This window comes from Vigna angularis, chromosome 5 (genome assembly GCF_016808095.1).
Source record: "Vigna angularis cultivar LongXiaoDou No.4 chromosome 5, ASM1680809v1, whole genome shotgun sequence".
NCBI lineage: Eukaryota > Viridiplantae > Streptophyta > Magnoliopsida > Fabales > Fabaceae > Vigna > Vigna angularis.
In genome coordinates, this window is record NC_068974.1 from 34,366,130 (window position 1) to 34,427,389 (window position 61,260).

Sequence of the window (61,260 nt, forward strand, 5' to 3'; positions counted from 1 at the left end):
CGAACAGTGGACGTTCGTCCAGCGAGTGCACGCCCGTGACCCAAAAGTAGACGCTCGCCTAGCGAGAGAGCGAACGCTCGCCCAGCGAGAACGCTCGTCCAGCGAGCTTTGGATGTTCGTCCAGCGAAGATGAAAAGTGGACGCTCGCCCAGCGAACTTTGGATGTTCGTCCAGCGAAGATGAAAAGTAGACGCTCGCCCAGCGATCAATGGACGCTCGCCCAGCGATCAATGGACGCTCGCCCAGCGACGGACGCTCGCCCAGCGACGGACGCTCGCCCAGCGACGGACGCTCGCCCAGCGACGGACGCTCGCCCAGCGAGCGTACGTTCGTCGCCCAGCGAAAAATCACTTACGGTCCTTCTCTTTAAAAACGCGATCCAGAGGCAGAAATGGAGAAGTCTGGAGGGGAGGAGACTAGAGGACGCTGCAGAGCTCGTCTTGGGTGCTTCCAAGGTGGAAAATCACGAATTTCCACCGTCCAATCCATGCTTTATCGCTTCTATGATGTATATGTGTAGCTAGAACTCCATTTCACTGGGGTTGAGAGTACATTTCTAAAACTCTTTGTAATTTCTATATTAATGCATGATCTTGTATGAATTTTGTGTTCTATCTTTATTATTCATGCCTATGATGAGAATCTGAGCTATTTGAACGGTTAAATCATTGAGAAATGTATGAGACCGCGGACCTAGGATAGAACTGCTAAAGGATTTCGAGTCCTAGACATAGGAGGAAATTTTTAGTCATCTGTGACATTGTGATTAAGGCAAATCTGATAACTGAATTATCTAAGAGATTAGGATTTAGTTTGAATGATTCTGAACGGTCATCTGAGAGATCAGGACTGCATGCGCCTAGGATGTTGATGCTTAATTTTGAGGAATTGTGTTAGTAGAAAAATTACTTGAGTGATGAACTTGAAAATCAACCCCAGTGAACTTTAATTCATCTGTTTTTACCACTTTAAATTTCATCTGTATGCAAATCTTACTTGTGTTGTAAAATTAATCGCTAAATTAGTAAACTTTAATCAATCTGTGAATCAAAACAAATCTCTTGGGAAACGATTTCCGGACTTACCAGTTTATTACTTGAACGATCCGGTGCGTTTGCCGAGGTCTCAACAAGGGCTGGGTTGGTTAGGATATGTATGGTCGGGTTGGTCGAGTTGTAGGGTGGTCGGCCTAGGTTGGTCGGGTGTTCCCATCCAAGCTATTGGGACCTCAGTTTCATGGATATAAAGATCTTTTTTTGGCGAGTTTGATGTCGATCTACGAATTTTTACTCTGATCGAGCTGTTGGTGGTGTTGGTCGAGCTATTTAAGGTGTTGGCTGAGTTGTTTGTAGGTTGGTCGGGCTATCTGTCCGAGTTGTTATGGACCTTCATTTTGAGGCTCTGAGGATTATTTTTGGGTGGTCTATAGGTCGACTTAGGGGTTTTATACCCTAGTCGGGCTTCTGGTGGAAGTGGCCGAGTTGTTTCTCGTGGTGACCGAGCTGATATGTGTAAGGTCAAGTTGCCTTTTGTGTGTTTTTGAGTCTTGCATATGTTAACTGAGATGTTATGAATGGTTGTCGAGTTATGTACCTTGTATGGGTATGTGTGTTGAGCTGTTTGGATGGTTGTGATGATATATGTATTGTGTCTTCTTATCGTACTTCGTAAACTCAGATGTGGTTATCTTCATCTATAAGAGATGGTAGAAGAGATGAGGTTTGAGTGTTGCCATTTCATCTTTCGAGATGGTAGAAAGGGAAGGATGTCTCGATCGTAGGTTTCTAGCTCGTGCTAAGTATAATGTCTGTTGTGAGCACCAACAAGTTTTACTCGTCCTTGAGGAACAAGGGATATAGATTCATAGCTGCGGTGGAGGATGACTCGAACTACCCTGTTTTAGTGAATATGTTTTGTATGTCAAAGTATGATAGAATGCACATGCTTTGGAATTGCTTGGTTGTGGCATGTTTTGTGGGTGACTTATATTTGAGATGACTTTGTTTAATGTGTCATGTTGATGGTGTTATTATGATGACTAATGTTTATTATTCATGTTCTTTTTTTGGATGGTTATTCTGGTAATTTACCCTTATTGTTTCTGTGTGTTGAAATGATCGTATAACTTGTGTTGTTATACGGGAACAAATGATATTAAAGATGTTTCAGTTGATAAGTAGAGTGGCGAGATTCTTGGAAAATTTTATAGTTTATGTTTTTAAACACTTTCAGTTAATTTTGATATATTGATTTTGGATTAGTATTTGAAAGTTTTCAACATTGGAATAAATTTTCATTTATTTGGTGTTAAATCAATTAAGTTTTTTTATTGCTTCAATTTTTTCGCAAAGGTATTAGATTTGTTTTTAATTTTTGCGAATAAGAATGTTTTTATACTTTACAAGTGGCATCCTAAAACAAGGTGGTACAAGAGGTTTGGTGTGAAAGAAAACCAATGGTAAATAATCTAAAAGAGGAGTGAAAGAAAGGTCTACAGATTGCCTTGAATGGCCTGAAGCAGGCATCGAGAGCCTAAAACAAGGTGATTGATGCTTTTATGCTGAGACATAATTTGAAGAAATGTCCAGTGAAACATGGAGTAATGAAGCATGGAGTATATGTGAAACTCCAAGATGAAGCCAATTTACTTTTGATGTGTATATAGGTGGATGACTTGCTTATTATAAGAAGAAACATCATCGAAATTGGAAAATTCTAGGATTTTTTTATGGTTGAGTTTTTAGATGACAGACCATGGTAGGTTAAGGTATTTTCTTAAGATGGAATTTGTTGAGATAGAGAAGAGAATGATATTTCACAAATGAAGTATGATGCAAAGATTTTAAAGAAGTTTAAAATTGAAAATTATAAGGCAGTGATTATAGTTGAGACAAAAATTGTTGCAAAAGAAAGGGATGAAGAAGAGGTTGATGGCGTGATTTTCAAACAAATGGTTAGATATCTTAAATATCAAAGCAATAACATACCTAACATTTGTTTCTTAATGGATGTACTTAGTATATTTATGCATCAACCAAAGAAGAAACATGTGTTGGTTGCAAAGGGAGTGTTGAGTTATATAAAGGGGCTTCATTCCTCACAATTCAACCTCGTTTAGCCTCAACCATTCAGCTTGATCATTCAACCTCAACAAATCAACCTTGACCTCTCAGCCTCGTTATTTGAGAGGACTTCATTCTTGAAAGCTCGGTCTTGCCCTGTTGGCCTCACATTCTTGGCGTACCGAGGCGATCAATTGGTCAGTTTAAGGAAGAGTTCACCTAAGTGAATTCTTGTTGATTGAACATTGAGACAGTCAAGGAAGAGTTCTAAAAAGAACCTTTATCGTCTCACAAGCGATCGTTTAAGGAATAATTATGTAAAGAACTCTTGTCGAACCGCTCACCTTAAAAACGGTTGAAGCCCAACTAATCCATGTACAGCAAAGCACATGATTAATGGTTAAGGATGAGTTCCAACTAAGGAACCCCTCTCGATCGGGTTATAACTTTCGGCATATGTAAGCGTTAAGTACCAAAAACAGTCAAATCCAAACCCCTATGCAAATTATTTAATGTTTGGACTTGGGAGGCATGTGTACTATATGTCGTCGAGTCAAACCTAGATGACCAACCATCAACTAAACGGTCTAACTATAAGACCGATCACACCATTGGCCAACTACTCTAGGCCGACCACATTTGGCATACTACTATAGATCGACCTCTCTTTGTTGTTCTCTCTAGGCCGACCTCCTTTGGTCGACTACTATAGACCGACCTCTCTAGACTGACCTCTCTAGGTCGACCTCCCTTAGCCAACCACTCAGACCTGCCACTTTTAGTCGTTAATCCTTTGGCCGACCTCTTGGACATATCACTCATGATCGACCATACTAATTGAACAATGTGATCGACCTATTACAAAATGATCAACTTAACATAATGGTAATTATGAATCAACTTGTTAATGCTGATTAAAGTATGCTTGGATCGTGATTAGGTTAACAAAAAGGTAAAAACACATGTAAACTACCATAAAGGTTGACTTTCAGACACACAAACATTAAACATGCAACGCATGCATCACTACATTAATAATATATTGATGAGTCATTTACTAACTTTTACATACCTTATGCAGGAACTATTCAAGCACTCTAAACACATAAGAAACTCTTACCAAACAAAATTTAAACTTTGGACAACACGTCGAAGAATAAACAGTTGACTTTAACCCCACACGCCAAACAAAATTAAATATTTTTTTAGTATTTAAAACACAAAAATTATATATATATAACTATTATTTTGAACCAACGGATAACCTCTTTCTTTATATATCATGGTTATTTTAATATATTATCCATATCAATCATGATTATTTGATTTATTTAATTCTTGTTATCTTTGAAAGTATAAATGTTTCAATAATAACATCTAGAATTATGCTATAATAAATATATTCAAGTTTAAAAGATAAATTTACAAATAGAAATATATCCTAACATTTTCAATGGTTGAATTAAAAAAAACTATTAACCTACCAATTTTCAACATTTTATATAATGAATCAATAAAGGTTGAAAACCAAGGTTCAACTTCTCATTAAAAGAGAAATTCACATTTAGAATTTGACTGTGTTTAAAACAAGAATGTCTTTGAAGAGAAAACACTTAAGAAGAAAACAGAAAAAAATGTATATATATTATATTCAAAAACATTAAATTCAACCCCAATTTGGAAGGTGTGTATACATAATAACGCTAGTTTTTTTCTTTCAAATTTTCACAGTTAATTATAGTTTTCAATTCATTGAATTGTTTCCTTTCAGCGAGAAATTTACAAATTTGCAACACAACAATTAACTTTTAAATTAAATAATTGTGCAAAAATAATTAATACAACAGGTCAAATACAAATAGTTGAGTCTGTGTCTTGTTATCAACCTGTTCTGTAATAAAAAAAAGACAGAGCTTCTTTGTTCTTGCTCATTTCAATTTTCTCTTCTGTACCAACTCTTCACAGGTATGTTTCCTCTTTCATGCATTCCTTAGTCTTTTCTTTGCTTTTATAAACATCGTCATAGATTTTTCCTTAATCTATGGAAAAAAAATTGATTGAAATTAATAACCTTATTCTAACAAAAAAATTTCGTACATAGGAATTCATATTCCACCTATATATCAATGAACTTTTCAAAAAAATTAACTCAACTCACTTGGTAAAAACTAATGTTAACAGTTATTTGTAACTTCTTAGGATTTCACTTCCATCTTAATATCTTTTACTGTTTTTTTTATGTAAGATGAATTGACAGTTTTCATAAATGTTATTTCTTTTCTGTTTTTATTTTCACATTGTTCATAAGTAGCTAAAGAAACATGTGGGCAAGGATTACTAAAAATATCTTTTTTTTTCATCAATTTGGAAGAATAACAGGGTTTAATTATTTATTTGGCTGTGTGGAAGTAATTTAGCACATTAAAAATATTGCTTGAGATTTTATTTTGCGTAATTCAAGTAAAATCTTGAATTTGAATTTTATGAATTAGATGAAAAAGGAAACCCTATTACAACTATTGTTAAACTAAATTTTGTGATAGAGATTAATCATTAGTAAAACTAATAAATATTTTACATGTACAACAAATAATCTTAAAACATTATATTTAGGTTATTATTTATTTATTTATTTATTTTGATTTATGCAATTACCTTGGAAGTTTATTAAGTTTTCAATGTGATTTTGGGAGACTTTTACTGGAAGTTTATTAAGTTTTCAATGTGATTTTTTTCTTTTAATTATATGTTTTTGTTTTTATTTTATTTTGTGATATATGGATTAGAAAACACCAAATGTTCTTATATTTATATTACTCATTCTTTTTTTTTTCTGATAAAAAAAAAGTATTATAATTAATTTTTACTTTTTTTTTTCTATCACATCACAATGCCTATAAAATCACTTTGTTCGTTTATGTTCGTATATATTTTTTCTTTTCTATTTGTTTTGTCTATCAACCTAGTACACCTCTGAATATTGTCAAATAGATTGGAAAAGAGAACAAAAACTATAGGTTTATAGGATATAGAAAATAGATATAAAACAAAAACAAGTATTTAATAAGTATATATAAAATAAAAATATATGTTTTAAAATAAATCTGTATTTGAAAACGAATTAATTGCATGTTTATCCTGAACTATTAACAATCACTATAGTTTCATTATAGAAATCTCATACTAGTTGTTTATGACAAGTTTCTTATAATAAGATAGTTTGACTTTTGTCAAGGGAGAAAATGGCTCAGGGGAAGATAATTGCACAAGAAGTAAGGAAAATGGTGACATGGAACAGAATTGAGAAGAGGGACATCATAAGTACCATGCCAAATGAGATCCTTGCAAATGTTCTGTCTCGGTTGACATTGAAAGAAGCTGCTAGAACTAGCGTGTTGTCAACTACATGGAGATATCAATGGACCTATTTCTCTGGGGACTTGGACTTTGATAATTCTCTCAGGACTCTTCTCTTGCGCCATGAGCCTGTTGGACTTTTGACCAAGTGCAAAGTTTTTATTCGTGAGTGGGAGAGCTTCATGAGCCGTTTGCAACATGTGATGAAATCGCTGAAATGCCACTCCATGCATGGACTCAGAATCTGCATGGATTTGGGCAACCCTTGGAAGGTGACTGAGTGGATGAAGTTTGCTGCAGAGAAGAATGTTGAAACCTTGGACCTGGACTTTTCATACAATTTCATGGAACCATTCATTGAAATAAGTGAGAACATTCGAAATGTGTTGTCAAAGAGTTTTGAAATGAGGGCACTGAGAGTCCTGCGTTTGGCTTCTGTGGACGTGAGTGCTGAGATCATTGAGAGTTTTCTAGCATCTTGTCCAGTGCTTGAAACATTATGTGTCAGAGGATCAAAAACCGTTGAGAGCTTGAAAGTTAAGGGTCAAGGACTGAGGTTGAAGCATTTGGAATTGGTTGAATGCCATATTTTGCATCTTGATATCTGTGCTGAAAATCTCATGACATTTACGTACACTGGAGATTATGGAAATTTTAACTTTGAAAATGTTCCAAACCTTGTGGAAGCCTCCTTTGGAGGAAAATGTTGTAATTACCTGCTATCGAACATGCAAGATGTTGAACTTTATGCAGTACTTTCGCAGGTTCAAGTTCTGAAATTGGAACTGTTTATACTTTATGGGGTCAGTGATTATAGCATTTTTACTTTCTTTCCTTTGATGAGTCATTTTCTTTTATGTTTCATGACATGATCCACTTTCAGGGAGTTCTTGAAAATCTTCCTGTGTTAAGTAATGTGAAGAACCTGGAACTACGAATTCGTCACAGGTGTGGAGGGGAACTTAGTCGTACTGTTTCATTACTGAGTGCATTCCCTTCAATAGCTGTGCTTAAGATTAAGGTAAAGAGTGACAAAATATCTCTCAATAAGTACCATTTATTTATGTGCTGTTGTCCATGTCACAAAATTACAACTCACACAGACACATTCTGAGGTTTGAATTAAAAACGCAGCATTTTCACAACCTTAACTAAACAATTCCAAATTTAAATCAAAGAGCGTATATTAAACAAACATGCAAGATCTACAACATGTTCATCCAACATGTTATTGTAGCATCTATGTGAATGCTGATCTCAGATGTTGATGTCAATCACAGTTAAATATGTGTTTGTTTCTGTGATTTGGCAGTTCATGAGGACCACTATCTGGGAATTGGATGAGGGGTGGAAGGCCAATCTGAAGCATGAGTATCCAAACCTGAGGGAGCTGGAAGTGTCTGGGTACAGAAGAGACTCCTGTCAAATTGAGTTGCTGATCAGCATATTTAAAAAGGCACCAAATCTCAACAGGATTGTTGTGGATCCCTTGGCTTCAATGCATGTGCAAAGATCACCTGATGTCAAGGCCAGCATTAGAGAAACGCAACGTGATATGACCATATGGTATGTTGATGCTCTCAAACCTTATGTGTCTCCTTCAACTCAGTTGATTGTCCTCTAATACCAAAAGAGGTTACCAATGGAATGGAGGAGGCTTCTTTGGAGGTTTATGGTGCTATGTCAGTTCAAAATTTTCTGCAGACTGTTTTCTTGCTGCTCTTGTCAAGCATTTTGCATGAACTAAGAGTGGTACTTTTCGGGCTTTCTAACTCTTGAGACTCTTCAAACTCAACTTGATAGAATAATTTGACTCCATTCCATGTTTGTTCTTCTACATTTTAAAATATCTGCAGGAGCTGATATTTCCTTCTTTCTGAGCATGATTTGAACTTCGACTAGTTTTGGTTGCCGTGCATCATATAGATATGTTACATGGTTAACAATTTTATTTTTATTGAAATCCCCTCCTCTGTGCTGCCAGAGTTGTACCAGACACAATTTTTTTGGGGAGTTAAACTGTTAATGAAGCCTAGTTTTCAACTAACAACATGCTTTTTAAGAACTGAAGTAATGGTGATTTTATCCGATGGAAAATATTGGTTGAGTCTATGATACGCATGTGACTTTCTTTTGGAAAAAATCTCCAACTTGAAAAGAAACAAACAACAAAAGAAATGGCCACTAAGCAGTAGCAGTGGTTCTACTCCATCAAGCAAAAAAGAATATATTTTGAACATGCTATTGTGAATTTCCTGAATTTGGATTCTTTGAATTCTTCTTCTGATATGCTTTTAAAATATACTTATGGACACTGATTTTGATGTTTCAAAATATATTAAAAAAGATTTTAATATACCAACATCATTCAGTGTATTTTTAATGTTTAATAGAGCAACACTAAAAAAAACCCAGCAGAAAATCTAGACTCTGAATTTTCTTCAGGCGTTTTCTTTGAAACTACGTGACGTTTTACATTGTGTTTAGATGAAAAGGCAAAAGGAAATGAATCAGAATTTCAAGCCGTTTTAAAAACATACAGCAGGTTAAAGAACCATGTAAATACAAGAATTAAGCATTTAAAACAGTTAAGTTAAACTTGTGAAAAAAAATATTTATTCTCCTTCAGAATTGTTTTTCATTTGAAGTCCTAGAAAATTGAAAGATTGTTATCCAATCCCCTTTCACCTAATTGGTAGATAGAAATATAATTCTAGTTTCTAAGGAATATAAGCACCGACATGTAGTACAAAAGGATTCCAAAATCACTTGTTGGGAACACACACCAATGTATTCCCAACAACATGGCTAACATAATTAGCTAAGGTCAAGGTAGTAAAAATAGGAAAAGGATGAGCACAAAACAGGTACACATCAAACCGATAATCACGCACTGTGATCCCAAATAGTGAATATAATATAATTATGAGATATTTATAAAAACTTTTCCCTTTTATGAGGGAACAAGAGGGTATATTTTTTACAGCTCGGCCCAAGCATGAGTGAACTATAAATTATTATAACTCAATGAATAGTGGCCATTGCACTGAACCTTCTGCCATGAATTTTAATTTAGTTAATCAAGGTAATAAAGGATGGTCCCAGTCTCCCACTTAAACCTGCTTATTAATGAGGAGAATCATTTCTAGTTCAAGTTGTATAACTAAACAGATAAAGGAAGATGAAAACAGTGCCTCAATGAAGGAAATACAGCTGGAACTGTCGACAATGCGTAAAATGAAATCATAGAACTGAGGGGACCTCATTTTCTTTTGGCGGCTATCTAATATTATTGACCTAATATGAGATGCAGTCTTCATCAGAAAAATCAGTTCCACAACCCATGGAAGCTTAGTTTCAGACTCTAGAGTACCTCCTTCAAACACTGTTCCACTGAGCATACACACAGGACATAAATTTGGAGAGATATAACAATACACTAAAGCAAAGAATGAGCATTGAAGTATTAAAAAATAAAACTATGATTTATTGGTTTACATAGTTGGATAAGAAAAGGATACCAGAACATATCTGTGTAAGCCTACTAAGTAATGTTGAAAGCAAATAAAAATTGTGGATCATGAAAGGGAGAAACGCATCCAAATTTTAAGATGTCAAAAGTAGAAACCCCAATTCTCAGACAATTAGCTTAGTAAATGAGATGAATGAACTAGGAAGCACCCCTCAAAGCTAAGTCAGATTGTAGATACCAGCAAATCTTGTGTCGAGTCAATCAAGAAGCATCTCACCAGACCATCCCATAACAGCACAATTGTAAACAAACACCCCAACATGCTCCTTAACACCAAGTACTTGCCAATCTATGGTTCCACTCCTGACCCCTGTCCTAGGACACCATGAATTCAGTACAACAGCTTCACCTTCTGGACCCCTTTGCCCACCCACAACCAGAAGCTTCTCTGCACAAGCCTTGAAAGCCAGGCCCCATCCATTTGAAGAATCGGCCCGAACTGGAAGTCTTCCCAATTCACTCCAACTGTTATTTTCCTTGTCATATTTCTTCACCATGTTGGTAAGATGCTCAACTGCGTATAACTCATTATCCACAACTGCCACAAGTGGAGGAGCCTGAGCAGCCCCATTAACATATGGATACATACCCTCTATTTTCCGCCAGTTTCTTGTCTTCAGATCATACTCCTCCCCACAAGTCAATGAAACAGTAGGACTTGACATGCCACCGATCACATAGAACTTGTCATCCATGAAAAAACCAGAGCACAATCTACGTGGTGTGTGCATGTTCGGCAACAGTTCCCATGTACCTGAAGAAGAGTCATACAACTCAGCAGATTCAAGAACATTTCCATATTTATCACTTCCACCAGCAACAATAGCAATTGAACCAAGACTGCCAGATGCGAACAAGCACCGAGGACGGTTCATCTCCTGACACTTCACCCAACCACGGCAAATCAAGCTGAACTTCCAAATGGCAAAATCCATCAATTCCCGACCAAACACCAACAATTCACTCCCCACAGCCAAGGACTCCTTGTCTGCATGATTAAAACACTCATCACAAGGTATTTTAGGTAATGTTATCCATCTATTTCTCTTGGGGTCAAATGCCTCCCACCCTCTTGGATCACAAACCAAATAAACCAAATGCTCTAGCTCCACAATCCCCAACTTCTTCCTCAACCCGGATAGATATCCACTCTTAATCAACATGTTGTACCTTTTATTTATACACGCTAGTGAAGCATAATCAGATCTACTAACCCAAGCAAGACAGTTTAGCGCAACATCATCAAAAAGACCAGGGAGAAGCGAATCATTTGGTCCAATTCTAGGAAAACCATCATTACCTCCTACCCTTGTATCCAATTCCACAAAGCTATTATTCCCTTTCTCTTCATCCTCCTTCAAGGAACAAGCCAAACGTATTTTCTTTATCATGTCAACAAACCTTCAGCAGCTAACCCCTACAAAAATCTTCACAGCCCCTTCATATGCAACCCACAGCCACAAAGTACATGCTACCAAACTCCATCTCTGTATTCTTTCCATCAAATCTATGAATTTCAATTAAAATCTGTAACCATCTTATAATCATCCCTTTACAGGTCTTAAACCCATTTGGTACATTAACTGGAATACCATAACCTCAGATAAAAGAGAGAAAACAGTAAATAGAGTTGTGGCAACAAAGATTTGAGATTCTCGCAATACCAGAAAATCAGGTTATCTGTTTTCCGACTTCAGAGACAGAATCATCTGCAAATTCATATGAACAAATATAAAATGGAACAAACTTGCATGCAGAGACAAAACACAAACTCCCAGAAAAAAAAAATCAAATTTTGAGATAAAGGGTGTGCTCTGATCCAATTCAAGCAGGTACCATTTGGATCCAAAATAAAAAGGAAGGAAAAAGAAATGGATGAATTTCTAGAGTGGGGAATGAGAGAGAGAGCATAAAGTGGGTGTACCTGCAAGTGGGGGGAAGGACCGGATCTCGGGTACGCCGCATGATTCGACGGAATTCACGCGCCGTCAAACATATTTTGCCGGAAACCGGCGACAGGAAGAAAGGGTGAAAGATGTGTTTAGATAACTTACAAGTTGGGACAGAAACAGTACTTGCTCCTAACACTAACCATATAATAATATGCCACCCTGTTACCAATAAAATCTCCTCAATTGCTGCTTGCTTTGCTGCATTTATCGATAAATTATTCTTACATTTTCATTTTCTTTTTTAGTTTTGTTAATATTTGTCAATTTAATAGTTTTAAACTTGTATCTACCTCTTGGCTGTTTTCATTGTTAGTAAATATATATTATATTAAAATACATTTAAATATATACTATATTAAAATATATTTAATAAAAATAATAATATTTTTAAATTTATAATTAAATTTTGAATATAATTAACATGAAAAAATTTATAAGTATATTTTATAATGTTTTTTATATATTAATCTAATTAACGTATGAGTAAATTAGTCAAATATCTATTGGAAAATCTGTTTAATATTTTTTATTATATTTATTTAATTAAGTCATTTAATATTTTTTTATATTTTTAATTAATATATAGATAAAATAGTTTAATGGATGTTGTTAATTTTTTTTAATTTTTTTATTTTCTATATAAACAAAATGATTTAATATAAATTATTAAATTCGTCTCATTTTTTTACTTTTATATTGTATTTATGGACTTTATCTAATATATGTTTTATACTTATTTAGTTTTTTTTTCTGTCTTACTAAAATTAAAATTATAAGTTGTTACATATAAAATTAAAAATAGTAACAAATAAATTAAAATAATATAAAAACAAAAATTATAATATTAAGAAATCCAATAAAATATCCTCAATGCTTTGCTGCATTTATCTATAAATTATTCTTATTTTTCTTTTTCAGATTTGTTAATTTTTGTCAATTTAATATAACATGTAACTATATTTTGTAAAAATTCATAAAAAAATAAAGATAGTCCAAAAATTAGTTGGACCTGAATTACCATATAGCAATAAAAACTTTCCTATATTTCAGTGTAAGTTGTATGTTCTCTTCTGTTGGGTTGGAGTCAGTTTATTCAGATGTTGTGTTGTGTTTTGGTGTGCAGGAATATTTTTTCTAAGGTTAATTTTGACTTACTGATAGAATCAAAATAATATATTTATTAAATATCAGGTATAAACACAGAGAATTATTTCAAGATATCAATTTAGTTTTGGAGTTATTTAACATTTATTTAAATATAAATCACTAGTTTGAAGCAGGTGATATGTGTGTAGTAAAAGAGTGTTTCTATGATAATAATAATAAACTTTTTTGAAAAAAATATATAATTGAAATGCACACAAATGTTCATAGGCATCATGAATAAAAATGGGTAGAAGAATTTTGTATTTTTACTATAATAAAATATATATTTATTTTTAGTATAAAAAGTTTAATTTTATTATTTTTATTTAAACTTTATTAATAATGATTGAGATAATTGAATTTTTATTTAAAAAAATTATACCTGTTTATCAAAGAACAAATTTATATTAATATGTAATTAATCATAAAGTAATTAATAAGGATTTTAAATTTATAAATAAAAAATAAAGATATCAATGTCAATTTTCTTTTAATAAAGTGTGATAATTACTGAGAGATACATTTAATCATCTCAACAATTAACTAAATTTAAATTAAATTAACAAACTTAAAAGTTTTTTACTATAAATATACTCTCTCTTTTTCTTTTATTCTAAACTTACTATTTACCAAATAAAATTAAGAAAATTGAATCATATTTTCATCAAATAAATTTCGTAAATACATTAATATTAGTTAACATGATAAAAGTCTCAACTATTTAGTAATTGTGTAGTTTATTCATAATGTTGTTTTAATATTCTAAATGTGATAAATAATTTTTAAGAAAGATTTATAGGTTGATTTTACTTAGTTATTTTGAATTTTGAAAGTTACATTAATTAAAAGCTTTAGAATAAAACTTAAACAAATTTAAATAAAGAAAAACCCTAATATTAAATTATTTAAAATATTTTTTTGTACAATCTTTTTAACATTATTGTTGCATTAACCATTCTCTCTGCCCATAAAATTAAACTATCTCTATTTTTCTCTCTCTAAACAATGAGATCAATTATTATTGATTAACATGTATTAACTATGTCCCATATAATTAGAGTAATATAATAGACATTTATATGATGGAACATGACATCGCATCAATTAAATTCAACTACTAAGAAGATTTAACATTTTCTTAAGTGAAATAAACAGGGTAAATTTACTGATATGGAATAGTCTATAATACATAACTTGTAACTTATATGATGAGGAATTGTTGGTATTATTTGTTAAATAATTATTGATTTATTATGAGTTAAAGAAAGAGTAATTTAAAAAAAAATGTAAATATTAAAGAAGTTAAGCAATAATAAAAGACTAAATGAAAAGATATCACCATTTTCTTTAAATTCTTACTTTTTTTTTTCAAATATTGAATATTCTTTTATGCTTTTTTAAATATAGATTTATAAATATAATGGTGGATAGTGGTAGTAAAATGGATTAACCTCTTATTTGTCTTTTGTATGCCAAAAATAGGTTGGGTCGAGTTGGTCTTTATGTTTAAGAATAGATTGAATTTTATAACTTGACCTATCGAGCTATCGGGCTAAAATAGACTCATGTCAGACTATCAGGCGTGTTGTCAGGTTGATGTCGGGCAACTAGGTTGTATTTGAATAATTTATCACTTATTTGAATATAACATTACTAATCTCGGACTATTGGGCTTGATTTGAGTATTATCGGGGAGAGACCGAATTCCTTATACACTAGCGCAACGAAAGGATATTTGCCTCGGTTGTTTTAGCTTTATAACAGCGGTTGCAGAATCAAGATATATTCAGACGAGGTAAAAAATTGAGACTTTTGACCTCTGTTCAAAAACCGAGGCAAAAAGGTTATGATTTTGTCTCAATTTAAAAAACCCGAAGGTGTAAAGTAAAAAGAAAAAATGGGTTTATTGTCTCGGTTGGATCAAGAACCAAGACAACAGACTATTTTTTACCTCGATTTTTACCAGAACCACTGTCTAAAATATGATTTTGTTTTTTTAAAAAAAATTGATTGTTTTTGTAACCATTTCAAATCACATAAACTATATTACATTATCCCAGAAACACAGAAACAAACATATAAATAAACTTGCACACAAAACACTATCCAAAGATGTGTACGTAGTTTTCTTTCTGTCTGAAAACAAGTTTATTCAAAGTGTAAAATATATATAAATACTTAGCAGAAACTTAAACCTTTGTTCACTAATAAGTTTAAATGAACTCGTACATTAATCTCAGCTTCTACGTAGAGTTATAATAATATATAGAACATTACATTACATATTATAAACACTGAAATAATGAAAGAGTTTCTGAAAAATATAATGTATGTTTTTGGTTCAATGTCTTGTCCCTTAGTTCCTCTCTCGTCCATGTCAAATGCTTATCTGCACTTATTCCAACACACCAAGATAAGCCACTCTGTGACATGTAGTTATTGTCTGCAACCATTTTACTTCCAAAAACAAAAGTTCATTTTATATACATACATATATATATATATATACATATATACATACATATATATTATCTACGTAACACATATGTCACTTTCTCGTTCATTCTCGTCCATCACTAACAATAACTTCATGCAAGTAAACACACCCTTTTAACACTTTTGTCCGCTTGAACGAAATAACTACTCATGAAATGACGGATTTACGATTTTATTTGAATTAAGAAGGAACGATGCACAATGATTTGTGGGATGCACTGTTTTTTCCATGATAGCATAAGATTTAAGGGTAATTACTGAAGGTGACTGTTATCATCGAAATATAGTGGAGCCTGAAGTTACAGTGTCAAGAACTGGATGTTCATGATGAAGACGGAGGTTTATGATGAGAATGGAGGTAAGATGAAGGAATTTAGTGAAAAGGTAACCGATTTCAAAATGAGGTGGAATTGATTCTATCAAATGTTCTATAAAAACTAGTAACCAGTTATGTGCTTGGAGTAACTAATTCCACATGCAGAAGTAACCGATGTCACGTCTCCTTAATCGATTTTATGACAATTTTATTTTATTTTATTTTTTATTTTATTTTAATATTTTATTTTTTAAATACAATTTTATTTTAATTTAATTAATTTTAATTTTTTTATTACTTATATTTTTTTATCAATAAATATATATTATTAATAAATATTATTTTATATTACTTTTACAATTAAAAATATTTTATTAATTTTCTAAAAGAAATTTCAAAACTTTAATTTTAAATTCACTTTCAATTATTTTCAAATCACTTAAAAAAAAACCAACACAACACTGATCATTTCTTGAAGTAATACTGTAAAAACCTGAAAAATGTGTTATAAAGCAGATAGGTGTATTAAATGAGATAGATTATTTTACTTTAAAACAATCTTATAATATAAATTGAATTTTATAAACACTTCTTATTATTCTAAGAACACTTCATCTCTCTAGAACTCTATTTCTCAGAGTTCTCTGACTTTTCTCTAAAATTTCTCTCTGCTGAGTTATCTATTCGACAATCAGGAGGTGCCTAGGCGATCCTGGCGTTGAGGGCTTTGTTTTGGATCGATCAATTTCGTGTTCTTCAGCTGGTAAGTGATTTCCGCTGTTATCTGTTCTTCACTGGATTGTGAGCATGCAATGATTCTGTATTGCATGTGGTTAACAGTTATTCTTTCCATTTTCTAGCTCAAATTAGTTTCTAAGTGTTGTTCTCTATTACCAATTGATGAGTTGTAGGTTTCTGTTGAGTTTCGTTGCAGTGCAAGGTACGGTTGGAGCGTTTCTGTGTTTTGGGTTGTTTATCTCTGAGGTAAGGGAAGCTAGGTTGTGTTTCAGTTATTTGTTTGTACTGTTTGTGATAAATTATGTGTTACAGTACTGTTTGGTTGAAATTTCAGCTTGTAAGTGTATGTTCTTGAAATGTTAAATTGTGAAAACTGTGGAATGATGATTATGAAATGAATTGGATGTTGTGTGCTGCTGTAATTGGATATATTCAAGTGTGAAATCTATTATTGTGGTGATTAAGTAAAATGTGAGGTGAATTGAGCTTGTTTAGTGTAATTTAGAGGAAGTGAGGTAGTGAATTTGAGTATTAGGGGTCAAGTGCTGTTTTGGTCTGTTGGAGTAGCTTAGATAAGTCATATGTGACTGGTTTTAGTCATCAAAATGGTCAAAAGCAAGTTCAAAGTGGTAAAATTGGTTCTGGGTCTCTAAGTTGATGAAATTGAGGTTTTAGAGTGGGATTTGGTGCATAAACACTTTAGATTGAGGTTAGGAAGGTCTAGAATCATTTAGTCAAGTTTAATTAAGTATATACAACGATTTAGGAGTGTTAAAAGTTGGCAAAGTTGAGTGGAATTGGTAATGAGGGGTTGAGTTGCATAATTTTGTAGAATTTCGTTCTGCAGATTATGCAGACTCGTTGTGCGAATGGATTCGCATAGCGAGTCACCTTGGCGAGGTGCTCTCTGCCAAGGCACTCGCATACCGAATGGGTGCGTTGTGCGAGTGAAGTGAGAGGGTTGCTCTCTGTTTGTCAATCCGCATAGCGAATCAAATCGTTATGCGACTGGTTGGGGTCTGAAACCATTATTCATTTTATTCGAACAACGAGTGGGTCTCGCTCTGCGAGTGATTTGGAAGTCTGAGTCTGTGTCTGAGGTTCTCGCATAGCGAATTGGGACGCTATGAGAGGGGTTGGGGTCTGATACATTTCACAGTTTATTCGCATAGCAAGTTTAGTCGTTATGCGAGGGGCTAAGAGTAGTTGGTCTCTGTCTAAGGTTTTCGCAAGGCGAGTTTGGTCGCTGTGCGAGAAGCTTATGGTTTCGCTATGCGAAGGTGTGCGCTATGCGAGGGGTTCAGTCTTAGTTCAATTTCTCTGGTGAGCTTATGTTGTTTTAAATGAAACATTGAGTGTTGTATGAAGTAAGTTGAAGTTGTATCATGTATTATCAGTGGTTATTGATGTATGTTGTATTTCAAAAGTATAAAGTTCAAGTATGGTTAATGGACGTAATTCCATGATCCTCAAGGAGAGGAGACATGGTGGTGCCCTATGTTGTGATTCAAAGTGAAATCTCTAGTTGAGATTCATGTAAGTTTAGAATGAATGCAGGAGCTTAGTATTGGGGGTTATCCTGAAACTCCAATGGTCTTTCATTCTCAAGTAGAAAGGATTGATCCATGTCGTGAGGAGTAGCAGGAGGTCCTAGTCTTGGGTGCTTCCAGTATGGCCCAAGGTGAGTGATAACGAACTAACCTCGTGAGTGTGGTAGGGTGAAACCCATTGGCAATGGCTTTGCAAAGCAGTAGAAGCCACCACGAGTGCACAACCCGTCATAGCTTGGCAATCATTCTAAGTTCGGACAGTCAAAGTCAGTATGGTGTTATGTGTGAAGAGTTTAAGTGATGTGAATAAATAATATGGTTGTATGAAGTTAAATAAATTGATGTATGATTAATCTTTGTTTAAACTAGCTTACCCTGTTGTATGCTTGTATTTTGTATGTTCTGTTGTTCTTCTTCTGCGATGACCATCATTTGGATGTGAGCAGCGGAAGAAGATGTCTCTCTGGAGCAAGCATTGGATGGAGGTGATGCTGCTGAGTAGCTGATTTAGTTCAGTAGAACTTTGTGTATAGTTTTGAATAGTCTTCAGTCTGTATATAAAGTTTTAGATTTATAGTTGTTTTTGGATGACTTAAAGATATCACTTTATACTTTAGACACTTTATACTTTAGATGGATAACTATACTATTTTATCATGCACGTAGCTTCTCTTTAATATAATTTATACTATATATATATTTTGGTATGTTACAAATACAACCAAAACGTTACCTCTCGCTTCTTTCTCGTCGACACTATATACCTGAAAATAAACAGAGGCCTAATGATCAATGTAAACTAAGCTAGGATGCAGTTTTTGTTTGCTGTGGGAAGTTGTGAATAACTGAGGATTAAACTGCTTCTGATTTTCACTTTGACTATGTCTGGATTACAGTCAAAGCAAAAGTAATGTCAGTGCCACTTTCAATGACAAAGATGTTTGCTTTCTAAAATAGTATTTTTAGAAATAATACAAAAAAAAAAGTTGTTTTTATAAGAACTTGTAATTAAGTAGTCAAAATTCATATTATCCGAGAGAAAAGGTAATCACAGTTACAAGATAAATTGAAGTATCAAACATATATGCACATCCGAGTCTAATCTGTGTTTATCAGTAATACTTTTTGAATTGTTTGTAGAAGAAAGAGTTAAGTAGTAAAAAGTTGGTGTTAATTTAGAGTGGCTCTTGGATCAATGGATTCACATGGTAGTAACTAATATCAGTGGCATTGCACTGAATGAAAGGAAAGGTTTTATCTTTATTGAGTATGTGATGTGATTGAATAGAAGAATAATTTATGAAGATTTTTTCTTTCTTTTGTAGCAGGGTAGTGTCTCTCATTCTGTGTCAGAAAATGGAGATTGGTTTTTATGCAGATTTGAGAGAGGGTTGCTGACACAGGCTGTTTAGGGCACACCATCCATTCATCACAGTAATCTCCTGCTAGATTAGTCAGTGAGTGACTGTATCATGTGGTCCCTTCAAGCTCTACTTTTGACCTACCGCACCCATCCCATCACACCTATATGTTTATAAATTCCACACATTTGAAAACTTTTTCATTTATCAAAGTTTTTTTATTGGTTTAATTATTTTATTTGTCTTTATTTTTAGTATATAAATTAGTTCTAAAAAAAATTTCAATTTACTTCAGGATAAAATTTATCTCAATCGAACCTATTATGTTAAATATGAACAAACATAATAAAAGAGTATGATAATTTAACATTGTCTAAAGATATTAATTCAAAAACTTTAGAGAGTGACATGAAATTAGGGTTTATAATTGGAAAAAAACTTAATATTAATAGATTTAAGGTTTACAACTGCAGGCACACCTATTCTGAACAGAAAAATTCAAAAAAAAAATAAAAAAGAAGGAAAAAATGATTCTCAATAAGGCCGAACAAAAAACAGGGAAAAGTGGGAGTCTCTTTCGCCACTGTTTCTTGGCCACCAACTTTCTGAAAAGAAATCAGAAACCCAATAACATATGTTCCAAAAACCCCAAATTTGAGATAAAAACACGAGAACAACAAGCTCCAAAATCCCTAATCGAAACCCTTGCTGCGAAGTCGTTGAGAAGAGAAACCCTTGTATTGGGGAGATGTCGCTTCATGACCACTACGTCGCGAAGAGGTTGTGCCTGCACTACCTGAACGCGCTTCCCCTCCCTGCGAAAACAACCAAACCGAAAGGGGAAAATGAACCCCTCCTAACCACCATTCATGCACGACGAAGAACCCACACGAATTGACGATATTGTAGCACTGTCATCTTCTTCATGCAACTAGAATCATGAGTTTTCCACACCATAAATCGTAAGTCCAGAGCCTCGCTACCACCAAGCCCCAAACATAGAAATCTTTCTCCCTCAATTTGGGTTTTCAGTTAAGAGAAAGAAAATTAAAGTTTGAGGATCAAATTAGGGTTTCTCATATTCAATTGTAACGACAGGGGATTTATTTTAGAAGTAAGTAATTAACAAAAGAAATCCTAACTCTTAATTTATTTTTAATTGTAATTAAAAGAAAAATCTCAATCCTAATTTGTTTATAATTCTAATTAGGGCATCCACTTATAAACTCTCTCTTTGTCATCACAATACATTTAAACATTTGTAAACTTTAAAAAACTATTTTTGCCACCTTAGCATACTCTTTTGACATATCACAAAACCAGATTATTTACTTGTTTACAATTCTATCTGCTGCTCGATCTGTAATAGAAAATTTGATCTGTTACTCGTTTTGCTACCGATCATATACTTGTTTAAAATATAAAAACCCACAAATATCCAAATACATGCATATAGTTAAAAAATATAATTTATCCATTTTTAAAATAAAATATAAAAACATTACAAAAAAATATAAAATATAATGTAAGTTAAATAAAATATAAATTCACTTTTATTTTTAATTAAATTTAAACTGATAAAGTGTAAAATAAATTCTAATTTTAATTTTATTAAATTTAAATAAAATAGATTTGAATTTTAATTAAATTTAATCTAATAAAATATAAATTAATTTTTAATTTTAATTTTTTACCGGTAATGCATACTCGTGGATATAGAAAGTATAACTATAAACAAATATTAAATTATCTGTTACTTGTTACTCGTAAATACCTACAGTGAATTTTAGTTGTAAATAATCACAAGAACAAATATTTTTGGCATCTCTAGTATTGTTCAAGCAAAATACCAATGGCTTACTTGTGAAAAAGTAGAGAAACTGATTAAGTAAGAAAAGTTCAATGAAGCTATGTTGGGTTGGAAGGTGGTGATTTTATGTGGTGTTGTATGCTTTTATATATGCTTAATGATATATTTATGGTATGATGTGTAAAAGGTACAATTATTTTATATCTTATTAAAGTAATATGATTAATTATGAGATGTATGACATGGCATATGCATGATATGTATATTGTTGATGGTCAATCTTGGATGAATTAGATCAACTTATATACATGTATACATGGAATGAACCTAGTTGAGTGACATTGGATGAATATTTTGCTCTTTACTACCACAATTTAACATATTATACCAAAAACTAACATATTATTGATAATTATAATTAATTAATAATAGTAAAAATCTATCGATAAATTACTAACACACAAAAATTCAGTGGTAAAACTCATCGACAAATATATACATCCATTGATAAATATTAATAACCACAAATTCGTCAATAAATACTTGTTAATAATATTTGTCGATAAAATGTCTAATTGAATCTTCTTCCTATTCCTCTGTTTTCTTATTTCATCATCTTTTTCCTCCTCATTGTCCACCGACCACCACCACTACCACTACAAATCATTTACATCTTTTGGGCTTCATTCTCTTCTTATTTATCTTTCTATATCTTCGTTGTTGAGCCTTCACATTATCAACAAACCTATGCTTTTCTTAAGCCACTATTTTCACTCCCAACCACCTCCAAAGTAAATGTCATCAACAATCATCCACATAACCCCAATCACCTCCTACTCCTCATCTTTCTCCTCTCTTCTCCACTTCTTTTTATTTATCTCTCATTAATATAAAAAAATAATTCACTCAATTAGGTGAAAAATTTATTGTCCAAGTCCACAAACATTTTCAACAACTCTAACAATGATAATTGTTACGATAAATTACCAATAAAAATATTTATCGATAATAATAATTATAATTTACCAACATATCAACAAATTTTATTCTTAAATTCTTTAATAATAGAAATATTCACCAATAATTTAAAACGTAACATATATTAAAAAGATATATTGATAAACTACAATTTATTGATAAACGTGTGATCGTTGATAATATTTCATTAGTAATTAACAAAATCCTTGTAGTTTTTGGTGAGTGTTTTGTGCTTCTTGGGATGAATTCATGTCTTGAATGGTGGTGATAAATATAAAATTCATGTTGATAGAAATATTTTGGCTTCAGTGATGATCTAATCATGTAAGCTAGATTGTAGGAGGTAAGAAAATAAAAAGACTTGTTACATTTGACTTGGTAACATATGTTTTTTGTCACATTAATATTGAACACAGAAGTCAACTAAGGTTTAGAGGATTCACAATATATTAAGTACTAAGCTATAGTGAGACTTGTTTATTATGGTTTAAAGTTTTCGAAAAGATATCTTGTATTTAGTTATGACATAAGATATGACTAAGTATGAGTTTATTACTATTTTTATACATGATGATGATATATGAACATGATAACGATGATGTTTATAATTTATTTATATTACCTTCGCATGTTTTACTTGTACACTAACTACAATAATCATCCAAACAGACTCTGTTATAAGTAGTGATGGAATAAAAAGACTTTCAATTGATCAAATATGTATATTAACATATGTGATCTAAATATTATTTTGGAAATACATAAATACATACATATATTATAGATAACTTAGTATCTTTCTCCTTTAAACTCACTTGGAACATCTAATGTAACAAAACAAAATGGACAACATCTAAGGATAAGGAGAAATAAGGTTGGAACAAATATATATTTCAGTAAAACTAATTTCAAAATATTTGACCTCAGAAATATATTTAAAATAATCAATTTATACTTGTAAAATATTAGTGTTTGTTTAAAAATGAAAAATGTTTTTATTTGAATAAACTATAGTTTATCCTAAAAAGTTTACCCTTTAATTGAGCAAGAATAAAATCCATATTCCCAGTTTGTTTTCTACAAACATGCATGAAAAAAGATGGTGAAGCTGAAGAAAAGGAAACTCATTATATTCTGGGAAAATTTCCATCATAATACCAAAATAGTCTTTTGCCTTTGAATTTAAAACCAAACTTTACTTCAGAAACAATTTTCTGTCTTTTCCTCTTACAGTACGACTTTCTAGCATGCACAGGCTGGGGCCAGACAAAAAAAATTGATTGATTACATAAAATATAATTTATGGTAGTTATTGTATGAAATTGGTTGAGTGCGTCCTACATACATGAGATACCTCCAATAAGAGAGAGCATGAAGCAAAATACAAGTATAAAAAAACAATGCTCCAGCAAACTGATTATGATATAAAACCAAAATGTATCCCTAGTTTGTCTGTTTCTGAGGTATAAAGATGAGGCACATGCAGAGGAGGGAAAAGTCTAAATAATAATAACAACGAGGGCAACAAATGCTTCTTTGGGTTGGTGCTTTTCACCCTTTATCATTAAAAGCACATAGAATAAGAACATGATACCTGCTTTATTCCACGTGACATCAGAATCAGAATTTATAAAGTTGTTCTAGCTCATTGCGGTTCTTGATAGTATGTTGTCAGAACAGGTATTTTACTCTGCATCTTTGAAGCACAAAATTTACTTAAACTTTAGAGACCGTGGAAATTGTTAGGGTAGTCATTTTCCTCAATTGGTAGCTATTATGCAAAAAAAATGGACCTAAAAAGCCTTGTGCTTGTTGATGGTCAATGTATACAAAGATAAACATAAGTTTCTACTTCTGAACATCAAATTCTTTCACCAAAAAATAAGTAAACATTTTTTATCCTCTGCTACTTATCATGCCTAGATGAGCCACATTTTCTTAAAGTTTGAGATTCCTTCAAGACTGCCTCTCTAAAATCATAAAATACCACGAGTCTAAGGGAAAAAAAATCAGGGTTTTCAACTGTACATAAATGCAAGCTAAAATTAATTTTAGTTGGTCTTGCTCTCATCATGGTTTTCAATCCCTAAGCTCTTCCTTTTGCACCAACAAAGGTACTCGGGAATTGGCCCATCATCTCCGATAATCCAACTATCTTCCGCAACATCACCCAAAGTCATCCTTAGTCTTGGATCTGCAGATTTCAAATGTACCTTAATCATTAACAAGGCAAATATAATCATGCGATATGACATAAATACAGAACGTTATGCATACCTTTCGAAAGTAAACCTTCTATCAAGTTCTTCAATGGCGGATTCAAATTATTGGGGAGTACCAAAGGATTATTTACTATCTGGATTAAAAAAAAACACAGCATGTTAAGTTTGTAATATAGGCGCTGATAAAAAAAAATTGTGACATAGGCACCAGTCAACGTGAATGTCATGTATCAGGTGAAAAAGTTGTGATATGCGAACTTGCGAAAAGGGACAATTTTCTTGTGATTATAATAAAAATAAAAACTTGCATCTTTCTTGCTTTGTCATATATATGTCTGTGTAATTCTTACTTTGTCGTATGTATCTTGAAGTGTGTCTCCAAGAAAAGGGTATTCACCCAATATCATACAGTATAAAGTAACTCCTACTGCCCAGGTGTCGGCAGCTTTACCACCATAGGTCAGACCTACAAACATAACCAGACACAACAGCAGTGAGAGCCTGTACTTCAACTAATATCAAAAGAACCTTGCAGGCTTGAAAAGTAAAAGCAACCTAATATACACTCTGGTGCAGTGAAAACAGGAGTGCCAGGTGATCGACGAAGCTCATCCTTATTATCCTGCAATATTAACCGATAAATTTTGTTGTAAAAAAAGTAACGAAGAATAGAATGAACTAGGATAAGATGTGAATGATCCAATTAAGAACAGATTTAGAGTTTTGTCTTATATACTAAATGTTTTCTCCTTTGTATTTTCCTTAGTCATAGAAGATTAGCTGGTTTTTGCCGGACCAACTCTGCCTCTGTATAGTAGCATTAGTCTGTTTGAATTAGGGGGAAAAGCATTGCTTTTTATCTATATATGCTCATCATTAGTGGGATATGGCAACAGACTGGGGTGATGCAGCCTCCAACCACAACGGGGGCATGGTTGCTTCACTTTTCCATGTGATGGGGAGTTAGAAAAGCATGGCCACCAAAATCACTTTTGGTATTCTACACCGAAAATTTTCAGAGCCACCGTCACACAATGCGATAAGAGTTTGTATTATACACTGGAAAATACCCTTTTTTACCCTGTGCTTTATTTAATTTGTTATATGCTTTTGATGGATATTTTTGTGATTCCCTTATTTAAAACACAAAAGAGCAGAGGGTGTTTGTTTCACGTCATTTTCTTTCATTTCTGCGGATGTGAAGATTAGAATAAACATTCTCATGATTGCACAACTCTTTGATCTCTCTTTCTATCTCTGTCTTTTCTGTTCTGTTATTCTTCTAACTTTACCTCTTTCCCACCTAAATTCTACATCATTATCTAAACTCAGTAGGTCAGAATCAATTATATGATTGATGATCAACTAATCACCTTAGGGGAAATCAAGAGTTCCCATGCTTTGACACACTAGCAAGCTTCTTTATTACAATTTGTGATAAACTTGTTTAATTAAGTCATTACTTTATATCAACTATTGATGAGTACATAACTTTCATCCTTTGCTGTAATCACATTTAAAGTTTCACACATTTGCAATCCTATTTCAGTTTCCCCTAAAAGAAAAGTTTCACATGTTGCAGTTGAAGAAAGAATAATGCCCTGTAAACTCAACAGCTTTGATGTTTATTTTAAGTAATCAAATTTGCATTTGGAGACCGGAATAGCATTACCTCAACAGCCTGGCTGACACTGAAATCCCCTATCTTCACAGTACCATGACGAGTAATCAACAGATTATCCGGTTTAATATCCCCATGTACTATGTTCTGCTTTTCCAGAAAAAAAAAATCATTAAATTGATCAAACTACTTTAAACATATTTGAAAATAAGGATATGAGCATCTAAGATAAATGGTGTCATTTTATAATTTCTTTTCGTTGTGTAACATGAAAACCATCATATATTGCTATATGAAAAAACTGTTAGAGAGAGAGAGAGACTTAATTAGTTTGAAGCACACAATGATAGATAGAGAAATATTACATGAGCATGAAGATATGTTAATCCAGAAACAATATCACGCAAGTATCTCCTAGCAGTCTCTTCACCTAAGCCACATGCGGGACCTGTACCCTCACAGACCCATTTGCCTTCTACGTATTCAAGTACTGTATGAGAAAAATCAGCAGTCAAGCATATGACTTCAATTGTATTATTTATCTTCATTTCAACTCAAATACACATAATTTTTAGTAAATCACTAAACAAGAAAACCAGGAAGAAACTAGTCCTCAGTACCCATATAGAAGTGATCCGACTCTGGGTCATCAATCACCTCAATGAGATTGACTATATTAGGATGTTCCACCATTTTCATAATGAGAACCTGGAAAAAGAAAAATAATATTGGCCTTTTAACATACTATAGGGACATCAACAGCTAAAGCAGATAGATTTAGAAAACATAGTTTATCATAAATACCAAACCAAAAGCATAATAAGCTGAAAACATGCAACGGAATTTTCCAGAAAATGGGATGTACAAATTTTGCCAAAGAAAGAATGTGGGTACTTTCTAAAAGTAAATAAATTGCAAGTACAGTCTAAAGAGAACCACAAATAAAAGCAGATGGCCCATGAGGTGAAACCATATAGAGGCATACATGAGGGAATTATATAATGTATTTACCAAAATTGAACATATTCATGTTTTAAACATATTTCTAGTTCAGAGTTTAGACTGAAAACCAAAGATACTAAGAAATATACCTCTCGTAGTACGTCAGTCATGGCTGTTTCTGAGGGTGCAACTCGAAGTTTCAGTAAATGAGATTTATGGAAGGCCTTCAATTGAAAAGATTTCAAGCTCAACAAACGACAAAAACACCACTATCTTAATAATTATTGGAACATTCAATACATGTTAAAGCCCAGTGTAAAAAAACTGTCCGTATGGTCATGTTTCCCACAGTAATGAATAATCTGTCTACCAACACCAAAATTTTTCCTTACCTTGATTGCATAATGCTTTCCATCCACAGAGCTACGATAAAGAGCCTGTAATGCATGTAAGAAAGAGGCTTAGGAAAATTGTCTTCATTGAGACTGGAAAAGTAATCAAGTACCATGAATACTAACCACTTTTCCGTAGCTACCAGAACCAATCTTATACTCACGAATATACTCATTTATCATCTTGTTCCCATTTTCATCCTGAAAATAAAAGTTCAATATGACTTCCAAGTTCTGAGAGAAAATATATTCACAACAACAGAGAAAATATATTCGTCAATACTAGTAATCTTCAAATAGCCATTATAAGTGTGAGAGATGTAAATTTCTTTGCAAGGTTAATAAACCAAGAACTTATGGCAGGTGACGAAGCAGATAACACAATAACTTTAAAAAAAAATAATAACCCAAGACATTTCAAATATTCAGCCACAACTTCATGTCTAACACTGAAAATGTTGTATGTATAATATAAAAAATTACACTCTTTGACATGTGGCATTCCATTAAAAATCTATAATAGTTCATTTTCCATTTAAATTAAATAAATATAATAAATTTAGATTGCAGCTCATAATATAAACACACCACATCATAAAAGAGAGGAAGTAACTGGAAACCATAAACCACATAAAACAGTGAAATTTTCATTCAAATATAATCAAGATCAACCAGCACAAAAAAAGGTCAAATCACCATTGGAGCAAAATCTATAATGCAACACCCACACAACAATTACCTCCATACGAACAACTTTGTGAGTATCTTTAACAGGAAACTGCCTACAAACCATGTCATTCTCTACTCTCAGGTTCAAAATTTCTTCTGATTTCTTGGGCCGAGTTTCTTCCTCGGCATCATCCCCACTAGTGTTATTAACCTCATCGTTATACAAATGGTCGCCCTCTTCATCTTCAATGTCGTCATCAACATCCAACAGAGGCTCCTGGTAGAGATTATTGTTAATGGCAGGCTTAGAGCTTTGTCTTTGACGGTTAGGTGTCCTGATGAACCCAAAACAACTACAGCACCCCATCACACAGGCAAAAGAAAGAGTCTTTTCGAACATGTGGAGCTTGGACCCAAAAGATGATTGATTATAAGCCTAAAAGTTTTAAAATCTACAACAGCAACAAAACAGTTAAGTTCACTATGCCAACAACAATAACGCATGACATCTTCAAAATCAATAATTTTATCAAAGAAACACTAGAAGTTCTTACCCGAATTAAGAGGGAAGAAAGGAGGACTTCAAGGTTCAAGCCCAACTCAACGTTGTTGTTCCAATGGGTGCCATTCAGCTAGGTGGAGAATACGAGTAGCGATATAAAACCCACAACTACGATTCACATCCAACAACATTATGTTGATAACTCCAGCTTAGAACAATCGTAGGAGATTTCGTTGACCTTTGGCGTGAAAAAGGAACAGGTGTAATTTTAACAAAAGAAAAAAACAAAAATAAATCGCAATCATCGCTAAAAATAGGCAAATGGGTCATGATTGGAGAAAATAAAATTGATAAATTTACTAAGAACCTTGGGTAATGCCGAAAACGACAGATGCATCCCAATGTTCATAAAGTTACCTCCTTTTGATGCTCGAGAATGACAAAGTGCGATAGCCCTGACCGTCACCCAAGCTACAGAGCAGACCTAGATTTCTAGCGCGAATCGAGGGTCTTTCGGAGACCCATAAACCCTAAGTCCCTAAAATCAATAGGGAAAAACGAAAAAGTGAAGGGAATCGTAATTCAGAATAGTAATTGAAAACCCCAATTGTAAGAAATTAATTCAATAAAAAAGGGAAAAGGTTAAAGATTAGTGATGAAGAGGGAGAGAGTGAAGTGGAACTGAGAAGGATGAGAAGTGTAACTAGCGATTTGGAGTGAACAGAAAAAGAAACAAAAAAGGAATATTTTGGAACCGCCTCCGAGGAAGAAAATACCTATATTGTCTTTATCATTTTAAACTGAATAATCTAGTCATGGTCGATTTAGGTCTTTCATGGTACTTTGAAGTACTTATTCTAAAACTAAATTCATTTGTTTTCTTAAATTGACTAATTGTTGATGTGAATTTATTTATTTGATCATATTTTGATTTTGTCTTTTAAAACCACTAATAAATATATTTTTTTTTATATTTTAGAAAGGAGTTGTGAGGTTTTCTGAAAATTTAGAATTAAAATTATTAGTAGTTTAAATATATTGACGACAAGTAAAAGTTATCATGAAACAGCTACTTGAATAATTTTAGTAAATAGCGCTTTTATTTGAATCTTTTAGTAAATAATTGGAATAATTTTACAATACGTGGGGAAAAAAAGTGGAAAATGGGCAAGGTGTGCAAGTGTATATAGATTATTTTAATTAAGAATAAATATATTTTCAATCATAAATTTTGATTCTTTCATGTTTAAATTATGATATATTTTTGAACAAAAATAAATTAATATTTTTATTTTACTCCAATTGCATTAAATTTTTTTGTGCAAACATAATTCAAGTTAATGTTAAGATATTTACATACATATTTTAACTTAAATATTAATATGGAATATCGTTTAACAAATAAAAAAAATTAATGTTATTGAATTAAAAAAATATATTCTTTCAATTTTAAAATTTAATGATTAAAATATATAAAAGTTTGAGGCAAAATAAATTTTAATTCTTTTCCAGTTTAAAAATTAAAAATATATTTAAGTATTTCATTTAGTTATATTCACATTTTTTTATTGCATTAAATTATATAAAATTTCAATTTTATGAGTATTTAATGAAATAATAATAATTTTTACCATAAGGGGGAGCCCAATCATAGCCGGGAACAACATGCCAATCTCTGGGTTTACCATCCCAAGCACCGACGGAATCCACATTAATTGCGACTTCTTCGGGAGCATCGTTGTCCTCAAGAAGGTCGGAAGAATTCCCTGGATCCAAGGATGCAGCGGAGTCGACGGCCACAGCACCTTAACCAGCAGCGACACCCGAAGAGGAAGACGAAGTAGCAACCTTGTCATCGGCATACCCCTTGTCCTCTTCACCGACGAGATCAAAAGACATGATTACTTGAAGCAAGATTAAGACAAGATATGCACAGGGAAGTAAAGGAGGCGAGGAGAAAGGGTGAAAATTTAGGGCAAATTTAGGGCTTTATAGAGGGTAAAAAATGATTCGCCAAGCAAATCTAAAGCGTCAAATGAAAAAAGATCTGACGGTCTAGGCGATGTGACGGTTCATTTTTTACTTTTCCCGCCTAATTTTTTCAGTCATAACTCTACGACTTCACCCCTTCACTCCACTGTGAAAGTCAAGGACACGATTAAGGGTCTTGGTAGGAGACAATTTGGACTGATCGGAAACAACTTTAAAACCCTACGCAAAAATATTTTTGCTAGGGCTTGGGGGACTTATGTTACTACTGAGTAGGTTCGACCGATCGGCCATGCTAGAGCAATGGAGGTCAATCACTCCCGGTCGGCCAATAGAGTAATACTTGTGTGAACTCTATACAGCCGTTGCCTCGGAGACAACCTTTGAATGTCATTAAATGCATAATTAATGATGTAACAGTCACCGTGGAGCGGTTAAGGTTTGTATTGATTCTCATTAAGAGGTAAATTAATGGATTATATTGGAGTGTTTCCTGCAGGTCACCCCCATTTTGACGTTGAGAAAGGAAGATCCAGGCGGTAAGGCAGGAGCACGGAGGACCGATCGGCCAGGCCAACACTTGGAACAATGATGTAAAAATTGTTTAACGAATGTTTCTAATTTTTTCCAGGTCAATTACCAATTCCTTTGATGTCATTATGCTTGTGAAAATTAGATAAAATTACATAAGACAAAAATTATAAAATGAAAACTCATTATAAAATCATTTTTTGTAAGAAATGGTTTAAGAGCAAGTATTTCTGATTTTTTCCAAGTCAATTACCAATTCCTTTATGCTTGTGAAAATTGGATAAAATTAGATAAGACAAAAATTATAAAATGAAAACTCATTATAAAATCATTTTTTTGTAAGATTGTTTAACCGCCAATATTTCTGATTTTTTTCAGTTGGGAATAACTAGTATCTTTATCCGCACTTACGCTCGAATTCATTTATTTATTTTTATATTTATTTTTTGGTTAATAATATGTTTGACTTATATAATAAAGATATAATATAAAATAGAGTGGTGAAAATATTTAATGTAATAAAATATAATAAAAAAGTAATGGTAATTGTTGATAGAAAATGATGAAGTAAGTGAATGTTCTTTGGCCTTTTATTTCATTTGTATAACTTTCAAATTATACTATATTGTTATAAATATTATTATTATTGTTATCGATGTAGATATTGATTCTATGATAATTAATTAGTAATGCATATGTACACTTTTTTTGTTGCTGGAATTATGCATTTAGGTATGAATTTGTTTGTGTTAAATTATAAAATTAATATAATAATTGATTAGTTATGTGTAGTAAAATAATATTATTATATAATTAAAATTTATAATTGGAATTTTGAATTATATTTTAAAATGAAATATATATACAAGGATAATTGGTAAAATAGAATGTAAGTATATTGAAAAATATGATCAATATGCGAATAATTTATATGAATATGAAATTACAATATGCCTTTTTGCTTCTGCAACAAATAGTCATATTATAGCAACATTCTTACTGAATCATGTTCAGTGGTAACTGATACTTTTATTCTAACAAATTTTTGAAAAGAAAAATAATATTCAAATAATAATACTAATACAAATAATACCCATAATACTAATAATAACACAACTAATAATAAAAATAATAACACAAATAATAATAATTCAAATGATAATAATAATAATAATGCAAATAATATTTTTGCTTCCTCTTGTACAATATTGTTGAAAGAAATTTTGTTTCTTTTTATGTCTGCTTAATTTTTAAAATAGCATAATCTTTTTAGTTATGTCTTTATATTCATTCTTATTATGTATAAAACTAATTTCGAGAGAAAAAAACTAAAAAATATATAAAAAAAATAGCTTGTTTAAATTTTACATACCAATACACCGTAATGGCACTCCCAAGCATACAACATATAGATAAAATATCATTTAGTGCAAATCTCAAAGAAAAATAAACTTAAATAGTTTTATTATTACATCGCAATATGCATTGTTTCCTTAGATATATGCTATCAATTATATTACTTAAATGCTATATTTAGTTAATGTTAATTTATAGATTATTTTATTAATATTGATTTTGAATCCATTCATTTTAGACCTCATCCATTGTTTTGTTAAAAGAATAAGTGTGCGGTTTTCATTATGCAACCAAGATTTTAATTTTTAACTAAGAGAGAACGTAATTCTAAAAGAAGGAACAAGACTCTCAAACCAAATCACAAAGTGATAAAGCTCATGAATGCAACAAAATAACAAGTTAAGCACAAGAAAAAATAAATATGTCTGTTTCAGGTATGAGCGTGGGTACTTGCCAAAGGCTATGCTTAAGTAAATTGTCCAGAGTGAGAGTTCAGAATAATGGTATTAAATACACAATAAATACAATCACCTACCTCTTACATTTGACATGTATTTATAGTTTTTTACATGGGTTTGAGAGTAGTGAAACTTTAATCTTGGCCCAATCTCAGTCCAATACTTCTACTTACCATTTACCTTAATCCTTGTAGAAAAACCTGTTTATCAAAGTCGGATATCTCTCTTTCTGGTCGTTTGGTCTTTCCTTTGCCACATCCCTTCACTAAGTTGCTTCTTGTTCTTTTGGACCGTCTAGTTTGCTTGGTGTAGAATGTCATGTATGGTTGTCCGAACCATGGTCGTTCAAACTACGATCATCCGGACCACGGTTGTCCAGACCATACGGTACAATGTCAAATTGAGCCCACTAAGATACCAACTTAAATAAAATCATCAACAAAATTTAGTTGTAAATACCTTAATTAGTATAAGTGTATCAATACCAGAAGCTAGTAATCCAACTGCAATAAGAGAATGAGACTAGTGAAAACCACTGCATGTAATGGATTAAAAAATAAATTAGATAAGTTACATATAGTAAATAATAAATATTGGTTTTCTTTTAAGATTTTGTATAATAATTTTTTGTACTCAATAGCTTACAAAGTTCACAAAAAATATTATGATTTTTTTTCTATTTTTTATTAAATAGTTAGTATGTAACAATAAATTTAACATAAATTACTTAGACTTCTCAATATTAAATTATATTCATGCATTAAAAAATATTTCAACTTTATTTATAAGTCAAAATCAATTCACCAACTACTCAAATTCTATTCTTAGAACTTTTCAGTATGTGATACTCATCAAATTTCAATTCATTGACTTCAAAATTAGTATAATCATGCATTAATTTAAAGAGTTTAAAATTATTAATGAACTAAAATTTTATTCTTAAACAAATATATATATATATATATATATATATATATATATATATATATATATATATATATATATAAAGATTGATAGAATAAAATTGGATGAGTTGAAGTTATCTCATAATACAAATAAATTACCAAGTGATATAATTTTTTTTTCTTTTAAAGAGCAAACCAATTTTTTTCACTAAAATTATTATCTGCAGAGTTGGTTAAATATTCCATATAAAATATATGTTTTTACAGAAAAAACGTGCCATTGAATATGTCCACATTCAAACCATGACTACGAAGTACATTTCAATAGAAACAATAATAAATTATAAGCCTTCAACTTCCATGTTTATTAAAATTATATAATATAAGTTATATAGTTATGCTAGATTTCCTTTTTACTTTGGTAATCCTAAGTATAAAAGTTCTAAACATTCAATTCAATCTTTAATTGTACTAATCAATAGATTATATTTAGGCTCGTTTTATTTTGCGTGGAAGGACATTAGAAAATTATGCTAAAAGAAAATGAAAATAGTACGAACATGCAAAGGAAGGAACTTTTAAAAAATGTCCACAAAAGTAAAATTCAGAAAATAGAAAAAAAATGAGGAAAAGGGATTATTTTTAAGACACTTTATATTGTTTTTTTTATAGTGAGACATAAGTAATCCATGTTTGTATTATTATGAAGATTTTCTCTATGTTTGTTTGGATCGGTTACTAATAATGATACATGAATCTCAACTTACATAAGTTATTATATTATTTTTAACTTAAAGTTTTAAAAAATAAATTTATAAATTGTTTTTTTTTATATTAATCAACCTTCTTAATTATCTGTACCGAAAATAAAACTTAAAGTGCACTTAAATTCTTATCTATGCTAACTTTTACTGAAATTATTTTTGAATCGATTTAAAGTCTTTTCCTTTTTGGGAATGATATATAAGGTTTTTGTATGATATATAACTATTTTTTGTTTTAAATATTCAATTTTTTTTTTTAATTTGAACGTTTAATATATTAAACATATTAAAGCTTTTAAATATATATTTTTGTTTATTTTTCTTTTAAGTTTTGAATGTTTTAGATTTTTATTTTATCATCTCTAACAATATGTTTTTGTTTGTATAATCTCAATAACCTTAATACAATCATGGTTCAAAAATTGAAGTCGTGTGACAAGTGAACACTACAAAAATTAATTGAGGAAGATAACACAAAAAAATAGTTACATTAAAACATTTATTTATTAGATACCCACGTTTAAAAAACTACCAAGTACTCTTAAAAAAAAGTATAGCTAATTTCTAAATCAAAAAGTTTCCAACATTATCCATGGATTCTTCGGCCGTGGCTTTGTTCAATAAATTTTAGCGATTAAAGCATTCACCTTTTCCTACTCCTAACTCAACTTCAACCATTTGAAAAAGATTAGTATTGAAAACAAGTTATTATTAATAAAATAAAAAAGTAAACTTGGACTATTTGTGGTCTTAATTAACGTTATTATGCTAATACGATGAGAGAAAATATAATCATTTTGAGAGAGTTACTCCCTCCACCACCCCCAACCACTTCCTACACCTTTTCAAAAAAATTTTAATTACAACTGTACTTTTTACTTTAACCTTTTTACCTTTTTTACTTTTTTAAGAAAATCCCAAATCTCTACCTCTCATTTCCACTCTCACGGCAGTCTCCCCCAACTCTGATTTTCACTCTTAGAGCAGCCTCACCCCCAACTCTCATTTTTCACTCTTTCTCTCCGATTGTTTCCAACCAATTCTTCATAGCTCTCATTCCTTTCTATTGCTGGTTTTATACCTGTTAGACCTTTGGCAATTTCAAAGTGGAGGCAGGGTGCCCAAAACTTATCTCTTGGGCTAAGAGATGCATGCAAAAGCAAAGTGTATTTGAAACTCTTGTACATGAAAAGGAGGTCTATGAGGTTGTTTTGGATTATAAGACAAAATTTATATTGAATTAAGGTAACTCTAAATGTTTCTTGAAAATGTAAGAATTTGTCTGTATGAGATAGACTTAGTTTTTGTTGTTGCAACAAATTCTGCTATTTACTTTTGTTTTAGTTAGGCAATCCTAATAAAATTTCAGTAGTTTATGCCTCAATTTTTATCTCTTAAAGTTCTAGTATTTTAGTTTTCTTAATCAGAATATATGACATATAAAATTTGAACAAATGTATCAAAGGTAGGAAATTAACATTAGTTATACATATTTTTCGTTGAGTTTATACCATGTATTTTCAAATAATACTATGGGCAGCATAGAATATGAGTATCTTGATGTTATGGGAAACAGATGTGGCACATTCGTTTGGTCTTGAACGGATGTCAATATCTGTATATGGATGTTGACATCCGATTAATAGTTTAATAATTCACTTAAGGATAAAAAGGAAAGAGAGAAGTGCAAGAAGCATAGTGTGGTGGTGGAGGAAGTAACTCTCAAATTTTGGCATGTGTTGGGGCCAATTGGGTTTGGCAGGATAGATAAATGTACGTTAAGGATTTCTTCTCTTTTCACCCCATATTTTCTTTTTCCACTACCATAACATAAAATATGATTGACGTGGTTTTGTTATGTCTTTACGAAGTCACTTTGAAACTATATTCCAAATTAGCGTAATTTGAAATATAATTCTGAATTATGAAATTTACAATATAATTCCAACCCCAATGCCATCAATCAAAGCCAACTCGACAACCACGTTCCTACAGCTAAATTCATTGCTCAAGTCTCAAGTCTCAAGTCTCAAGTCTCAATTAAACTGCCTTTATTAACATGACAAACGTAACCATAACGTTTACGTGTAGCTTAGTATTGAAGCTGATCATTGGAAAATCAAATAGACTAATGATAGTATGAGATATTTTTATATTAATTTGATACAGAGTACAAGGTTATAAAAATATAAACTTTTATATTTTTTTTTTGAAAAAAAGAGAGTAAAAAAGTAAGAAAGGATTTATGTTAAATGAATATAAAAAATTTAAGTTAAAGAATAATTTTTTAATTAAATAAAATAAGACAAAAATTAAGATGATGCATGGCATTATGCTTGCTTTCTTTCATACCTAGCTTAATATGGGTCGAGGTTATAAGGTTATTGAGTCCTGAATGTTTTTTATTGTCACTTATCTTTCACTCTATTCGGTCAAATTGAGAAATTATTTGTAGAAGGTAATTTCATGCCAAAGTTAGCATAGATTTACAAAGTCTAATTAATCAGGGTCTTTTTGTATATCCTACGCAAGGCTCTTTATCTTTAGCAAAAATGAACGTGCTACTCCACCGTCGTAACTATGTTAGCGTTGCGTTTACGTGGCCAATAAATAACTTGTGAACTTTAAAAATCAGCATTCAATAGTCAACGTCTTATACTACTAAGCAACCACAAGCTTTTGAAGAGTTTAGAATAAAGATCATGGCAAAGCTTAAGGCCTAATTCTTGGCTAATTTGCAACCCAATTCCCCTCTCTTTATATTCTCTTCAGTGCAAGCTCTCTTCAACATCCTCTGATCAGTCATTGAAGAAGTACTTCAAAACCATCACATAAGAGGAAAGAATAAAAACAAAACTCTGCCTAGATCACGAAGATGGGTGGAAGAAAGTGGAACATCTTGGTGGCCATCTTCATCTTACTTATTGCCATGGAAGCTGCCATTGCTCAAGGTGAAGGCAAAGGCAATGACAATGGCAAAGGCAATGACAATGACAATGGTAATGGTAATGGAAATGGAAACGGAAACGGAAACGGTAATGGAAGTGATAAGAAAGAGAAGGAGAAGGAAAAGAAGGAGAAAAAGCCAAAAGAGAAAAAGCCAAAGAAGCAACGTGATGAAGCCTCGGATTATGACAAGCTGTCAGCACTACCATCAGGTCAAGAACGAGGGTTCTGCAGAACAAACACCACCTGTGAGTTCAAGACCATTGTGTGTCCAACCGAGTGCGCAAAGAGGAAGCCCAAGAAGAACAAGAATTCGAAGGCATGTTTCATTGACTGTAGCAGCAGCAAATGTGAAGCCACCTGCAAGGGTAAGTTCCAAGGAACCTTAACTTTTGTTTAAAAGGTGTATATCTACAACTTTGTAAGGTCAAAGGGTAAACAGTTCTTGTACTCAATGATCATCATACAAACCGGATAATTAATTATAAAGTGTTGAAGAATTGAAAGTGGAACTTACGTTGAATTTGTTTGTTTGACAGTAAGGAAAGCTAACTGTGATGGGTATGGATCTCTGTGTTATGATCCTCGCTTTGTGGGTGGTGATGGTGTGATGTTCTACTTCCACGGTGCCAAAGGAGGAAACTTCGCCATTGTTTCTGATGAAGAGTTCCAAATCAATGCTCACTTTATTGGTACTCGACCAGAAGGAAGGACTCGTGACTACACATGGGTGCAAGCACTTGCTGTGATGTTTGACTCACACAGTCTTGTTATTGCAGCCAATAGAGTGTCTCATTGGAATGACAACGTTGATTCTCTCACAGTGAAGTGGGATGGTGAACTAATCAGTGTTCCAACTGATGGAGATGCTGAATGGAGGGCCAATGGAGATGAAAGAGAAGTGGTCGTGGAGAGAACCGATGAGACCAACACTGTGAGAGTGATGGTTTCGGGTTTGGTTGAGATGGACATAAGTGTGAAGCCTATTGGAGAGCAAGAAAACAAGGTTCACAATTACCAACTGCCATCAGATGATGCTTTTGCTCATTTGGAGACACAATTCAGATTTAAGAAAAGTACAGATCATTTTGAAGGAGTTTTGGGTCAGACTTACAGACCAGGGTATGTTAGCCCTGTCAAGAGAGGGGTTCCTATGCCAATGATGGGTGGGGAGAACAAGTACGAGACTCTCTCTCTCTTTTCCACATCGTGCCAACGATGCATGTTCCAGAGGCCATCCAGCATAGCAAGCACTGAAGGACTTGTTGCTCAGTACTGATATCATGCATCATGAAAAGTAATACATTCTTCGTGATCACACTGTTGACATCTTGCATTTTGGTTTCTTTTTAATGTATTAAGACAAATAAGGGCCTAAAATGTTGCCCATGATCATCATTTTGTAAAATGTAATAGTGATTAACGTGTACTGAAGATATGAAGAATCATTTTTTTTAACTTCTAATCCATGACCTACTTATTATCCCACAATAAAGTGGAGTTTTTTAATTTGTTCAACCAGAAAGGCCATTTATCATACGAATCAATCGGAAGCAGAGAAGGTGTAGGTTCATTAACAGCTTTAGAAAGGTTTAATACAAAGAGTCGTTGGTCATAATACCTTCCTCTGCAAAAAAGTTGTTCTCTGGCATTACAATCTAATCAGGTTAAGATGATTTTTAATCCCAACATTTCCTAGCAGTGCTGAAGAAATCAAATTAATTGCAGTAGTGGACATACGTATCACATCATCTAGATGTTTGTAGACGTAAGTTTCAGAAGAACTTTTTCTTTTCTCAAAATTGAAGTAGATTCAGAATCATCTCAATAAACATATTCTTTTCGATCCTCTACAGGATTGTAGGAGGTAAATGCGTTGACGTGTATGGAATCTACCACCTGTTAGTCATAGGCTTGGGAAAACTCTTGTTCTTGCAACACCATACCTGTGCTTAGGTGAGTGATGATTTCACATTCCACAAATATAACAGAAACCCCTTCTTCTTGAAGGAGGGGTTAGCAAGACAATAGAGATTGTCATTTTTATTGATTTCTCTTATTGTGATAAGGTCTTGTTTCTTTTGTGGGTTAAGTTGTTCTGCATAAGATTTTTTCAAGAACATAAAGCTTCCTTGCAGCTTGACACTTCCTTCATTTGGTGTCTTCAATAACGATGCATGTGATCAGGTTTGATAGAGAAATTTTCTTGTGCCTGTGTTTCAATTGCTGCTTGTAGCCTAGGTTGTCCATGATTTTGGAAACTATTTGATCAACATCTCCAACATGAACTCATCCAAGAAGAAAACATTACATTTTCCTTCCACAACGTTACAGAAAGATCCCAGGCTTATTTGAGAACATAAATGATCAATTTCTCACTCATAACAAGGCATGACAAGTACCCCAACCATGAAATTCTCTCTGTTGACTCACCTATGTGTAGAGGTGAGCAAATAGAACTGAACTGCACTCTACTACTAAAATCTGTACTGAACTAAAAACTAATTTGTTTAAACTGAACTGTAAAACAGTTGAGACAAACTGAACTATTTTTTGTTTTATCAAACTGGACTGAACTGAACTATACTAAATTGTACTAAACTACAATATAAACTAAATTGAACTAGTAAGTATACTAATTTTAAACTGAATTGTACTAATTTTAAACTGAACTGTACTAGCTTTTAAACTGAATAATATAACAATACATGTTCTTTTTAATTGAAATTTATTTTAATATTTATTTTATTTTATTCATAAGTGTCTTACAAATTAACTTTTTAATTATTTGATATTATTATTTTCTATATTATTTATATTTTTTTTATTATTATATGTGTATGGGAATTATTTTATTATTTATTTATTTATTTTATTTTATTTTTTATTTTTGTATTTATATTTATTTTGTCATGAATATTATTTTACTTTCATATTTATTTTTTTAATTTTTTATTTATATTTTTTTTGTTTTATATGTGTATATAATTTATTTTATCTTTTTATCTACTTATTTTATTTTAAAATAATTTTTTATTTATATTTATTTTGTTGCCTCATAAAATTGTTTTATTAATCAATTATTTATTATTTATATTTTATTATGTAAAAATTAAACTAATATTTATTAATTATTATAATATAATAAAAGATGATACTATAAAAGTTACTCTTAATAAACCTTTGTTAATTTTTTTGTCATTTGATATTTCTATAATATTAATTATTTTTGCTATATTACTATTTTTTTATGATATTTCATTATATAGTCATTTAATAAAATTTAACATTAAAAATATATTTTAGTTTTAGTCTGTAAAATACTATCATTTAAAAATAATAATATTGATATTTATTTTAAAGTAAGTTGATTTTTAAAATAAATAATTATTTTAGTGTGTGCACTTACACACATTTTAATATCATTAAAAGTTTTTTTAACATATTTTTACATATTTAATAATATGTTAAAGAATATAATATATTTAAAGTATTATTTTTTTATATAGTTTTTTTTAGGATTAAATATTTTTACATATTTAATAATATGTTAAAGAATATAATATATTTAAAGTATTATTTTTTTATATAGTCTTTTTTTTAGGATTAAATATGTTTTTCGTTCCTTAAGTACCACTGATTTTTGGTTTTAATCCCTACTCAAAACATTGATGGCATTTAGTCCTCGTAGTATTAAAACATGTAAAAATAATCCTTAAAAATGGACGACGTCAATTTTTAATTGATCTGGAAAATTGATGGCATTTAGTCCTCGTAGTATTAAAACATGTAAAAATAATCCTTAAAAATGGACGACGTCAATTTTTAATTGATCTGGAAAACGACAATGCTACGTCTTCTGCCAGCTTCTGTCGCGTTGCTTATATCGTAAAAACCCTTGTGGCCATCTTCTTCCGAGATAAATGCCTAACCCAATCTTTGCCTCTGTTCACCTCAAGCCACTACCAAAGGGGTTAACCCTCTAAGCAATAGATATAGAACGAAAACCATAAACACACTCCAACGTTTTCAATCCTAGTGAACAATGAGATAGAAGAATTAACCAATAAAGGGCATGATAAAAAAAAAACAAAGAATACGCTTTCGTCTTCGACACTAGCAGTGAGTGTTGCTGGGGACGTTTGGCGTTTGAGAAAAAAACCCTCGCATTGAGAGGGAGGAGAGCAGCGCTCGTGACGCCGGTGAGGGAGCGATTCCGGCGAGAACAGCGGCAGCCAGCTTTGTCGACGGTGGCTGGTTTCATTCGTGGTGGTGGAGACTCGTCACAAAGAAGCAACGATTCTCCTCTCTCACGCGCAGACGGGTCCTGTTGATGATGGGTTTCGCCGGCGATGCCTTGGATCGGGTGGCGACGACTCCGGCAGCAAGCCGCATCACCGGTGCGACCTTGACTCATGGTCCCAGAGGCGGCGACTAGGTGCGGCGTGAATGGCTTGGATGCGCTGTAGAGGGTGAATGTGTCTTCCTCTCGCGCGAAGGAGAAGGGGCAAAGTGGTGGTGGTCCGCCGTGAAGGGCGGTGCCTTTTTCGGCGCAAGTACCGTAACACCGTGGACAGCGGCGTGGTGGCTGTTTGAGTGGTGGCTGAGGCGGCAACGTCCATGCGGTGGCGACTCGTATCTTCGTCAGCACCTCCAATCGGGTTCGAACGACGTCATGTGTTGGTGACTTGATCTGGCAAACAGAGAACAGTGAAGCTGGCAGAGGACGTGACATTGCCGTTTGCCAGATCAACCAAAAGTTGACGTCGTCCATTTTTAAAGACTACTTTTACATGTTTTAATACTACGAGGACTAAATGCCATCAATGTTTTGAGTAGAGACTAAAACAAAAAATTAGTGATACATGAAAAGCATATTTAACCTTTTTTTTTTAATGATTTCTATTACTTAATCATTTAATAAAATAAAATTTAAAAAAATATATTTTACTTTTATTACTTAAAATAATATTATTTAAAAAGTAATATGTGTTTATTGATAAAAAAAATTTAAAAATTTGTGATAAAAAAGTTTTATCTTAAAAATTTCATTATTAATTTTTTATGTGAACGGTTTCTTTTATTAATATTTTATTATTAAATAACGTTTTTGGCAAGACGAAACAGTTGGATGAGAACTGGAGAAAAGAAAAAAGAGTAAATACAGTTCTCACAGTTAACTGAACCAAAACTGTTATAAGTTCAGTTTTTAAAAAGCAAACCATAAAATAGTATACTGAACTTTTAGTAAAAGTGAATCAGTTTTTTTTTAAGTATAATATAGTATAGTTAACTATAGTACAGTACAAATAAATTATTTTTGTCTAACCCTACCTATGTGCGTGAGTACATAATGAGAGATATTTCAACTCAACTAAAAAGACTTAAGATTGATATGCCTGAATCTTTTTTTACATTTTGAAAACCCTTTTCAAATATTTCCTGCAGTACAACTGATTAATGACCATATGTATTTAGAAAGGATAATAATGAAGTAGCATAACTCTACTACTAATGAGACTAACATATAGTTGTCAACGGCTCAAACCAATTGGAAGGAAAATGGTAAATACCACCTTAAGTTAATATTTAGTATAGAAGCAATGTGTTTCTTTTATGTAAAAAGATGGGAGACATATAGTGAAAAATAACCAACCTTTAAAAAATTGTTTGAGAAAAGAAAAGTAATTGAATCTTGTTTGTTTGTTAAGAAATCTTTTATCTTTGCCGACTCCACCAACATCTGATATAGTATATACAAACGAGTAAGTACGCATAAATTGACTTGCATAGTTGCATATAAAGTAGTCCAAGGTGGTGCTGTTCCAGATCCAATGCCATCGATCAAAGCTTCTTCTCAACTCACCCACGTTCCCAGAGCTAAATTGATTGCTAATGCTCTCTCTCAACGTTGAAATTCACAAAAATAGCTTTCTTTCGTTACATTACATGACATACATAAATGTGATGTAACCATAACATTAATTCGTAGCTTAGGATTGAAGTTAATCATTTGAAAATGTGCAATAAATAAGCCTATAATCTTCAATTGCAAGTCTTTTCTTTTGAACAATTCAGCTCTTATGTAGATCCTAGAGCTCCCTTTTAATGTTAGTCAAAACAAGGTGCTAGGACATTCATAGGAGGAAGGAATTGAATCTATTTAAACATAAAGTCAGTGTTGTTTTTACTTGGTCAATAGCTCTCCTCGGGACTTTAATAATTCAGAATTGAGTATTTTACACATCAGTGCATCACACGACTAAGCAACCACAAACTTTCAGCAAAACTTAAGCCGAACATCTAGGCCAATTTGCATGTCATATCCTCTACAAATATTCTGTTTCGCTCACTGTTCTCCCAACCATCCTGGCCGAGGATTGCAAATCATGAAGATGGGTGGAAGAAAGTGGAGCATCTTGGTGGCCATCTTCATCTTGCTTATGGCCATGGAAGCTGCCATTGTTCAAGGTCAAGGCAATGGCAATGACAATGGTAATGGTAATGGAAACGGTAAAGGAAGTGATAAGAAAGAGAAGGATAAGGAAAAGAAGGAGAAAAAGCAAAAAGAGAAAAAGCCAAAGAAGGAACGTGATGAAGCCTCGGATTATGACAAGCTGTCAGCACTGCCATCAGGTCAAGAACGAGGGTTCTGCAGAACAAACACCACCTGTGAGTTTAAGACTATAGTGTGTCCAACCGAGTGCGCAAAGAGGAAGCCCAAGAAGAACAAGAAGTCGAAGGCATGCTTCATTGACTGTAGCAGCAGCAAATGTGAAGCCACCTGCAAGGGTAAGTTCCAAGGAACCTCAACTTTTGTTTAAAAGGTGTATATCTACAACTTTGTAATATATAGAAGAGTGAACAGTTCTTGTACTCAATCATCATCATACAAACTGGATAATTAATTATAAAGTGTCGAAGAATTGAAAGTGGAACTTATGTTGAATTTGTTTGTTTGACAGTGAGGAAAGCTAACTGTGATGGGTATGGATCTCTGTGTTATGATCCTCGCTTTGTGGGTGGTGATGGTGTGATGTTCTACTTCCACGGTGCCAAAGGAGGAAACTTTGCCATTGTTTCTGATGATGAGTTCCAAATCAATGCTCACTTCATTGGTACTCGACCACAAGGAAGGACTCGTGACTACACATGGGTGCAAGCACTTGCTGTCATGTTTGATTCACACACTCTTTTGATTGCAGCCAATAGAGTATCTCATTGGGATGACACCGTTGATTCTCTCACAATAAAGTGGGATGGAGAACTAGTCAATGTTCCCATCGATGGAGAAGCTGAATGGAGGGCCAATGGTAATGAAAGAGAAGTGGTTGTGGAGAGAACCGATGAGACCAACACTGTGAGAGTGATGGTTTCGGGTTTGGTTGAGATGGACATAAGTGTGAAGCCTATTGGAGAGAAAGAAAACAAGGTTCACAATTACCAGTTGCCACAAGATGATTCTTTTGCCCATTTGGAGACACAGTTCAGGTTTAAGAAAAGTACAGATCATTTTGAAGGAGTTTTGGGACAGACTTACAGGCCAGGGTATGTTAGCCCTGTCAAGAGAGGGGTTCCTATGCCAATGATGGGTGGGGAGAACAAGTACGAGACTCCCTCTCTCTTTTCAACATCATGCAAACGATGCATGTTCCAGAGGCCATCTGAAATAGCAAACACAAAAGGATTAGTTGCTAAGTATTGATATCATGCTTCATGAAACAGTATAAGATTTTCTTAGTAACCAAATATTTAACATCTTGCATTTGGTTTCTTTCTATTGTATTCAAAAAATAAGGGCCTGAACTGTTGCCCATGATATCATTAAATTATACTGATTAATGAGTATTACAGATATGAAGAAGTGACTATTCCCTGATGAAGTTTTTTGCCAGTGTAGAATTTTAAAAAAACTGTGGCAACAAACTATTTCAAATTCACATTTTGTGTTTCTTCCCCTTGATTTAAATTTGTCTTTAAGTGAATCTAACGTGGAGGGTATATTTTTCAATGGTGATCAATAAGTAGTGAAATGTCTTAAATGAATTAGACAATTTTTGTTCACTTTTTTTTGGATTAGATGGATGAATTAACTATATTTGTATTTGCAAATGAAGTGTTATTGGTAAATGTAACTACTTTTTTATCAATGATTTTATATATAACCTTGATTTGAGGAGTTAGAGTTATAAGCAAGCTCCCATGTCGTAATAAAATGTTTCGGCAAACTATTTTGCAGGTTTTATTTAACATAGATACAGGTGGATCATGTTCTTAACTTTCAATATATTATTTAGACTACCTTGTACCAAGTGTAGGTTTAATTCTTAGTTAACACGGTCCTAGAAAGCCTTAAGTCTCCACCTTTAAGGTTGAGCTAGAATCTAGATTAAGACACACAATAAAGTTGATAAGGCAAACCTTTCAGGTTGTTCTAGATGTGAAAGTGTTAAGCTGTTTTGCTTTAACATCGTAATTCTTATGTTACTATCATGCAATAGTTGGATGCATGTATCTATGCAAATGTTACTTGAGAGGTGCACGGTGACTCTGTATACAGGTTGAGTACTCAAATCAAATAAAACTGATTTGGCCTAAACATTTGTCTTTGGGCCATTCTGCTTATTCTGATATTTATAGCAGATCTACAATTGAATTGAAGCCTCATTAAAATAAGAAATGTGTGGTAAAAGGCTTTTTGATTTGCTTTAATGGGTTATTAGTTGCAAAATAAAGCATAAAATAACTCAAAAGTAGGGATGACAAAACGGGCTAATTTGATCCATTTAACTAATTAGAAATGGGTTGGAATTTACAATCTGGCTTGGTGAGCTCAATCAATTTTCAATCATGTTAAAAAGTGGATTTTAAGTCTAACTCAAACCCTCGAAACCAACCTGTAAGGTGAGGTTTGCACACATTTATATCTCTAGTCGATGTAGAACTTCCAACATTTAATATTGAACTACATCAAGCACATGGCTAACTGGAAACTTGGGTATATGTTTAAGGTTTGTACCGAAGGGAAACCATTGATGTCTTTCTGCAAAGTGAAACCTTTTTGTATTGCCACACAACCTATTATTTGGCTTAAATTAGCCTAATTCTTTTTCCCGCCTCCTTTCATGACCCAAAACGTTTATAACTAGTGAGTGTTCAAACTCAAAAACATTGAAACATGACCTGATATACACCTAAATACATCTAACAAATTGGAGATTTTAATTATTGAATTTGGGACAGTTTTTCATGATTTATTTTTCTTTGGATTACATTAGAAACATGGAAAATATTGTAGCAACCTCCGTTAAGTTTACATAAATAATATATTGAAACAAGCATAGCATATCTCATAATAAAATCAGAGGGATACAACAATCTCAGATCCCAAATCCACTCTGATAAATTCACCACCAATAGTACTCAACACTCACTCCTTTCACGCACGAAATCATAGCACTCTTGAATATAACTGAATGGTATATAATGGATTATAGTCTATTCTGGTTTACGATGAGAAAACAGTCACGAGAACTACTCCAAGAACAAGGGACAGCCACTTTCCATACACATTGATTTTCACTGTGCCAGAGTTATCCTTTGAGGAATTAATCTGTGATGATTCTGAGGAGTCTGGGGACAGCGAATTCTCCTTATCTGCTTTAGGAGCCTTTGCAGATGGTTCTGGTGCCAAAGAGGGTGACTTTGCAGGTGCCTTGGCCACTGTAAAGAAGTCCATAGGAAGAAGCACCTTTCCCACCTTATAAATAGCAAGATGCTTATCTGTGTATACAATGCCAGTGATGGTGGTGTTGACCTCTCCTGTTGAAATGTTCACACTTCCTCCGTAACTTATCACATTCAGTTCCACCTTTCCAGGTTTAGCTCCTGCAAGTGTTCTCACAGGGTTGGTAAGAGTATCAAAGTTGGAGCTAGACACATACTCTGAAAGAACATGGAACTGTAAGAGCTCGAGCTTTTGGCCATCAGACAGAGAGTTGAGGAAGCCTGCTTTGAGTTCAGAGAAGGAACTGTCATCAGGTGCAAGAATGGTGATGCCACCTGATTTAGTAGTGAGGAGTTGTGCATTGAGTTGGTTGATCAATTGAGTGGTTTTCATGAGACGGATAAGGATGTTGAATGACTTAGCCTGCCTCAGGATTCCAACAATGTCAACAGCTGCTGCAGTATCAGGGGTTGCATCACTTGGTGACTCTGGCAACGAGGGAACCAATGGTTTAGGGGCTGCAGCTGGTGGTGTAGGGGTAGGTTGGGGTGGTTTTAGAGGGGAAGCAGCCGGTGATAACTGAGCTGAAGTGTTGGTGAAATACAAAAATGAAACTAGCAGTGCTAGTGAGAAGGAGAAGAGAAATTGCTTTTGCATGGTCATTTTAGTTTTGGTGTATGAAGGCTCTGGTGCTTTTGGAAAACAACAGATGCAGGATTTGTATCACCAACGAGCTCTTGATGCATTGATGATACGGAAGAGATGGCTTTTATAGAGCATATATGGCAATGTGAGACAATGATAGTTAGGTGAAAGGCTTTGTTTTAAAACCTTATATTGTGATTTCTGAACATACACACAGTTGCTAGCTGGTAAGGATATTGAGGCGTTGCATCAATGATGATAAATGGATGAAATCATGGAGCAGTGTTGTTTTTATGATCGAAGGCCACACCAATCTCCAATCACAATCAATTGATTTTGTGAATTGTTGTGTCTTTTGCCGAAACCATTGTAATCAAGCACTACCTTTTTTCAGCAGTGAAGATAGGTGAAGGAAAGAATTGTTGATCTATCATCATGAGCAGGCAAAACAATTTCCATAACCAATTCCCATTGATTATACGAACCATACACATGGGTCTGATATGTTAGGGAAATTACATTCTTTTTTCTTCAGTCAAATGGATATTACACTCCTAAAACCAAACATTTATACATAATGACGTAGTATTTTGGTTGCAATTCGTTTTGGGCAAGGATGATGAACATGGGAAGGCTTATCAATATCATAGACATGAAATTATTTTAATTCACAAAACAATGTGTAGTTTTTGAGAAGCCTTTCTTTCTGTATGTGTTGAAAGGGTTTTCCCCAACAAAGTGGTGTACGGAGAGCACACATGTGAGCTCTGCTAGGGTTCCATCACCCCCAATAACGATCCTTGGCACAGACTCTCTCTGTTTCATGTGACTTCCCCTTAAGTCAGTTACTCAAGCCTTTCATCAAATACAATTATGTCTCCATAAAGATTACGAGAAAAGAATACAGAAAAGGGCTTCTCAATTGCAAGAACAATTTTCATGGAAGTTTAATCTTAGCCAAAGGAACCCAGAACCTCCAACCAGCTCTCCATCGTTTGTGCCGATGGGGCAAGGATTTCAGCCCGAACAGGCTGCTTTTGACACATGCTCAAACTTGGGTTCGATTCTTCAACCTTCCACAAGTGTATTGGAGGCCATAAATTTTGTTCGGGATTGCAGCTGGGGTGGGTGCACCCATCACGCTTGATGCCTCTACCAAAAACAGATTTATTGGTTATTCTGCTAGGATCCTCATTTATATTGATCTAGCAAGCAATCTTCAAGGTGAGATTATGGTCTAACGCGATGACTTTTGATTGACATGGCAGATGAGTATGAGATCTCAGATCATGCCAACCAAGGACAGCTTGCGGATCGAGATCCAGATTTCACCGTGGTCATCTCCAAATTTGGAAGGTAAAAACTTAAGAAAGCTGCACATTAAAATTCTGGTAGATGCACTAACAAAAAAAATCCTCCCAGGAAGTTTCAAAAAATACTTCCTCATGAAGTCAATTTTCTGGAGTATTAGAGGAATAGGAAATCCTGCCTCTAGGACAGCCCTTAGTTTTGTGAATCACAAACTAGATTTCGTAATAATTGCTGAACCTTGGGTTGAACCATTAAAGACTCATGTAGCCTTTTGGAATAGTATATCTTTGAAACTCTTTGTTGTTAACAATAGGAGGACTGCCCCTCCAAAAACCTTTGGTGCCTTTGTGCAGTCACATCTCGCCTTCTACCCTATCTGTCCCACATCAAGACGTAACCTTCTCCTTAAATTTGAATGATCAAAACATTTTTTTAACTGTCTATACCTGTACATGTCACATTCATAGGCACAACCTTTGGGAGGAACTTAAGCTTTAATAGAATCATGCTGGCCCTTGGAGTTTAATAGGTGATTTTAACTGTGTCTTGGGTGCTCATGAAAAGAAAGGAAGTTGTCTCCCTTAGCGGTAATCTTGTGATGATTCCATTTCTTGGACTAACGGTTGTAACTAGGTCCACATCCCTTCTAAAGGGTCTCAATTTACTTGGATGAATGAAAGGAGAGGAAAACATAGAACTCACTGGAGACTTGACCAGATAATCTAAAATGGTGATGGTCTTCACTTTTGTGACTATGTTTATTGCAATACGCTTTGTAGAAGTCAATTTGATCACCATCCTTCCCAACCCTTGCTTTTTACATTGACAAATGTAATTCTATTGCGAAAGTGCAATCTTCCTTTTCATCAGCTTTCCCTCTTTTAATTGAAGAAAGGGTTTTTGGAAGGGAGTCTAGTAATGTTCTAGTTTTGTTGCAGAGGTTTACTACTAACGAAGAACATGGTGAGTGCTGATATCCTCAATATTCATGATAAAGTTTCCCGAAGCAATTGTTGACATGCCAGTAATTTGGTTTCTAACTTAGTGACGTGCATAGACAAATAAAGGCCAAACATTCGTAAATGGAACTTGATTATATGTACTGCATATATGATTTATTTTGCTTTAGGGAAACTTTCCATTGCAAGTGAATTTATTTATCCAGCTTATCTTATCAGAAAATAGCCGTACTGTTAATTAAGAAAACAATTTCTTGTATGGCTTTTCAGAAACCTTCCTTCCAACTTTCAAGTAGAACATAGCATTGTCACACATCATGCATAAGCGAGACTTTCCTTCTATAATAAATAAATATACACTGCTTTCCCGGTTTACTACCAGAATAGCATTTTACATTGGCTTATCAGGGATCATCTTCAATAAAGAGTACAAGACATTTGGAGTGCAGAGTTCTTTTCAGCTGAGTCCAAGTTAGGAAGTAGGAAGGTTTTAAGCGAAAATGTCTATGCACAAGAAGCTTCAACAGCTAAACTCTTTGCTACTCCTTTACACGGATCTCCAAATGTATTAAGTGATAATCCAATGCTACAACTATTTGATCCAATGCAGGCCTGTTAATTAATATTCGTAAGAGTCAGTATAATCCAAATGAACAAAAGTCAAATTAACTACACAAAAAGCTTATATGAAATTTTAAAGAGGACACAGGACAACACCTTCTGAACAATGGATAGAGCCTTATTACTTCTGCACCGTCCATGTTTGAAATTTCCACAAGTCCCATAAGGCGTTCCAAAACTTGCAAATTCAATGGAAGAGATCAACTGATTAGGATAAGGGCACTCCAGTGACAGTACAGGCCCTACTTTTGTTTCTGAATTCCACAAGTCTACAGGTGGAGGGTGAGATTCAGATACATGTGAACACACGCTTCCTATCTGTTTTGTAGCAAAAGAGATTTGCGTAGGGTCACCTCCACTTTCCTCAAACAATACAAGTGTGTTGGTATCTGGATGTAACCATGATCGTGGTACATGGTATCTGCAGGATTAGTTGCTCAATTAGTATTTAACAGGATTGCCTTCAGTTCCTTCAAAGAATTCAGGATGAATTTCAAGTTTCAACTTCTCTAATACAAAATATCTAACTACTTACAACGTCTGTGATGGTTTCCCACAGTTCTTGAGACATTTGGATGAACTATAGGCCCCTCTATAATTGCAAGAGTCAGCACAACCGCCATTTGGGGAGACAAATGTAGGCCAGTATCGCCCAATGCTCTGTCCGTTCACCCAAGCTTCACCTTTTCCCATCCCCGTGAAGTCAATAGCAACCGGATCACTTCCCGAGGGAGCAACAAAGTTTGTCTAATACAACATGTATTACCATTAGTTACCATTGGTTATGCAAACCGGATCATTTGTCTTATATCATTCCCTTAATTTTCTTTAAAGTATGTGACTGTGAAGATATCAGATGCAAACATGGTTATGCAGCTTATGCAGTTATAGCAGTTAGAGAATAATTTAGGAAAACTCGAAAATTTCAATAGATGCTATATTCATATAAGGATTACCTTGTACCAAGTCAAGGGTTGATTTATAGGTAAATCAGATTGTGAATTCCACTGTCCAGAACTTCCACTTGATGGACCTAAATCTTCATATTTAAGGCCAACCTGAATTTACAAAAATACAGATGGTGTATTCTGTCAATGCATGACCTCAGTAAAAAGAGGAAAACAGAAGTCCAATTTACTATTTCAGGTATATCTGTTCAGTTAATTGAGTAAACAAAACTCAAAATGGGAAAGAAAAGAACTAAGCTGAGACTAACCTGATATGTCCACTGTTGGGAGGAGAGATCAATAGTGCTTCCATTCTTCAAACCTTTCAATATCACGGGACCAGTGATCCCCGCACCCCATGTGTCAAAAAAGGCTCCGTAGTTCTGAAGCACGTAAGGTTTGCATTAGTTGATGGAGTAAGAGAACACGTTTGATGATGAAGTGAAAGGATATGAGGAGGGATTAACAACCCAAAACATATATAAACCAAAATTGCCTCAGCCTTACATTCTTGTATACAAACATAAGAAGTAAAGACAAACCTGAAGTCCCACTGTTAAACTCAGAAGATCAATTATGTTCTTCCCAGCCACTAGTTGGATGGGGATGTCTACTGCGACCTTAGCTTTGTTACTGTTGCCAGTTCCACTCCCTGAAAAAGTTGTCCATAATGTCACAGATAAGTATTATTGGATAAATCACAGAATAATTTGCGATGTCGTGAAATAAAGGATTAATCACACAATATTCCGTTGAAATAAAGAAAAAAGTTGAACATTTTAGGAAGAAACAATGACGAACAATTGATGTCTACTCTGTTAACTTTGTATGTATTTCACTACATCCTAAAAGAGAATAAATTTTGGGATGATGTTACTTATCCATCAATTTATACAATGAAGAAGTCTACAAATTGCAGATAGACAAGGGACAATAAACCAAACATTGTCATTAGATGTCGTTGTTTTTAATTTTATTTTACCTGCAAGCTTCCCATTTATGAAAGCATGTAGGGCGTGACCAAGGGACTCAATGTGAAGGACAGTTTGAGAACCAGCATCATCTTCCATATCAATTCTGCAGAAAAATATTGAAGTGTTATGCGGCATAGTGAAATTCCGAAGAAAAACTCCTCAGCCTTGAAGGCATACTGTATACCTTAACGAGTACCACAAATAATCACTTTTATCAGCGGTTGTATTTATTTGCTCCAGTAATCCAAATTTGGAGAATGAATCATCCTTTGAAATACCGACGGGTTCACTAATCCAACTCCATCCTGAGCCAGAACCAACCTCTTCTTTTAAGGATTCAGTTCTGAAGCTTGAAATCATTGATGCAGAATTAATCTGCCATACCGTAATATAATTGTAGGTTATACTATTTCTTGGACTAGAAACTATCTAAAGTGTAGATAGATTGAGCATTCATTTTGAAAGTAACTTGATTCAATTTAACCATTGATTATTATTGGGAAGTTGACGAGGCAAACCTTTGCAGTATTGAGCACTACATTCTTGCAGTCTGGTAAGATGCTCACAGACCATGCAGGCAAGTGATATGAATTTCCGTTAAAGGATACTGTTGCATCAGATGTGGCAATGTTGGCAAGGAAGGCTGCACATGCAGATCCCGTCTTGTAAACTGCAGCCTGGATTTTGAATAGTAACTGTTAAAGAAGGTAACTGAACAATTCATCTCATCTCACTCAACAGCGTAAGCCTTTGGAATAATTGGATTTAACTTATAAGGAGTTTGTTGCCTCTAAGACACCAACCATTCATGTTCCTTTCCCAACATTTGTCCTTATGGGATGGTTCACAAACAGCAGATATTATGTACAGAAAAGAGACTAGACCTTTATAAAGCATATAAAACAACTATACCCATACAATAAAACATTAACACCATCAGACAATTTTCTACAATCAATAGAAGGTACCAGTCACGAAGTTTGAAAGGCGGCAGTAACCAGAGAAATCTATGACAAAGTGACAAAGATCCAGTGGATCTCCACACTATTCAAGGCATGTCTCTGGACAGAAAATTAAAATTTGAAAATATGAAACATTTAAGGCTTCAAAAGATAATCCAGAGATCCTGTCCACTTATCACCTCTATATTTGGTCCAGGAGTTGTAATTGTTGGATCAGTCGCTATCAGTGCTTCTTCACAAAGCTTTATGGCCTTATGCACATCTTTAAGGTGCCCCCACTTTGGCTGCCTAACAATTCCTGCATCATATAGTTCAGACATTTTAAAAACATATTTTCATTGTAAAACTGTTCGCTCATCTTCATGACTTCATATAGAATCAAACTTGACCAGTTTATATAATTCTATAGAATCGACAATTAATATGAGATACAAAGGTTTAAAGAACCCATACCATACTCATCAATTGGAGCATCATAATCATAACTAGTAGAAATGAAAGGTCCACCGGTAGTTCGGCCAAAATTAGTCCCTCCATGGTACTTTTTCCAAGCAAGGAACAGAAAAAGTAGAAAACATCAGCTCTTTTCCTATCTTGAATAGCTTAAATCATTAAACAACATGCAATATTGTATCACCATGTAGTAATTCTGAAAAGTTCCACCTCGCTGGTAAAAGCGTGCCACAGCAAAAGCAAGATCTTCCACTGGTCTGTAAGGCACAGCACCACCAAACGAAAGAAACCTACAGTTTCACAGAATTCAAAAGGTTACAACAAAAAAGAAAAGTAGAGTTGATTGAGAAAGTGCTACACAATCAATCAGATCATATTTTGAGTATGACATTCAAATAACTAAATGATTTATATAGCAAGGACACTAACCATCCACTCCAGTTCTCAGTCCACATTTTTGGTTTCGAGTTAGAGTTTGGTTTGAATTGATCGCAGTAAAATCCATTGCATGTGTTAATCTGAGTACAGTTAAGATTACAAATTATGGAGTAAACGAATCAAGTAGGATAAGTGTAGACAACAACATAGTAAGATTGCTCTATTCAGGAATCAGGAAAATAGACAATGCAGTAAAATATGAATTATATAACAGTTTACGTTGATGGCTAAAAGGAGAAAACTTACAATTGGGTCAGGAGCATCTGCCTGTTGGCACATTACCCAAGGAACCCCTGTATCAAGAGATGTTGCCATTGATGCTGCCCATTTGATGTAGGATTTAGCAGCAGAACCATAGGCCGCATCAATGTTTCCATATTCATTTTCGACCTGGCATTACATACTAAGTATTACATAACTTTTTCATATTAAAAAGTATGCAGTAGGCCATTCAGAATTCGAGAATGTCTGTCTATACTACTCTTCCACCAGTGGATGCCGTGATTTCTTCTAAAAGAAAATAGACATGTATTTAATGAAGTTTAAGAAAAACCTGAGACAAAATAATTGGTCCTCCCTGTGATGCATAGAGGTTCTCTTGCTTCATCATATCCACGATCTTAGCAGTGAACCGCTGCATTTCTGCCTGAACACAATTCAATTTCGCGTGATAGAAGGAAGCAGATGCAGCAAGATGAGATATGGAGAAAAAAAGGGAATAATTACCTCGAATGGTTTGTTATCAGTTCGGAACTGAATTCCCGGAATAAAATGTAGCCAAAGAGGGAAACCACTGGTCAAGAAAGTTAAAGACCATGATCAGATATGAACTTCCTTGTGAAAAAATACATATAAAGATCATATTTTACCCGTAGTTCCATTCAGCACATGCGTATGGACCAATCCGGAGATGCACATATAGGCCTGCTGCTGCTACTGTCTTCACAAATTTAACCAAATCTGCCCTACCTTCAAAATTATACTGCCAAGCCAAAGCACACTCCATCATTAATTTCTTAACAAGACCCCAACTCTAAGAGTTGTTTGTTCCAATCTATGACTTTTAATTGAAACTCAAAAGTACTCTACCCAAATTGAGTTTATACTTTTATGAAACGGTATAAAAATACGTTCAACAACGATACTTTATTTTCCTAAGCTGCAGAGTTTTACTTTTGGTTCTGGTTTGAACCCTCCATACACTTTTTACTAGTTTGGAAAATGACAAAACACACCCCAAAACTCAATAGAATGCAAGAGACAGTAAAGGACTGAAACAACAAAAAAATGGTAATAGTGGCATTAACAGAACTAGAAAAAACAGAACCTGGCCCTGAACTGGTTCATGTAAGTTCCAGAAAACATAAGTCTCAATGACATCAAGTCCTCCATCTTTGGATTTCTGAATGAGGTCTGGCCAAATCTGCAACAACAAACACCATCCCTTTTGAGTCCAGACTTCAGGAACACAGTAAAAAGAAAGAAAGAAGGTGAACGTGTAACATTACACAGAAACATAAAGAGGGTAATGAGCAGAACCTCTGGAGTGCTACGAGGGTAATGAATAGAACCAGAGACCAAGACTCGGCGCTTGCCATCAATGACCAATGTTCTGTGGTCATACGTGACATTTGCGCAAAACGCAGCAGGAGAATAAACGCAGAAGAACCAAAGCAAAACAAACAGAATACGTGTCGCTCTCATTGCCTTTTGGGGAAAGAACAAACAAAACCAACAAGGAAATGATTCCCTCTTTGTTTTCACTTCTTATAGATTTGAAGACACTGGTTTTCTTAAGAAACTTATCTTAAAGCAAATACCAAACCTGGCTTAAGGATGTAGTTTAAAGGAAAATGGAAAAACTTCAATGGGGTTGGTTTTCTAAGACAAGCAAATCAATCTTTCACTCTTGCAGCACTTAATGTATCAGTTTCTTGTTTCTTTTTTCCACATGCATGCGTGTGAGTGCAAGACGTTGTTGCTTGGCCGCTTCGTGAAGAGATAAGAGTGAAAGTAAGAGGAAGTTGTGACTTTTTGAAATTGATAAACTTGAAGAGTGGGAAGAGAATCAAGTTAAATGGGAAAGAAAAAGTGAAGAGCAACTTCGTTAATGGGTTCTATTTATTGCAGGCGTTGAAGGGCACGACACGCATGCAAATAGTATTATAGTATTTAAAAGGTTGTCAATGTCGTCATCATCTTCCTCAGCTCACTCTGCCGCAGCTTTTGGTTTTAGCATGCCTTCATTTCTGTTTGGATTTGGATTGTGTTAACTTCATCATCAGCCATAGCTGAAGCAAGTTATTTTCATAACAACTGATTTTAAATTAGTTAATCAACTAAGACAATCAATCAGAGATTATCATGACAGTAAAAGCAAATAACTTAGATTATCACATAATTGTGGTTTCAAATGAATCTGTTGGAAAATATGAAATTATTTTATACTGCTATGTGTGGCTTAATTTTTCATTAAGACGTGGTTAAAATTAATTTCACTAATAGAATTTTGCTAAAATGTATGTTTATTTATTATGAAAATGGTACGAGTTGCACGTGTTTTATCATCTTGCGTCAGCCACTGAAATGATGACGTCATGTGAATTTTAGCGTCTCCCGTGCACGTTTTTAACTAGGTTCTGAGAATAAGAATTTAGATTTTATTTAACTGTTACATCGAAAATATGATTTTGTTGTCAATTTTTTTTTCGAAAATTAATTGATAAAGGAGAAATAGAAACACAAATTTCAAAATAGAAAATATCCCAAAAACCCATTCAAAATTTTAAAAGTTCAAACTAAACTTTAGCATTTAAGAAAATAATAATTATTTTAAATTAATGTGTAACAAAAAATAACGTTGAAAACTCAAAATAAACCAATTAAATATGAAAGGGAATGTCGCGCTGGAGTAATAGACAGACAGGAACACGCGGTCACATCATAGTCATCATTCACATGCCAATATAATAATACTTATTATTATATATTTTTTCTAAAATTATTTTTTATACATCATTAATTTATGAATGTATAAATTGTAAGGATATAAATAGATTTGTCTGTCTTTGTATGTAAGTTTTAAATCCGTCTTCGTTTTCATCAAGCAATTTATGTATTGACTAGATATGGATTCGGGTATGAGTTATACTCATCTTTATTGATTTAATTATTTTCTTGATCCTTCCATTTTAGTTGACAAATTTAAAGTTGGATACTCATTTTAAAAAATATTTTAATTGTTATGACTTTTGAACAAAAAAATCTCAATTAGATACTTTTAAAAATATTATTAACTATATGTTAATTTATGTTTTTTTATTTTTAAATTTTTTATTTTCTTTATGAGTGTCATATGAAAGAATAATGTTACATATTAATCTCAATGTTGTTATTATCTTTATTTCAATCTAGTTCCTATCTTTGATTTAATTTAGTTTTATTTTTTTAAAATATAATGATATTGTCACTTTTTAATTTGAGACTAAATTTATTATTTGTATAAATATTATAATGATATTTTGTACTAAAAATGACTTTTTATCATATTACATTATTATATATTATTAATCCATATTTTTTATAAAATTAAAACTAATTAAGTATAAATATTTAATAAATAAATAAATAAATATTTAAAATTAATATATTATTAATCCATTTTTTAATAAGAATAAATTAATTAATATCATTTATATAAATAATTATTTTTAATCCTATTTTAATGGAGGAAACTTAACTAATGCTATCAACCACTAACACAGAATACACTTCAAATGTCAATTGTTTCTCACAAATCTTATAGATTAAAAATCAATTAAAAACTACAACATTCATAAGAGTAACATCTATCTTTTGTGATAATAGTATTGCAATTAATCTAATAAAGAATCCCATTTTACATTTTAGAGCCAAGAATATTGAAATTAAAAATCATTTTTATAACAAATTATGTTTAGAAGAATTTATACCAACCTATTATCAACTTGTTGACATCTTTACAAAATCTCTTATAGAAGAGAAATTTAATCATTTAAAAACCTTAATGAACTTGACTTTTGTAAACGAACAATTAATTCACAATATGTAAAGCATTAGACGCTCCGTGCACATTAAAAATACATAAACTTGATTGATTGACACATTAGTAATTTTACACGAGTTCTTAAAATATATATTTAATTATTTATATAATATATATGATAGAAAGTTTTTTTTTAATTACTATAAATATAATATTTTAAGATATTAGTTTTGAATATATTTGTAAAAATTATAATTTAGTGTGTTCTGGTAAAATTATTTTGTAAAATATTTTGGTTCCTGATTTTAAAAATTCTTTTAATTTTTTTTTTCTGAAATCTTTTGACATTTTCAAAAGTTTTTGCTTTTAAATAAAATTCAGAAATTATATTGTTATAATTATCAAATATTTTATTATTATTTCTGAACATGAATATTTTCACATAATTAGTTGAATTATCCAACACGAGTCAACCATACCCAAATATTTAACCACATATCTAACATTCTTCTACAATATTTTATCATGAATCTAAATCGTCGTACATACTTCTCGAATGAAAGAAAAGGGTGTCATAACACTTATTTCCTTAATCTTGAAGCTCAATTAAGAAAAGAGTTATTCTTAGAAAATCTCTTACCCTAACGATTATAGTTCTTCAACCTAATTTTCCACACCAACACCATTAACATCATCCAACTCATCTTTGATTCCAAACATGCCTTCAATACAACCTTGTCATTGATAATATAATCATTTAATGGCTAAGTTTAAATTATTATTACTCTAATTTCTTTATGTGTGTATAATTGTTATTAATGTATACGAAAAAATATATTTTATTATCATTTAAATAAAGTAAATAAAGAGATATTTGAAATATCATTAAATTTAAATATTTATTTTTTTTATAATTTTTTAAAAGATATCTTTAATCTTGTCAATGATATTTTATTAACATTTTCAAAATTAATAAATATTTAATTTATTTATGTGTAATTACATGATATTATATATAGTTTTGATCATGTAATTACAAATATATAATTTATTTGTAATTACATGTAATTACAAATATATATAGCTTTTACTTAAATGATTTGATTTAAAATTTATAGAATTATCATTTATTAATAAATATTTAACATTAAATATGTTATATAAATATTGAATATGTGATAATATTATTTTTAATAAATTAATTAATTAATATTAAAAAGTAAGAAAATGGATACTGATACGAGTACGGATAATCTTACCCGATTTTTTTTCTAAAAAGTCCTTCCAAAATTACATCAATTATGTTTCGTAGAATATTATAATAAAATAATAATAATAGTAACAAAATAAAAACGAATCTCAATGAGTGAATTGGTATTGGTTAATGTGGAATATCAAAGAAACAGTTTGTCTGCATAAAAGAAAGTGAAATAATTCAAACAAATAATTATTTTTATTAAATAATTTCCGAAAAACTCGTGACTCGTGAGCTTATTTTGTCATTATTGAATCTCTAGTACAAATAACAATATATCTTGATTTTTCATTCTTATTTTCGTATAATAGCTGTACTCGTGTGGATTCTTTCTTTGGCATCTAAATTTCAGTTTTCTATTTTCTTTTGCCAATTTAATTTTCTAAATTTAATTCTATATATTAGTATTTAAATATATTTGTTGGTATTATTTTCATATGTTTATTTTCAAACCTTTTCCCCCTAAATTAACAAAATTAAATGACTTTTTTACAATAAGTTACACTAATAATGTGTTAATATAATAGTTTAGTCAGATTCAACTCCATTAAATAATAATTATTTCACTTTTGGTTTTTGTGTTTTTCATAAATTCAGAGTATTTAAATATTGTTCTTTTTTTGTCTGAAGTGTTTGATGTGTGGCACAAAGACAGAGAAAAATACCATTAAGGCCAGTTAACAAATTGAAGATGGCAATCTTTTGATGTTAAATAGGATCGCGATCTTGTTGACCAAGTTCAATGCTTTTAAACATTACTTTATCTTAGGATTATGATCCATTCCAATTAAAAAAAGGGACATTTATTTATTAGAAAAAAATATGAATTATTAAGTGAAAGGTGCACCTCATTCCAAAATGATTTTCCATAACCCAACTATAAAAAATATGAAGTCCAGGTTTCTGAAAATCAAATTTTAACTATCAAACCTATCATACTCATACAACATTATTACTACATACAGAAGAGTTATCAATTTTAGAAGATCAAGTCTTTAATTATGATTAAGGAAGTTTGATTAAATTTGTTTTTGTATGTTTAAGATATTGTGTAAAATCTTTCTGATTATAAATAAGGATGTAATACAAAATATTAAAGTTTGAATATTACTTTTTAATATATTATATATGGATTGGAACATTCCAAATGTTTCACTTAATTCAAATTTGTTGAGGATAAAAAAAAGTGGTAGAAACAAGATTATTTTTTCTATTTGACATAGGTTGTTTTTTTTCTCTCTCTTTTATGATGTCACGTACGATTAGATATGATGGATGAATTTTGAAATACGAATCTAAATACCATGTTAAGGTTTCATAATTACTCCTAATAAGATTTAATTAAAAAA

At 32.7% G+C, this 61,260-nt stretch overlaps 8 protein-coding genes across 15 annotated transcripts; 4 read left to right on the plus strand and 4 right to left on the minus strand.

Moving 5' to 3' along the window:
• The first annotated feature begins 6,304 nt into the window (after positions 1-6,304).
• LOC108339438 (F-box/FBD/LRR-repeat protein At1g13570) lies at positions 6,305-8,043 on the plus strand. Its single transcript, XM_017576566.1, has 3 exons — positions 6,305-7,222; positions 7,303-7,440; positions 7,732-8,043. Exons 1-3 carry the CDS (start codon positions 6,305-6,307, stop codon positions 8,041-8,043), a joined length of 1,368 nt encoding a protein of 455 aa, XP_017432055.1.
• Positions 8,044-9,859: 1,816 nt separating this feature from the next.
• Positions 9,860-12,077, minus strand: LOC108338827 (F-box/kelch-repeat protein At5g60570). Its single transcript, XM_017575864.1, has 2 exons — positions 11,876-12,077; positions 9,860-11,660 (listed from the first exon to the last, which is right to left on the minus strand). The coding sequence occupies exon 2, from the start codon at positions 11,340-11,342 to the stop codon at positions 10,149-10,151; it is 1,194 nt and encodes a 397-aa protein (XP_017431353.1). The 5' UTR covers positions 11,343-11,660; positions 11,876-12,077; the 3' UTR covers positions 9,860-10,148.
• Positions 12,078-24,086: 12,009 nt separating this feature from the next.
• On the minus strand, positions 24,087-29,441 carry LOC108340775 (serine/threonine-protein kinase GRIK1). Of its 4 annotated transcripts, XM_017578348.2 has the most exons (14): positions 29,423-29,441; positions 29,064-29,184; positions 28,699-28,884; positions 28,215-28,596; positions 27,602-27,676; positions 27,476-27,520; positions 27,233-27,307; positions 26,762-26,849; positions 26,507-26,631; positions 26,193-26,288; positions 25,076-25,142; positions 24,871-24,986; positions 24,576-24,654; positions 24,087-24,492 (listed from the first exon to the last, which is right to left on the minus strand). In XM_017578348.2, exons 4-14 carry the CDS (start codon positions 28,542-28,544, stop codon positions 24,350-24,352), a joined length of 1,239 nt encoding a protein of 412 aa, XP_017433837.1. In that variant the 5' UTR covers positions 28,545-28,596; positions 28,699-28,884; positions 29,064-29,184; positions 29,423-29,441; the 3' UTR covers positions 24,087-24,349. The 4 variants fall into 4 exon arrangements, with proteins under 4 accessions (XP_017433837.1, XP_052734276.1, XP_017433838.1 ...); XM_052878316.1 differs by lacking the exon at positions 29,423-29,441 and having other exon boundaries at positions 29,064-29,411; XM_017578349.2 differs by lacking the exon at positions 29,423-29,441 and having other exon boundaries at positions 29,014-29,411.
• A 7,991-nt stretch (positions 29,442-37,432) lies between these two features.
• On the plus strand, positions 37,433-39,053 carry LOC108340050 (uncharacterized). Its single transcript, XM_017577277.2, has 2 exons — positions 37,433-37,963; positions 38,135-39,053. Exons 1-2 carry the CDS (start codon positions 37,525-37,527, stop codon positions 38,872-38,874), a joined length of 1,179 nt encoding a protein of 392 aa, XP_017432766.1. The 5' UTR covers positions 37,433-37,524; the 3' UTR covers positions 38,875-39,053.
• A 4,892-nt stretch (positions 39,054-43,945) lies between these two features.
• LOC108340036 (uncharacterized) lies at positions 43,946-45,478 on the plus strand. The gene is made up of 2 exons (XM_017577264.2): positions 43,946-44,387; positions 44,561-45,478. The coding sequence occupies exons 1-2, from the start codon at positions 43,985-43,987 to the stop codon at positions 45,298-45,300; spliced, it is 1,143 nt and encodes a 380-aa protein (XP_017432753.1). The 5' UTR covers positions 43,946-43,984; the 3' UTR covers positions 45,301-45,478.
• Positions 45,479-46,887: 1,409 nt separating this feature from the next.
• Positions 46,888-48,079, minus strand: LOC108339840 (fasciclin-like arabinogalactan protein 12). Its single transcript, XM_017577057.2, has one exon. It carries the CDS (start codon positions 47,983-47,985, stop codon positions 47,104-47,106), a length of 882 nt encoding a protein of 293 aa, XP_017432546.1. The 5' UTR covers positions 47,986-48,079; the 3' UTR covers positions 46,888-47,103.
• Positions 48,080-48,099: 20 nt separating this feature from the next.
• LOC128196762 (uncharacterized) lies at positions 48,100-56,990 on the plus strand. Of its 5 annotated transcripts, none has more exons than XM_052878319.1 (3): positions 48,100-49,140; positions 49,236-49,323; positions 56,763-56,990. In XM_052878319.1, the coding sequence occupies exons 1-3, from the start codon at positions 49,012-49,014 to the stop codon at positions 56,903-56,905; spliced, it is 360 nt and encodes a 119-aa protein (XP_052734279.1). In that variant the 5' UTR covers positions 48,100-49,011; the 3' UTR covers positions 56,906-56,990. The 5 variants fall into 5 exon arrangements, 4 of the variants coding, with proteins under 4 accessions (XP_052734279.1, XP_052734278.1, XP_052734280.1 ...); XR_008249126.1 differs by lacking the exon at positions 56,763-56,990 and adding an exon at positions 50,217-50,917 and having other exon boundaries at positions 48,106-49,140; XM_052878320.1 differs by lacking the exon at positions 56,763-56,990 and adding an exon at positions 50,217-50,917 and having other exon boundaries at positions 48,109-49,091.
• Positions 50,556-56,726, minus strand: LOC108340548 (beta-galactosidase 8). Its single transcript, XM_017578007.2, has 19 exons — positions 56,172-56,726; positions 55,960-56,055; positions 55,502-55,614; positions 55,359-55,425; positions 55,186-55,278; positions 54,879-55,022; positions 54,624-54,712; positions 54,379-54,484; positions 54,195-54,282; positions 53,921-54,039; positions 53,298-53,456; positions 52,964-53,154; positions 52,788-52,882; positions 52,348-52,457; positions 52,075-52,188; positions 51,815-51,916; positions 51,394-51,605; positions 50,955-51,279; positions 50,556-50,849 (listed from the first exon to the last, which is right to left on the minus strand). Exons 1-19 carry the CDS (start codon positions 56,334-56,336, stop codon positions 50,742-50,744), a joined length of 2,496 nt encoding a protein of 831 aa, XP_017433496.1. The 5' UTR covers positions 56,337-56,726; the 3' UTR covers positions 50,556-50,741.
• Positions 56,991-61,260: the final 4,270 nt, after the last annotated feature.

What these genes read in the sequence shown, in the direction of transcription:
- LOC108340036 (XM_017577264.2), top strand. Translation starts at nt 43,985, where the DNA reads ATGAAGATGGGTGGAAGAAAGTGGAGCATCTTGGTGGCCATCTTCATC. An exon ending in ATGTGAAGCCACCTGCAAGG is followed by an intron (nt 44,388 to 44,560) that starts GTAAGTTCCAAG and finishes TTTGTTTGACAG; the next exon opens with TGAGGAAAGCTAACTGTGAT.
- LOC108340775 (XM_017578348.2), bottom strand. Translation starts at nt 28,544, where the DNA reads ATGTTCGAAAAGACTCTTTCTTTTGCCTGTGTGATGGGGTGCTGTAGT. An exon ending in GTCGGATCACTTCTATATGG is followed by an intron (nt 26,632 to 26,761) that starts GTACTGAGGACT and finishes TTTCTCATACAG; the next exon opens with TACTTGAATACGTAGAAGGC. An exon ending in TTCAAGATACATACGACAAA is followed by an intron (nt 24,655 to 24,870) that starts GTAAGAATTACA and finishes TTTTTAATCCAG; the next exon opens with ATAGTAAATAATCCTTTGGT.
- LOC108338827 (XM_017575864.1), bottom strand. Translation starts at nt 11,342, where the DNA reads ATGATAAAGAAAATACGTTTGGCTTGTTCCTTGAAGGAGGATGAAGAG.
- LOC108339840 (XM_017577057.2), bottom strand. Translation starts at nt 47,985, where the DNA reads ATGACCATGCAAAAGCAATTTCTCTTCTCCTTCTCACTAGCACTGCTA.
- LOC108339438 (XM_017576566.1), top strand. Translation starts at nt 6,305, where the DNA reads ATGGCTCAGGGGAAGATAATTGCACAAGAAGTAAGGAAAATGGTGACA. An exon ending in AACTGTTTATACTTTATGGG is followed by an intron (nt 7,223 to 7,302) that starts GTCAGTGATTAT and finishes ATCCACTTTCAG; the next exon opens with GGAGTTCTTGAAAATCTTCC. An exon ending in TAGCTGTGCTTAAGATTAAG is followed by an intron (nt 7,441 to 7,731) that starts GTAAAGAGTGAC and finishes GTGATTTGGCAG; the next exon opens with TTCATGAGGACCACTATCTG.
- LOC108340548 (XM_017578007.2), bottom strand. Translation starts at nt 56,336, where the DNA reads ATGAGAGCGACACGTATTCTGTTTGTTTTGCTTTGGTTCTTCTGCGTT. An exon ending in ATGAACCAGTTCAGGGCCAG is followed by an intron (nt 55,615 to 55,959) that starts GTTCTGTTTTTT and finishes TTGGCTTGGCAG; the next exon opens with TATAATTTTGAAGGTAGGGC. An exon ending in CATAAATGGGAAGCTTGCAG is followed by an intron (nt 52,458 to 52,787) that starts GTAAAATAAAAT and finishes CAACTTTTTCAG; the next exon opens with GGAGTGGAACTGGCAACAGT.
- LOC108340050 (XM_017577277.2), top strand. Translation starts at nt 37,525, where the DNA reads ATGGGTGGAAGAAAGTGGAACATCTTGGTGGCCATCTTCATCTTACTT. An exon ending in ATGTGAAGCCACCTGCAAGG is followed by an intron (nt 37,964 to 38,134) that starts GTAAGTTCCAAG and finishes TTTGTTTGACAG; the next exon opens with TAAGGAAAGCTAACTGTGAT.
- LOC128196762 (XM_052878318.1), top strand. Translation starts at nt 49,012, where the DNA reads ATGCTCAAACTTGGGTTCGATTCTTCAACCTTCCACAAGTGTATTGGA. An exon ending in TACCAAAAACAGATTTATTG is followed by an intron (nt 49,141 to 49,235) that starts GTTATTCTGCTA and finishes TTGACATGGCAG; the next exon opens with ATGAGTATGAGATCTCAGAT.